This window comes from Triticum aestivum, chromosome 6D (assembly GCF_018294505.1).
Source record: "Triticum aestivum cultivar Chinese Spring chromosome 6D, IWGSC CS RefSeq v2.1, whole genome shotgun sequence".
Classification (NCBI taxonomy): Eukaryota; Viridiplantae; Streptophyta; class Magnoliopsida; order Poales; family Poaceae; genus Triticum; species Triticum aestivum.
Genome location: NC_057811.1, coordinates 401,417,698 through 401,489,786, shown reverse-complemented (window position 1 = coordinate 401,489,786; position 72,089 = coordinate 401,417,698). Strand labels below are relative to the sequence as shown.

The window sequence follows — 72,089 nt, the reverse complement described above, 5'->3', positions numbered from 1 at the left end:
AGTTGGAGAGGATGGTCCTCTCCGGTCAATCTACTGCTAGGGGAGCTCTACGGGGAGGGTCTGATGTCGCCTGAGTGCTCGGAGAGGCTCGGGGTTCCCTTTAAATAGGCGCTTGAGGCTGGCTCCCGCGGTGGCCGAGGATAAGATCGTCGGCGACCACTTTCCTGTAGTGGCAGGGCATCGTGGCGGCGACGAAAGCGTTCCGACGAGCATGAGGATAAGCACGAGCTATTCCCAGGGGCAGCTGGCGCGCTGGCGTGGTTTGGGCGGTGCCGAACATGGCAGAGGCCACTGCCGACGCCGGCGTGCCGCCAAGGGCGCGGCCAGCGGTGCAGCAGGGCGCCAGAGATGCCGTGGAGCAGGGAGCGGGCTAGTGCGCGGTTCAGCGATGCAGTAGGGGCCAGGGATGGGTCGCGTCGAGTGCGGCAGTGCGGCGTGTCGGCTCAGTGCGCGCGCGTGCAAAACGTGCGCTCTGGGCGCGCCCAGAGCACGCACGGCAGGTGTTCGACGCAATGACAGTGTGGTCTAGAGCGCGAGGGTGGAGCTGGCACTGCACAGGACGGAGGTAGGGGTAGCAAAGCACTCAGAGGACATGGTTGCTGGGTCATTGGAGCAAGTTCACAGTGCAAAGCAGAAAACATGCCTCAAGCTGACTGTGCACACCAAGTGTTCGACAGAATGCCAAGCGTACTTATAGGCAACTCTTGGAGTGGCCAAAATCTCCAGATCAGGGTCTCTTTAGATGCAGGAGATGGTGGTAAGGTCACTTGGGCCAAACCAGAAACTTGTTAGTGCGAGTTTTGCAAAACTCCAGTTTTGGACAGAAAGAAAAAGGGTTTAAAGCATGCACTTCAAAACCTCCAATGAGTCCACTCTCCTGGACTTAAGGGTTTTGAAGGGAGGGCTACAAGTAGGAAAAAGCTCAGGGTTACTAGAGCAAAGAAAAATAAGGTTGCAGTACAAATCACCAATTTGGACCAGAATGCAAAAGAGGTTGATCCACTCAAATTTTTCAAAGAACATCACTGGGTTTTTGCTTGAAGATGAATTGTATGCATCCACTGACATCTCCAAACACTTGGAAGAATTTTTAAAGAAATATTTAAATGGGTTGTAGTGCAAAAGTGTCCACTGGACCAGATTGGAAAAGTTGGTGTAGAGCTCAAAATCTCCAATGGCCAGAAGGTATTTTTGCATAAAAGTGATGTGGAACCATCACATGACATCCCCAAATTTTGGTAGAAATTTTAAATGCCTTTGTCAAAAGGTTGTAGTGCAAACAGGCTCCAAATGCAAAAGAAGACATTTTAAAGGAATTAAAGCTTTGAGGAAAAATAAATCTTGCAAAAATTAAATCCACTGATGAGGAATTGTTTTATAAAAGAGAGTATTCAAGTCCAATAATACTTTTGAAGGTTTTTTCCCACTAGAGGCAAAAATCCAAAATCACAAAAGGTAAAACTTGACAAAAATGGAAAAGTTTTATTTCTTGGCAACATTTTAATAAATAAAACAAGGCCAAAATTTTGGGGTGTCACACGAGGGTTCCATTGCAGAGGCATACATTGCTACAGAAGCGTTGACATTCTGCTCAAAATACATTGAAACAGCTGATCAGCTTAGCAAAGAGGTGGGTGAAGACAATCCCAGGCTCAATGTTTTTGATTATTTTGTTCGAGTTACGGGGAAGAGTCGACAAGAGGACAAACCTAAAGATTTGGACAAAATGGTTTGGTATGTGTTGAATAACTGTCCTGAGATAGTACCTTATATCAAGTAAGTGCAGTACTGCAGCTTATACATCGTAATCTACTAAACTTGCAGCACATTCTTATATATTTAGATGTTTGACGCGATCACTATGTTGTGCAGCATCTACAAAGAGGAGTTACTGCCGCAAAATCCAAGAAACATTGACAAACTGGTTATGGCAGGATTTGCGAAATGGTTCAAGAACCATGTAAGCTTTTGAAGTGCACTGTCAATTTTTTTAATATATTGAGTACATAAGATGATCAGCTTGTCTATTTTCTAACCATAGGTTAAGAAGATGCAGGAGGATGGGCAGGCAGTTGATGATGCCCTTTAGTCACTAGCAATGGGTCCTGATACTCGGGTAAGACATTATGAATCTTGCGTTGTTGGAGATGTGCGCTACAACACCCTTGCACGAGACGAAGGCAGGAAGACACAAAACAGTGCCATCATGAGCACGGATACGTATGACAAAGAGACAACTGAAATGTATGCTAACATAACAGACATTGTTCAGTTGCAGTATATCTCTATTTTCGAGGATCATCGATGTGTGGTTCTGTTGTGTTGTCGTTGGTATAACTTGTTTTCCAGGATCGCAAAACCCAGAGCTGATGATTATTTCAAATTCATCAATGTCAAGGCGGCGTACCAGACCAACGAGCCTTTTATTTTGGCAAATCAAGCAACACAGATATTTTACTTGGAAGACACATTTGCACGTAGCAATGATTGGAGAGTATTGCAAAGGTTTGAGCAGAGGAATTCGTTTAATGAAGTTGCACAACAAGAGGATGCTTACACTGCTCCTGATGTACAAGATAACACAGATGTTCCTAATATCTTTGAGAACCATCACGTCAATGACGCCGGCGAAAAGATTGTCTGTCGTGCTGTGGAAATACAGAGTTGATCAATAAGAAGCCAACGTTCGAGGACGTTGAGGACGAAGAAGAAGATGACACCATGGGGAATTACAATTCAGACTGATACACATGGCGAAGATGTTGACGCTGCTGCTGTGGATGATGATTACATTTCTTTTATCGTATTTGCCTGTCAGAAGACGTTTTTTTATCTACTATGTGAAATTGTGTTTGCTATGACAACTGAAACCTGATGAACATGTTGTTTAGTATTTTGCTGTGAGAACATCACTTGTTATGTATGCTGATTTGTGTTTGGTGATTGTATGACAACTAAAACATGATGACATTGTTGTTTAGTTGTACTCATATTTGGCTGTGAAACTTGAATTTGATGACATAGTTTGCTGTTGGACTGCAATTTGCTCGACGTCTTCGAATGAGAACAAAGCTGACCCGACAGGGCCTCTGCTATTTATTTATTTATATGAGCAAAAGGGGATACCCACTGATTTCCCTTAATAGAAATCATTAGATGTTCACAACACTACGCCCAGCCTGCTACACAGGTTTCATTCATTACTAGTTTCAGCAAAGTGCTCATGTCGTAGCCACTGAATACATCACGAGTGCTACATACACTGCAAATAAAGAGACAATCATCCTACAGAGCACATCGATTTTGCCCATTATCTTCACAAGCTCTTTCATCTCCTCATTGCTGTCAAGGCCGTTCAGCAGCTGTTGCTTGGCCATGATCAGAGGAACTGCATCTTTAACCTTCTGCTCTGCATCTTCCTCTTCTGACGTTCCTTCAGTTACTTGTCCAACACCCCAACCAGCTGGTATTGGGATTCCTCGGCTAACCAAATAATCAGCGTAGTTGCATTCCCCCACATCAGCAACTTCCCAGAAATACAAATCACATGAATCTTCCCTTTTCTGCACGAATCAAATTGGAAGATCATCAACCAAACTATTAAAAAAACAGCAACTGAAAGCAGCAGAACAACACTTAAACATATTATTACCCCATGATTCGGGCATTTGTAGAAGACTCGGCCAGGGTTGCGGACTGTGGTTGAGACGCGACGGATGACTCTGCGTGAAGCAGTGGCACCACACCAACGGCAGCGGGTTGCGATGAGCAATCGGCTGAGGTGCGCGTGCCGGCGGGGGTGTGATGAGACCCACAGGCGATGGTACGGGTGGCGACTTGGCGCATATCTGGTTGTTGCCTGCTGAAGAGCAGGTGGACGAGCAGCCAGCGGACATGGTTATTGCGGCCAGAGCTTCTGATGCTAGGCAGAGTAAGTAGAGAAGAGGAGAAGCGAATGTTGGATATGTCAGTTTCATTACTTGTAGAGTAGCATAGCACCATATATACTCATAGTCTAGGTTTGGATTCAAACCAGCTACAGGAGGGACCTCCTTGTTTTGCGAAAAAAATTATTTCTCCACCTGACAGCTGGGACCCACCGGCTGTATCTTCGCACGAAAGAAAGTGCCTCCTTGTTTTGCGAAAAAAATTATTCATCCCGTTGACAGCTGGGACCCGTCAGATTTGGTGACTGACTTGTGGGCCTACTAAGCGGATGTGTACGCACGGCTTTGTCAACTTAATCAACAAATGATTCTAGCAGCTGGACCGTTGGATGTTAATCCAACAGCCGTGCTCCTTCTTCAACCTCGGTTCTTGCTCCTGTCTCCCTGGGCGGCACCGCGGCTGTGCTGCCGCGCACCCGAACCAATGAAGTTTCCCACTGCTCTCCATCTGCGACTCCACTGCCCCATCTTCCCCATCTCTGGGTCGTTCCAGTCTGGGTGCGCTCGGCACGGTGTGGTCAATGTGGTCAACAACCGAGAGTCATCATAAGATGACTGTACATGAGAGGCTGACAGTGGGGACGCACCACGCCCATGGACGCAAGCTTGCAACGGAACGCGGCGAGGTCAACGTGGTCAAGGAACGACTTCCATCGGAAGTATACTATACGTGGAGAGTCTCAGCTGGGTCCACGGCCGCAGCAAGTAAGTGCCTCCTTATTACGCGGAAAATAATGATTCCTCCAATTAACAGCAGGGACCCACTGGACAGGCCACCGTATTTTGCGAAACAAATGTTTGCCCCCTGACTGCTGGTACCCACCTGACGGGCCACCGTATTTCGCGAAAAAAATTCCCCCCGCTGTCAGCTCGGACCCACCGGAAGTGCCTCGTTATTACACAAAAAAATGAATACTCCCCCGGCTAGCTGGGACCCACCTTGGTGGGAGCCTGACTTGTGGGCCTACTAAGTTGACGGGGACGAAGGGCTTTGTCAACTTAGTCAATATGAACGATTCTAGCTCCAGTGACCGTACGATGTCCATCCAATGGCCGTAGTGCTTCTTCAACCTCTGGTCTTCTTGCTCCAGCCGCCCAAAGCAGCGCCGGTCATGCCGCATGCTCCTGCCTCCCGTGGCCGGCTGTGCTGCCGCGGAGGCCTCACCGCCCCCTACTATTCCCACCGCTGGCCAGGCCCTGCGGCGACGACAGCCTCACACCGCAGCCGAACCAGTGAACCCTCGTACTCCTCTCCGCGCGGGCTTCCACTACCGCGTCTTCCCCGGCTCTGCGTCATCCCCTTCCTAGGCCTCGCCGTCGTCCACCGCCATGGTGCTCTCCGTGCGGCGTGGTCAAGGTGGTCAAGGAACGACTTCCATCGGAAGAGTACTGTACGTGGAGAGGCTGACAGCTGGGTCCACGGCCACAGCCTAGTTTTTTTGTGATTTGCCAAGTAAGTCGCTTTGTCAGGCCTGTTGGGATGCAAATCTTTCAAGACGAGGAGAGCTTTCATTCGGCTGGCCGAGAAAATGGCCCATCAGTAATGAGAAATGGGTTGTACATTTTTAAAACACATCAAGCCGGCAATTAGTTTCAAATATCTTTTTTTTCATTTCGAGATTTTAAATTACATTAATTTTTATGCGTGGAGAATTGGTTGGATTTTATATTGATATACATTTATTTTTAAAATCAGTATGAATGTGAGTCGAAATTTCGGGATTAAAAACAGTTCGGACCGCACCGAAATATGCAAAATTTTGTATAATTTTTTAACCGTGGCCACAATATGGGCTGTAATGCTAACAAAAAGAATATGGGCTCCAAAAAAAACCTTAATAATTAGCAAATGGGCTGTAAATTATTAGAAATAATGGCAGATGGGATGTATGCTGTTTTCCATAGATTTGAGGCTTTCCTAAAAAAAAGGTTGACGCACAAGCAGTGACTGTTGGATGGCCATCCAACGGCCGTCGTGCTTCTTCAATCTCTGCTCTTCCTGCTCCAGCCGCTCAAACAAGCGCCGGCGGGACTGCCTGCTCCCTCCTCCCCACGGCCGGCTCTGCTGCCGCGCAGGCCTCACCGCCCCACCGTACTCCCATCGCTGGCCTAGCCATCCCTCTACTCACCCACACCTGCTGTTATTCTCCGGCGATGGCAGACGAACCAGTAAACCCTCGTACAGTCGTACTCCCCTCCGCGTGGGAAACAACTGCCGAGTCTTCCCTGCCTCCGTGTCGTTCCCTTCCTAGGCCTCGCCGTCGTCCACCGCCCTAGTGCTCTCGGCGCGGCCTGGTCAACGTGGTCAACGACCGACATGCATCTGAAGTGGACTGTACGTGGAGAGGCCGACAGCTGGGTCCACGGCCGCATGTAAGGAAATGCTTCCTTATCACGCGCAAAATAATGATTCCTCCACCTGACATCAGGGACCCACCAAAAGGGCCTCTGTATTTCGTGAAAAAAACGTTACCGCTGCTGACAGCTCGGACCCACCAGCTATATCTTCGCACGCAAGGAAGTGCCTCCTTATTACGCACAAAAAATGAATACTCCCCCTGTTAGCTGGGACCCAGTATAGTGGCAGGCTGACTTGTGGGCCTACTAAGTTGACGGGGACGGATGGCTTTGTCAACTTAGTCAATATGCACGATTCTAGCTCCAGTGACCGTACGATGTCCATCCAACGGCCGTAGTGCTTTTTCAACCTCTGGTCTTCTTGCTCCAGCCGCCCAAACCAGCGCCGGTCGTGCCTCGTGCTCCTACCTCCCGTGGCCGGCTGCGATGCGGCGGAGGCCTCACCGCCCCCTACTACTCCCACCGCTGGCCAGGCCACCCCTCTACTCACCCACACCCCCTGTTATTCTGCGGCGACGGCAGCCTCACACCGCAGCGAACCAGTGAACCCTCGTACTCCTCTACGCGTGGGCATCCACTGCCGCGTCTTCCCCGGCTCCGTGTCGTCCCCTTCCTAGGCCTCGCCGTCGTCCACCGCCCTGGTGCTCTCGGCGCGGCGTGGTCAACATGGTCAAGGAACGGCTTCCATCGGGCGTGGACTGTACGTGGAGAGGCTGACAACTGGGTCCACGACCGCAACAAGGAAGTGTCTCCTTATTACGTGCAAAATAATTATTCCTCCACCTGACAGCGGGGACCCACCAGACGGGCCACCGTATTTTGCAAAAAAATGTTTGCCCCTGACTGCTGGGACCCACCAGCTACATCTTCGCACGCAAGGAAGTGCGTCCGGGCAAAAAAACGATTCGCCCCCTGACTGCTGGGACCCACCAGCTACATCTTCGCAGGCAAGGAAGTGCCTGACAGTCGGGACCCACCTGGTCGAAGCGTACGTAGCGTTGTCATTCTGGTCACGAACGTGTACGTGCATATATACTGGTGGATGTAGAGGCGCGCACGTGTCGTAGTAGAGGCGCGTACGTGTCGTAGTAGAGGCGCGCACGTAGCATGTACACGTATGTACAACGGCCAGGGTGCAAGAAAGAAAATACGGCCACGTATGTGTACATACGGGCGGGGTCTCGAACGCCTACTCGCGCATACGTACGGCCAGGGCTCGTGTACATGGCTGGGTCGGAACGGAGAAACAGCGTCGTCGTCGTGTTCATGGGGAGGCAACGGAATGCGTCGTGTTCATGGGGAGGCAACAGAATGTGTCGTGTTCATGGGGAGGGGTGTGGCGTACCGCAAAACGGAGGAAACGGACCTCCTACGATCGAAACGGGGGTCCTGTTGATCGGGAGGAGTGTGGCGTACCGCAAAACGGAGGAAACGGACCTCCTACGGTCGAAACGGGGGTCCTGTTGATTGGGAGGGGTGTGGCGTACCGCAAAACGGAGGAAATGGACCTCCTACGGTCGAAACGGGGGTCCTGTTGATCGGGAGGGGTGTGGCGTACCGCAAAACGGACGAAACGGACCTTCTACGGTCGAAACGGGGGTCCTGTTGATCGGGAGGGGTGCGACGTACCGCAAAACGGACGAAACGGACCTCGTACGGTCGAAACGGGGGTCCTGTTCATTGGGAGGGGTATGGCGTACCGCAAAAAGGGACTCCACGGGATACTGTTCATATCCACCGTCGACCTCCTCTAGCCTCCACGGGCTACCGTCGACCTCCTCCAACCTCCACGGGCTCCTGTTCATCCAGCCTCCACCGCGCGCTACTCCACCGGCTACTGTTCAACCACCCCTCCACGGGCACCCCTCCACCGTCTACTGTTCATCTAGCCCTCCACACGACGGGGTCCTGTTCAACCACCCCTCCACGGGCACCACTCCACCGTCTACTGTTCATCCAGCCCTCCACACCACGGGGTCCTGTTCAACCACCTCTCCACGGGCACCCCTCCACCGTCTACTATTCATCCAGCCCTCCACCACACCACCGGGTCCTGTTCATTCAGAGGCAACGCCACCGCTCACTGTTCATCCAACCCCCCCCCCCCCGCGCAACGCTCACTGTTCATCCCAGAGGCAGCATCGATCGGCTTCAGTTAGCAGCAGTAGCGAAGGAATCGCTCGATCGGGTTCAGTTAACAGCCATCGATCGATCGCTCGGGTTCAGTAACGCGTAGCCTGCAGTGCAATCGCTCGGGTTCAGTTAGAGCCCAACGCCTCACTCGGGTTCAGTTATAGCCAACGCCTCGCACACACGCACGTATGTGTACGAGAGAAACGCGCATCGCTCGGCCCCCGACCTCCCACCGTAACCGGGAACTCCCTGAAATTTTCCTCGCCCTCGCTTCTACCACGGTTTTTCCGTCATGGACGGCCCAAAGAATGTCATGCAGCTGCGTCTCCGGCCCGCCCAGGACGAAAAGCCCATTTTCTGTCATGATTTTTTGTCATAGAAGTAGGAGCCCACCACATCTATGATGATACCGGGTTTTGTCACAATTATCGTCATAGAAGTGTTATAATTCGGTCCAAAATATCATGGATGTGTCTTTTTTTGTAGTGCATGCTCTGTAGCTAGCTGCAGCTGAGTACAAAAAGTATTTTCAATTTATTTTCGAATTAATAATAAATTTAGTAATTCCAAAAACCAATAAAACTTTAGAAAATCATATAAAATAAACCGTAATTCGGATGAAAATAATTTATATATGAAAGTTGCTCAGAAAAATATGACGAATCGGAATATGCACTTCGTTCATCTGTCACATACCCCTAGCATGATGAACATGGAACCTTTCCCTCCGGACCGTCTGTCCAGTAATCTGTAACGTGTAGCACCGTGTTAGGGCATACCTAGCACCGCGTATTGCCTCGTTATGTTTTGTGATGCTTTGTTTGCTCCGTATTTATTGTTTCTTCCCCCCTCTTCTTCCCCAGTAGACCCCGAGACCGGCGCTGATGCCATCGAGTACGACTACGTCACCGACGACCCTTCTTCCTGTACAACAAAGCTTCCAGGCAAGCCCCCCCTTGATCACCAGATATCGCCTATTCTTCTCTTTACTGCTTGCATTAGAGTATTGTAGCATGTTACTGCTTTCCGTTAATCCTATTCCGATGCATAGCCTGTCCTTGCTACTACTGTTGTTACGTTTACCTGCAATCCTACATACTTAGTATAGGATGCTAGTTTTCCACCAGTGGCCCTACATTCTTGTCCGTCTGCTGTGCTATACTATCGGGCCGTGATCACTCGGGAGGTGATCTCGGGTATATACTATATACATGATACATGTGGTGACTAAAGTCGGGTCGACTCGTTGAGTACCCGCGGTTGATTCACAGATTGGGGGCTGAAAGGACATACTTTCCCGACGGCCCTCCGTGTGGATCTTGTGGCGAAGCGACAGGGCGGGTTGAGACTGCCTAGGAGAGAGGTGGGCTTGGCCCTGGTCGGCGTTCGCGGTAACTTCATAATAACACGCTTAACGAGATCTTGGTATTTGATCTGAGTTGGGTCGTTGACCTTATACGCACTAACCGCCACGTGGGACAAGATATGGGCAATGTCGGAGTAAATGGCCACGGGTAGCCTAACCGACTCCCCCTGGCTCTCCAAAAATTATCAAGCCATTCAAGCCTTCAAGCATACGAAGCATAGGGCCGCCTTCCCCCGGCCAACTATCCCCACGGCCGACTTCCAGAAGGCGACCCAGTCTCAGAAACCTTCCCCAAGAAAGCTACGAGATGTCCGACTCCAGGAAGCCGGCCCCAAGAGGACCGACTCCCAGAAGCCGGCCATGAAGAATGCCGACTCCCAGGAGCCGGCCAAGACCGCACCCACCAAGACTGCATCCACATAATGGTGATAAGACGGGGCGTGGCTGCAGTGCAGCCCACTACCCCCGAATCCTGGGGCCGGCATGGCCACAGGGCGCCGTACGGATCAGCCATCTCCCGTCCGGCGCGGCACTGTAGCCATGTTGACCTCGACGTCACCCACGATAGACGCCAGTACGGCCTGCGGGCGGCGGGCCACTTTAGCCAGAGAGACGCTCAAAGGCGGCCCGGCCTCCCCTAGTCGGCCGGGGGCGTAGCAGGCTCCCAATAGCCGGCTACCTCCCTCCCTCGAAACACGAGCCTCATTAAGGAGACAAGACGAGGTGAGGCTACAGTGAGAGCCCACAAGGCGGCGGCGCTGTAGCCACGCTTACCTCGACAAAGCCCTCATCATCAGGGGCGAGGCAACAGTAACCACCCGCCGACAAGAACGCCAGGCGGTGGGGCCGGCCTGTCGACCAAGAGGCCGGCAGCCGGCGGGACCCACCAGTCAGCGGGCCCCAATGGCCGGCGGAGAAGCCGGCGAACACAGACACTGACGGCTGGGACCCGCGCCCAGCCGGATTACTATTGTACCCCCGGGGGGTAGGCCTATATAAACCCCCCGGGGCACCCATGCAAAGGGTTGGTCTCATAGAATTACACACACCACATAGAGAGAAAAGGAGAGCTAGCCTTGCCCTTCTTCTCCCTCTAACCCGACAGCTCAAGGAGCGTTTGTAGCTACTCATTTTGATCTAGTGATCATGCGGAGACCCCGCAGAGCAGGACTAGGGGTGTTATCTCCACGGAGAGCCCCGAACCTGGGTAAGATTCGCCGGCGTGCATGTCTTCACCTCATCCCGTTTCCAGGCACCGGCGATGTCTTACTGGCTCCCACAATGATAAGCCACCCGTTGGCATATGTCGCACCTACCACACGACATTTGGCGCCCACCGTAGGGCCAGGTGCACCATTGTCCGGAGACCTGTTCTGGACGGGAACCCTTTTCCTCCCCCGCGAGCGCAGCCAGCCTGCTGCGCCCGACGGCGTTTGCCCCGACGCGCTGCAAGGCGTCGATGATGCCTACGCAGTGAGCTGCCTCGCTGATCTGCTCGGCGAAACTCGCATCTCCGACGAGCCCGCGTCCGACGCGGGCACGGGCTACCCCGAGAGCCGCCTCGTCAGCCTCCTCGACCAACTTCACGTCTCCAGCGAGCCTGCTGTAGACTTGGAGTCGGTCGGTTCCACCGACCCGATGCTTGTCGACTCCGACACGGCATCGCTCGACGCCTACCCCTCCGACGTGGTAGTCTTCGACGACCCTCTCCCTCGAGCTGACAGCGGCAGCAGCGCTGTCACAGAAGTGCTGGTCATCAGCCACGTCGCCAACTCGGGCGAGAACGCCCACGACGCCCTGCAAGCGGCGATGCATGACTTATCCATCCCCATCCCGGCTGACGCCAACGCCAAGACCCTGGAGGCACGCCGCCTCGACCTTATCGCGGAAGGCCAGAAGATAGCCTCCATGAGATGCCTCACCGAGGCTCACCAGCGCGAAGTCGACCGCGCCGCCTTTGGCACGCCGCCTCATGGCGGGCCGAGCCGAGCCGGCTTCATCCAGAAGCGCGGCGCGGCCATCGCCAGCATGCTGGGGGCGGACTGCCCCGTCTACGCCACCCCACTCGAGAATCTGCGAGCCGCTCAGGCGGCCGCTGAAGAGCTAAATGGGCCGGGAGCCGATGAGCTCCCCTACATGACAAGGCGAATCCAGCAGCTGATCGACGCGGCCGCAGAACGGCACGAAGCCGGCGCCCGCGCTGAGAGTCCTCCCCCGCGCCGAGAGCACGCTGCGACATCCCGGTCGCCGACTGCGAGCGGCGCCTGCGCAAGGAAAGACAAGGAGCCGGCTGCTAGCCGCAGCCGGACTCGGATCACCATCGAGCGCGACACGGAAGGCCGCCCCCGAGCAGTGGAGCGCCAAGGAAATCCGCCTCCTCCCCCGCCTCGAGGCGAGAGACATCCCACCCCGCCGCCTGTCACGCATCCGACTCTTGGTGGCCGACTAGGCCACCGCGAAGGAGTCGGCGAGAACGACGCCCGCCACCGGATCGACCGCCTGGCTCGATCCCTGGTGCTAGAAGAAGAAGACGATGTCAGCCCGCCATGCTTTGGCCCCCGCATCCGCGACGAGCCCTTCCCCAAAGGGTTCTCGCTCCCCAGAGACACGCCCAAGTACAACGGCTCTGTGAAGCCGGAAGATTGGCTCATCGACTACTCTACTGCTGTCAGCATAGCCAACGGCAACAGGCGCGTAGCCGTGAAGTACGTCCCCCTCATGCTGCAAGGCACGGCGCGCACCTGGCTCAACAGCCTCAAGCCCTACAGCGTCAACAGCTGGCTGGACTTCACGGAAGTCTTCGTCCGCAACTTCACCAGCACGTACAAGCGGCCTCCCAAGCCTCGCCAGCTCTCCCTATGCGTCCAAGGGCCCAACGAGTCGACCCGCGACTACCTCACGCGGTGGGCCGAGCTCCGCAACTCCTGAGAGGGGGTGCACGAGGTTCAGGCCATCGAGTACTTCACCGCCGGGTGCCGAGAGGGCACCCTCAAGCACCGACTCCTCTGCGACGAGCCGGCTACCCTCGACGAACTGCTGATCATCGCGGAAAAATACGCCACGGCCGAATCCTTGATGAAGACCGAGCTTCGAGTGGACGCTTCTGGGAAGGTGCTCGCTCCGGCTCCCAAGACGCCGGCTGGCGACTCCAATCGGCGCCCCTACCAGAACGACCACAAGCGCAAGGCCCCTATGCCGCCTTCCACCAGTCGGCAGGTGGCCACAGTCGAAGATGAGCAGCCCGAAGAACGGCCCACTCCCAAGAAGAAGGGCGGCAGGCCGGCTTGGGAGCCGGCCTTCTCCTACGAGCAGACTCTCGATGCCCCCTGCAAATTCCACAGTGGCGCGAAGCCGTCCAACCACACGACCCGAAAGTGCCACTGGCTCACACGGATCTCCAAGGGCGAGGGGCTGGTGCCGCCTCCGCCTCCCGGCCCGCCGCCTCCAGCCCCCCAGCAGCCGGTTGCTCGACCAGCAGTCGGAGCCATTCAAGATGAGTTCCCTGAAGAGCACGCCGCCTACGTCGTCTTCACGAGCCAAGTTGAAGACAAGCGCAGTCGGCGCCGACAGCACCAAGAGGTCAATGCGGTCGCCTCCAGCAACCTCGAGTTCATGCATTGGTCCGAGAAGCCTATCAACTGGAGCCGGGCCGACCACCCAGAGGTGATGCCATCCCCTGGCTCCTACGCGTTGGTATTGGACGTCACCCTCGCAATGGAGAGGCGAGCTGCCCTATTCTCCCGCGTTCTGATTGATGGCGGAAGCAGTATCAACATACTGTACCACGATACCATGGAGAAGCTGAACCTCAAGGCAAAGCAGCTCATGCCAAGCCTGACCGTGTTCCATGGCATTGTACCCGGCCTATCCTGTTCCCCGATCGGCAAGATCAAGATGGATGTTCTCTTCGGAGACAAGGATCACTTTCGCCGAGAAGCAATCTGGTTCGAGGTAGTAGATCTGGAGAGCCCTTACCACGCCTTGCTTGGCCGACCTGCTCTGGGCAAGTTCATGGCTGTGCCCCACTACGCCTACCTGAAGATGAAGATGCCGAGCTCGAAGGGGATCATCACAGTAGTCGGCGACTACAAGAAGTCCATCGAGTGCGCCGCAGCCAGCAGTCGGCTGGCCGAGTCCCTCGTAGTGGCAGAAGAGAAGAAGATGCTGGAGCGAGTTGTGGCCATGGCCGGCAAGCAGCCGGCCTTGTCCCCCAACCCCAAGGATCATGATGCGCAGGGCTCCTTCCAGCCGGCCAAGGAAACGAAGAAGATACCTCTGGACCCGGAGAACCCGGAAAGGTTTGCAGTCATTGGTGCAAACCTGGACAGTAAATAGGAAGGCGAGCTCGTCAACTTCCTCCGTGAGAATCGAGACATCTTTGCATGGTCCCCAAAGGACATGCCGGGTGTTCCGAAGGATTTCGCCGAGCACAAATTGCATGTCCGAGCCGACGCGAAGCCGGTCAAGCAGCCCCTCCGCAGACTGTCAGAAGAGAAGCGAAGAATCGTAGGAGAAGAGATAGCCCGGCTCCTCGCCGCCGGCTTTATTATGGAAGTATTTTTCCCAGAGTGGCTTGCCAACCCAGTCTTGGTGTTGAAGAAGAACAACAAATGGCGTATGTGTATAGACTACACCAGCCTCAACAAGGCCTGCCCCAAAGATCCGTTCGCTTTGCCACGGATTGACCAAGTGATAGACTCCAGGGCCGGATGCGAGATGTTGAGTTTTTTGGATGCCTACTCAGGATACCACCAGATCAAGTTGGACCCAGCAGACCGCCTGAAGACTGCCTTCGTCACACCATTCGGAGCTTTCTGTTACCTGACTATGACATTCGGCTTAAGGAACGCCGATGCCACTTTTCAGCGTTGCATGCAAAAATGCCTCCTCAAGCAACTCGGCAGAAATGCCCACGTCTATGTAGACGATATTTTGGTGAAGACAGAGAAGCGCGGCACCTTGCTGGAGGACCTCAAAGAAACATTTGCCAACTTGCGCCGATTTCAGATCAAGCTCAACCCCGAGAAGTGCGTGTTCGGAGTACCAGCCGGCCAGCTTCTAGGCTTTCTGGTCTCCGAACGCGGCATTGAGGGCAACCCTGTGAAGATCAAGGCCATCGAGAGAATGGAGATTCCCACCAAGTTGCGAGATGTGCAGAAGTTCACTGGGTGCCTGGCCTCCTTAAACCGCTTTATCAGCCGGCTAGGAGAGAAGGCTCTCCCCCTGTACCGACTCATGAAGAAATCCACTCATTTCGAGTGGAATGACCAAGCAGATCAAGCCTTCCATGAGTTGAAGAAGATGCTGACTACTCCACCTATCCTGGCGGCGCCGACTGAGAAGGAGCCCATGCTCCTCTATATTGCCGTGACTAGCCGAGTGGTCAGTACAGTTGTCGTGGTCCAGCGCCCGGAAGAAGGCCGAGCCCAGCTAGTCCAGAGGCCGGTGTATTATCTAAGCGAAGTACTATCCAGCTCAAAGCAAAACTACCCGCACTACCAGAAGATGTGCTATGGAGTGTACTTCGCCGCCAAGAAGCTGAAGCCCTACTTTCAAGAGCATCCCATCACGGTCGTGTGCACCGCCCCGCTTGCCGAGATCATAGGCAGCCGGGATGCATCCGGCCGGGTGGCTAAATGGGCCATTGCGCTGGCACCCTACACAATCTTCTACCAGCCCCGCACCGCCATCAAGTCCCAAGCATTGGCCGACTTCCTTGTCGACTGGGCCGAGACCCAGTACCTACCGCCGGCTCCCGACTCTACCCATTGGCGGATGCACTTCGACGAGTCCAAGATGCGCACCGGCTTGGGAGCCGGCATCGTCCTCACCTCTCCCAAAGGCGACAAACTCAGATACACGCTGCAAATCCACTTCGCCGCCTCCAACAACGTGGCCGAGTACGAAGCACTCATACACGGGCTCCGGCTAGCCAAAGAGCTTGGCATACGCCGGATCCTGTGCTATGGCGACTCGGACTTGGTGGTCCAGCAGTCATCTGGCGACTGGGACGCCAAGGATGCAAACATGGCGAGCTATCGATTCCTCGTCCAGCAGATCAGTGGGTACTTCGAAGGGTGCGAGTTCCTTCACGTACCACGGGCCGACAACGACCAAGCAGATGCCCTGGCGCGGATCGGCTCCACCCGACAGGCTATACTGACCGGTGTCTCTCTCCAGCGCCTCCTCAAGCCATCCATCAAGCCGTCTCCAGAGTCGGACTCTATCTTCGTACCGCCTGCCCCTGAGGCAGCCGGATCCGACTGGAGGAACCCAGCAGCCGGCGCGGGGACTTCGACAACCGGCCCGGGGACTGCCGTAGTCACACCCGGCTCGAGGACTTTAGAACCCGGCCCGGGGACTGCAGTAGTTGGCCCGGGGACTGCAGCAACACAAGAAGCGGTGGCCGACTCCAATCCCACGCCACCCAACCCACCCACCCGAGTCACGGTGGCCGTACTGACAGTAGAAGAAGTCACAGCTCCATCATGGGCCCAGCCCATCCTCAACTTTCTAGTCAACAGAGAGCTGCCGGCTGATGAGATCTCGGCAAGACTAGTGCAACGTCGAGCCGGAGCATATGCAATAATAAACAGAGAGCTTGTCAAGCGTAGCGTCACTGGAGTCTTCCAGCGCTGCGTCGAGCCAGAGAAAGGAGTGGCAATCCACAAGGATATCCATCAAGGCGAATGCGGCCACCACGCAGCCTCAAGATCACTTGTGGCCAAAGCTTTCCGCCACAGTTTCTTTTGGCCGACTGCTTTGGAAGATGCCAAAGAGATAGTCAAGAGCTGCAAAGGATGCCAAGTCTTCAGTGCCAAGCAACACCTGCCGGCTTCTGCACTCAAGACCATCCCCCTCACCTGGCCCTTTGCCGTCTGGGGGCTGGACATGGTAGGCCCACTCAAGACAGCCCGCGGTGGCTTGACACATCTGCTTATCGCCGTGGACAAATTTACCAAGTGGATCGAAGCAAAGCCGATCAAGAAGCTGAACGGGCCGACTGCCGTGACGTTCATTGCCGACATCACTACTCGGTACGGCGTGCCGCACAGCATCATCACCGACAACGGCACAAACTTTGCCAAAGGAGCACTGGCACGTTTCTGCGCGATGCAGGGTATCCGACTAGACTTAGCGTCCGTTGCCCACCCGCAGTCAAACGGCCAGGTCGAGCGAGCAAATGGACTCATCCTCTCTGGCATCAAGCCCCTACTGGTCGTACCACTGGAGCGATCGGCCGACTGCTGGCTCGATGAGCTGCTGGCTGTCCTCTGGAGTCTGCGTACTACCCCTAACAAGTCGACCGGCTTCACTCCATTCTTCCTTGTATATGGTGCCGAGGCTGTCATCCCAACCGACATCGAGTTCGACTCGCCTCGGGTCACCATGTACACGGAGGCGGAGGCCAAGGAAGCACGAGAAGACGGCGTCGACCTGCTGGAAGAAGGCCGGCTGTTAGCACTCAGCCGGTCCGCCATCTACCAGCAGGGGTTGCGTCGTTACCATAACTGCAAGGTCAAGCCAAGATCTTTCCAAGAGGGCGACCTTGTGCTTCGGCTGATCCAGCGAACAGCCGGCCAGCACAAGCTCTCGGCCCCTTGGGAAGGCCCTTTCGTCATCAGCAAGGCACTAGGCAACGACTCCTACTACCTGATCGACGCACAAAAACCAAGAGCACGCAAGAGGGATGATTCCGGCAAGGAGTCGGAGCGACCATGGAACACGAACCTCCTGAGAAGATTTCACAGTTGAAAGTAGTATGTATCATGCTACCCCTTTGTATTAAGTACGGAACAACAGGCCCCCCGAGGAGCACTCGGGGACTGCCTTCCTTTATCTATGAATGACGAGTGTCATACTCATGAATGTATCATTACATTTGATTTTCTGTCTGGCACCGAGTTCGACTAGCCGACCCGGGGACTGGCCGCCTTAAGTTATACTAAAGTTCTACATGAAGTCAGACAAGTAGTGTGCCGGCTCCCGAACCCTCTCTTGTTGAAAGTCGCAGCTCGAAGAACCGACTGTCCGACTAGCAAGAGCCAAAGGCAGAAAGGATGCCCACACGAAAAACGGCTAAGGACTAATGAACTTGTATAACTAAAAGACGGCCTCCAACCACGCTTGCCGACTGTCAAAATAGCCAGCTGGCCGGCCTCCCAAACACTTCGCTATAATCCAACAAAGCTAGAGTACTTGCCCTCCCAACTGGCCAAGCGCTTCTCCAGCCACAGATTGCGGAGCAACTGTCCGACTGGGGAGGCGGCAACCAAGGGTGGGCGGCAAAGGAAACAGCAGAAGGATGAAAAGCAAAGAACAAGGGAAAGCCAAACACATGCATATTCATATTTAACACATAAGGCCCCCAACAGGCCGGCAGTCAACATAGTTTGAATACACCCCCAGTGGGTGGAATTGTGCAAACTTAACAAAATATTGTTCCAAGAGTGATAAGACAGGAAAATAAAGACAGCAGACTAGACTAAGGGCGCGGTGTGGGAGCCGGGTTGGTCGGTGGAGACGGCGCCACCGGCTGGAGGAGTGGCCGGCTGGCGGGTCTCGGCTTGATCATCGTCGGCTGCAGGCAGTGCACCCACGCGTGCCTTGTTGCTGGAGGCACGGTCAAGCTGAGGCTGACCGGCCGCTCCACCATCTGGCCCGGCGTCTTCACCTTCCTCCTCCTCCTCCTCGCCCTCGTCGCTGGAGTCGATCTCCTCCGCCGAGTCTTCGCCGTCCGCCGGGTTCAGCCCGAACCACTCCTCCGGCTGGGCAACACCGTTGTCGTCCACCTCAGGAGCGAAGGCGCTGGTGTCGGTGTAGTCGGCGATCGCCGAAGCCCGCCGGATGATAGCCGGCCGCGCCGGCTCCAGCTCTGTGTCGGCCTGTTGCCGCCAGGTGGCCAGCTGGTCCAGACTCAGCCCGGGATACCAGGCCTTGGCGAACTCCAGCGCCCGCCTGGCGCTGGACCGAGCCGTCGAAGCCTTCCAGGCCTTGAAGCGGCCGACCGCCACCTCCAGCCAGTCGGCAGTCCGACTGGGGGTGCGGGGAATCACTTCACCAGGCCAGAGAGCGGCCAACACCTGCGCCCCGACACGCTGAAGCCGGCGGAGTAGGCGATGAGCCGGCTGGAGGCGGGCTTGGATCGCCAAGAGCTGCTGCTCCAGCGACCGGCGAGCGTTCGGTGCGATCTCGGCGCCAGCCTGCCTCTGTGCCTCGTGGTGGGCCTCGACGATCTGGTTGGTGGAAGTAGAGTAGCCAGGGAAGTACTCTACGCAAGGAAGAAAGAGAAAGAAGAGAAAAACACCATGTCAGAAAACGAGCTAAAACGGCAAGCAGCAAGAAAGGACGAAGAGGAAGGCGGCTTACCGTCAACCAGGTCTTCGATTTGGCCATAGCCGTTGATCAGCGACTGCCTCGCTTCGGCCCAGCTGGTCGCTTCTGTTTCATACTCGGCTTGGAGGGCGGCCTCGCTGTCCCGCACCGCCTTCAGGGCCGCCTTGTGACTCTCCTCCTGGTCGGCCAACCTCTTGGCCAGACGGTCACGCTCCTGTGCCAAGGCGGCAAACTCGGCCTCCTTAGCGCGGAGGGCGGCCTGAGTCCCTCCCAGCTGCTCCCTTAGACTGGCGTTGGCCGCTGCAGGGATGGCAGAGAAAAAAAGAAGCAATAAGAAGAAGTCGTCAAGGAAGATCCGACCCGACTGCTCAGCAGTCGGCCCGAATCTCGGGGACTACACCCAGTGGGTGCGCTGACGCACCCCGACGTGAGATAAAAGACGAAGCACTTACCCCGGCTCTCAGATAGGTCAGCAGTCTTCTGGGTCACCTCCCGAGCCTGGGAGTTGAAGGCAGCCGCACGGAGGTTGTGGTCGTCCTGCAAGACAGGCAGAAGAGCGAATGAGAACAAAAATAGAAAAATAAGGCCTGCTAGGAAGTTCCAAGCCGCCTGCTCAGCAGCCGACTCGGAACTCGGGGACTACACCCAGTGGGTGCGCTGACGCGCCCCCACGGAAGAAACCAAGATCAAAAAAGCAAAGACAAGAAGACTAACCCGGATGGCCGCCCGCGTCGCAAGGAACTCGTCGTTGTACTTCCTCAGCGCCGCAGCCTGGGCTTGAAGCCGATTCCGGACGTCCTCCGCGGCCACGTTCATCACCGCCGTCCCTCCACCCGGCGTCCACCCCGAGATGGCGCTGGCCACCTCCATGTCCTGGGCCGATGAGCTGGAGCCCGCGGCCTGCTGCGGCTCCGATGCAGCCTTCTGCGGCTCTGATGCGGCCTTTCCCGCGCGCTGGCGCGTCGGCGTCTGGACCACCAGATGAGTCCTCACGGCCGGCTCGCCCCCGGCCGATTGCGCAGGAGGCAAGTTAGGCCGGCCGCCTTGGGTCGCCCCAGTCGGCGGGGCCGGTGCCGCCTCCCTCTCCAGGACGACAACGTCGTCCTCCCTCTCCAGTCCCGGCTGGTCGCCGCCGGCTTCTTCTGGCGGGGGCTCTGGGGCCTCAGGCGCCGCGACGCGCAGAGGGGTGACTAGCAAAGCCCCCTCCGCCATCGCCGCGGCCGCAGCCTCCGCTTGGGCCTTGGCCGCCGCATCGGCGTGCGCCTTCGCCGCCTCCTCCTCCTGCGTCGCCTTGGCGGCAGCCGCCTTCAATGCCTCTGCCTCCCGCTCCTCCCGCGCAGTCCGCTCCGTCGCCGCCTGAAGATCGGCACGGGGGTCCATGCGGCTAGTGGTGCTCCCGGATCCTCCCGGCGATCCAACGACGGAGGCGGCAGCAACCCGCTCGAGCGACAATGGAGCCCTGATTTTTTCAGAAAGGACAAGGATTCACGAACTACCAGAGAAAAGAAGAAAGAATACATGAAGGGGTATATACTTACGCCGACACCGTCTGCGGCTGCTTCACCGCCTTGTGGAAGCGGGCCGCCTTCGCGGCTGCCTCTTCCCGCCTGGTCGCCACTGCCCCGCCCTTGGGCTTCTTCGGCCGACTGCCGAACAAGCCCGACGCGGCACGACGCTTCTGCCCGCCGCCCCGAGCAGGCGGCGCGGCGGAGGAACCTGCGCCGTGGCCAGACGCCGGCTGGCGGCGTGGGACGACTTCCGCCTCGTCGTCGTCCGGCCAGTCGTCGAAGCTGACTCCAAGCCCAGAGCCGCCTGCCTCGCCGCCGCCCGCCTCGGTGTTGTCATCCATGGCGGCCGCCCCCAAGTCGGGGTCCTCCAGATCGTGCTCCATCCGGTCGGGGACGAATCGGCGCTCCGCCTCTGACCCACCTACAGGCCGAAGGAGAGGGCTCTGTCGAGACATGCCGACTAGTCAGAGTCGGCCGAAAGGAACTCGGCGACAAAACTAAGAGAAGAAAGGGAAAAAGAGAACATACCATGGGCGGCGGGTGAGCTCGGCAATATGGCTCCTTGCCAAACTGCCACTCTGCGGAGAGCTTGCAGTTCGCAAGGTAGTTCACCATGTGGGCCACTTCGTCATGCGGCATGTCTTTGGTGCACATCCGACTCGGATCGAGCTGGCCGCTCATCTGACAGATCAGATCAGGGCGGCTCTGGAGCGGAAGCACCCGGCACGTGACGAAGGCGGCCAGCAAGTCGGGCCCAGATAGGCCCTCCGACTGGATCATCACCCGCAGTCGGGCGACAGCCGCGGCTCCAGCTGGCGTCAGCGTCACGGCCCGATAGGACCACTGGGCCGCCTACCCGCCGGCGGGCCGGCTACGTAAGCCGGAAAATTGACGTCGTCGCCTTGCGGGGCGACGTTCTTCACATAGAAGTATGACTTCTACCAGAGCTTCACCGACTGGATCAGCGTGATGACGGGGAAGGGGTTGTCGGCTGTCACCCTCCGCATCACGATGAAGGCGCCACTCTGAGCCGGCACGCCCTGCATACGCGTGCCCAGCTTGGACTGGAAGAACTCCCCCCAGAGCTCAAGGGTGGGGAGGACGCCGAGGTAGCATTCGCACAACGTGACGAAGGCGGACAACAGCACCACCGTGTTCGGGGTGAGGTGGTGCGGCTGGAGTTGGTAGAACTCAAGAAAAGAGCGGAAGAAGGCGCTCGCGGGCAAGCTGATGCCGCGCAAGAAATGCGAGCGGAAGACCACCCGCTCGCCCTCCTCCGGCTCCGGCGTGATCTCCTTCTCAGGCGCGAGGCCGACCCGCACCTTATCCGCGCCAGGCAACCGCCGCGTCTTGCGGAGGAACTCGACGTGGTCCTCATGGACGTTGGAACCGTCCCAGTCCCTGCCGTACTGCATGGCGGCGTGAGGCCGACGAGAATGAGCGCGGCGGCGGAGAAAAGGATGGTGAGACGGCACGGCGGCGAGGCGCTGCTGAGAGGGAGAGCAGGAGGAAGAAGATGGCGGAGAGGAGGGGAGCGTGCGGGTGCCTGCCGCTTCCCCTCCTCCCCCTACTTATAGCCTCGTGCGACGAAGCCGAGGAGGCGAGGCGTGGGGTGGGACGTGGGATTAACTGCACCCACTCCCCCCACGTCACGCGGTTACTGTGCCCTAAAGGCGTGCCGAAACCGCCGCAGGAAGACGTGCAGACGGTTTTGGGCCGCAGAGAATCCGCGCCCGGGCCCGAGCGTAGGAGTGGTGGCCCCCCCCGACCTGCGGCGACGTCTTGTCGCGCGCGTGGGCTGGCAGGCTTTTCAGCCAGGAGATGCCACGTGGTTCGCAGGTGGCGAGTGGCCGGCCCGCAGCCCGGCGCGCGCGCCAACAGACTCCCGCCCTCCGACTTCAATTTTTTCTCGCCAAGACGGCGCGCCCAACCGAAGCCGGCTCCCAGCTGCCGGCTCGTCAAGATAAGAAGCTGCCCGAGCTTCTCGACCTCCACTTAACCTCGAAGCCCAACCAGCTTCGGGGACTACTGTCGGAGTAAATGGCCACGAGTAGCCTAACCGACTCCCCCTGGCTCTCCAAAAATTATCAAGTCATTCAAGCCTTCAAGCATACAAAGCATAGGGCCGCCTTCCCCCGGCCGACTATCCCCAGGGCCGACTTCCAAAAGGTGACCTAGTCTCAGAAACCTTCCCCAAGAAAGCTACGAGATCTCCGACTCCAGGAAGCCGGCCCCAAGAGGACCGACTCCCAGAAGCCGGCCATGAAGAATGCCGACTCCCAGGAGCCGGCCAAGACCGCACCCACCAAGACTGCATCCACATAACGGTGATAAGACGGGGCGTGGCTGCAGTGCAGCCCACTACCCCCGAATCCCGGGGCCGGCATGGCCACAGGGCGCCGTACGGATCAGCCATCTCCCGTCCGGCGCGGCACTGTAGCCATGTTGACCTCGACGTCACCCACGACAGACGCCAGTACGGCCCATGGGCGGCGGGCCCCTTTAGCCAGAGAGACGCTCAAAGGCAGCCCGGCCTCCCCTAGTCGGCCGGGGGCGTAGCCGGCTACCTCCCTCCCTCGAAACACGAGCCTCATTAAGGAGACAAGACGAGGTGAGGCTACAGTGAGAGCCCGCAAGGCGGCGGCGCTGTAGCCACACTTACCTCGACAAAGCCCTCGTCATCAGGGGCGAGGCAACAGTAACTAGCCGCCGACAAGACCGCCAGGCGGTGGGGCCGGCCTGTCGACCAAGAGGCCAGCAGCCGGCGGGACCCACCAGTCGGCGGGCCCCAATGGCCGACGGAGAAGCCGGCGAACACAGACACTGACGGCTGGGACCCGCGCCCAGCCGGGTTACTATTGTACCCCCGGGGGTAGGCCTATATAAACCCCCCGGGGCACCCATGCAAAGGGTTGGTCTCATAGAATTACACACACCACATAGAGAGAAAAGGAGAGCTAGCCTTGCCCTTCTTCTCCCTCTAACCCGACAGCTCAAGGAGCGTTTGTAGCTACTCATTTTGATCTAGTGATCATGCGGAGACCCCGCAGAGCAGGACTAGGGGTGTTATCTCCACGGAGAGCCCCGAACCTGGGTAAGATTCGCCGGCGTGCATGTCTTCGCCTCATCCCGTTTCCAGGCACCGGCGACGTCTTACTGGCTCCCACAATGATAAGCCACCCGTTGGCATATGTCGCACCTACCACCCGACAGGCAACCAGCGTCGTGGTATCAGCCGAAGCTCTTTTTGACGTCAGCGACTGGGCGGCGCGCGCCGGATTGAACTGGAACGCCTGCTAGGCTAGGTCTGCTTCCGGCCGCGTACGCAACGTGCAGGTGTGCAATGGGTGATGGGCCCAGACCCCTGCGCGCATAGGATTTAGACCGGCGTGCTGACCTCTCTGTTGAGCCTAGGTGGGGCTGCGACGTGTTGATCTCCCGAGGCCGGACATGACCCAGGAAAGTGTGCCCGGCCAGAGGGATCGAGCGTGTCAGGTAATGTGGTGCACCCCTACAGGGAAGTTGATCTATTCGAATAGCCGTGTCCACGGTAATAGGACGACTTGGAGTTGTACCTTGACCTTATGACAACTAGAACCGGATACTTAATAAAACACACCCTTCCAAGTGCCAGATATAACCCGGTGATCGCTCTCTAACAGGGCGACGAGGAGGGGATCGCCAGGTAGGTTTATGCTATGCGATGCTACTTGGTGAACTTACCATCTACTCTCTTCTACATGCTGCAAGATGGAGGTGGCTTGAAGCGTAGTCTTCGACAGGATTAGCTATCCCCCTCTTATTCTAGCATTCTACAGTTCAGTCCACCGATATGGCCCTTTACACATATACCCATGCATTTGTAGTGTAGCTCCTTGCTTGCGAGTACTTTGGATGAGTACTCACGGTTGCTTTTCTCCCTCTTTTCCCCCTTTCCCTTCTACCTGGTTGTCGCAACCAGATGCTGGAGCCCAGGAGCCAGACGCCACCGTCGACGACGACTCCTACTGCACTGGAGGTGCCTCCTACTACGTGCAGGCCGCTGACGACGACCATGAGTAGTTTAGGAGGATCCCAGGCAGGAGGCCTGCGCCTCTTTCGATCTGTATCCCAGTTTGTGCTAGCCATCTTATGGCAACTTGTTTAACTTATGTCTGTACTCAGATATTGTTGCTTCCGCTGACTCCGCTGACTCGTCTATGATCGAGCACTTGTATTCGAGCCCTCGAGGCCCCTGGCTTGTATTATGATGCTTGTATGACTTATTTTATTTTTAGAGTTGTGTTGTGATATCTTCCCGTGAGTCCCTGATCTTGATCGTACACGTTTGCGTGTATGATTAGTGTACGGTCAAATCGGGGGCGTCACAATGGCCGGAGGTACGGTCAAATGACAAGCAATATGGCAGAATGCTTCAATAAGGTGCTCAAGGGTGTACGTGCATTACCCGTGACGACAATAGTTCAATACACATTTGACAAGATGAATGGAAACTTTTTAAAGTACTCAATGGAGACGGATAAGCAGATTGCTGGTGAGAACAAGGAAAAGCACAGGTACAATTTCCCAGCAAAGGTTGAAGAATGGTTGGAATTTCAATCAAGAAAGGCAGACTCCCAAGAAGCTGTACTATATGACGACAACGATTGGATGTATGAAGTGAAAGAGCCTGGAGGAACCACAAACGATGGCCACCAACACGGAGGCCGGGCTTTCAAGGTCTCCCTAACACGGTGTGATTGCACTTGCATGAGGCCATCCTTGCTTCATCTCCCATGCTCGCACTTGTTAAACGCATCTCGTGTTAGGAATGTGGACGTCAATCACCCTCTTACCGTGCGGGAGTCCGAGTTCTCAATCATGACTGTCAAGAATACATGGGCTCCCCGGTTTCAGCCATACTTGGACCAATCACAATGGCCGGAGTATCATGGAGTTCAACTATGGCCGGACCCGGAATTGAAGGTCGTTAGATGGGGAAGACGTCAGACAAAGCGTCTTAGAGGTGACATGGACGGATGGGGCCGTGGTGGCGGTCGAGAAACCGGCACCGGCCAATTCCAAGAGCCTCGTGAGCACTCCCGTTGTGGGGATTGCAATGGTGGGGGACACAACACAAGAACTTGTACCAAACCAAGAAAGAGATCAAAGAAAAATGATGCAAGCACAAGCCAATCAAATCAACCAAGCCAATGAGGAACTAGGTAACAAAGAGGGAGTCAACTAGGTCTTAGAAGATGCCGTGGTGGTGGTACAAGCCGTGGTGGTGGTACAAGCCGTGGTGACGGTCTTGGCCGTGGTGTTGGTAGAGGCCGTGGTGATGGTCTTGGCCGTGGTGATGGTCTTGGCCATGGTGATGGTCTTGGCCGTGGTGATGGTGGTAGAGGCCGTGGTGGTGGTGGTAGAGGCCGTGGTGGTGGTGTAGGCTGTGGTGGTGGTGGAGGCCGTGGTGATGGCCTAGGCCTTGGTGGTGGCTATGGCCTTGGCGGTGGTCGTAGTGGAGGAATGTTTTCTTGGCTCAATGGACCATTGCCGTATGTGACTTACTATTATCTTGTTATTTATGTTGTCATTGTCATTTTGCATAGCGTGACTAACTATTAAGTTGCCATTTTCGTAGGTATGGCAACAATGAAGGGGGTGGAGGACACGGAGGGGGGAGGTGAGATGCCGGGGTGGTGGGAGCCAGAAGAACAAGAGGACCTTGCTCGACGCAAAATGTGTGCTACAATGTGACCTTGTGAACCAAAATGTGTGGTACTATGTGCTATGAGTCCTAAATGTGTTTTGGACAAATCTATGTGCTATAACTCCTTTATGTGTGTATGACTATGTGATTTGGACTACTCTATGTGCTATGTCTTCTTTCTGTGTTTTCGACTACTATATGTGATATCACTTATGATTATGTGACATCTATGTGAACCACAAAACATAAACAACATTTGGTATTTGAAAACAGCAGATAGTGCGGCGCCCAAGGCCTAGGCGTCACACTATACAGTGCAGCGCCTCTCACATAGGCACTGCACATCTGGACATGCCAGTCCAGAGAGCAATAGAACACTTCCAGTAACTTTTGCAGCCCAAAACTCGCTAAGTCAGGGTGCAGCGCCTATGGTCTAGGCGCCACACTATACAGTGCAGCGCCCGACACCTGGGCGCTGCACTATATAGTGTGGCGCCTAGTCCATAGGCGCTGCACCCTGACTTAGCGATTTTTGGGCTGCAAAAGTTACTGGAAGTGTTTTGTTGCTCTCTCGACCGACATGTCCAGATGTGTGGCGCCTATGTGAGAGGCGCTGCACTATATAGTGTGACGCCTAGGCCTTGGGCGCTGCACACCTGGACATGCCAGTCCAGAGAACAACAAAGCACTTCTAGTAACTTTTCCAAATGTGTCACGCCCATGGGCTAGGCGCCACACTTTTAATGTGCAGCCTCTAGCTCTTAGGCGCTGCACATATGGACATCTCTTAGGCTGCACCCACCCCCTCCCACCCATCCCCACCCCACACACCCCCACCCCCACACAAACCCGAAGCTCAGTGCCTCCCCTCTGCCCTCCTCTCTCCCCCTCTCAAATCCTTCTCAGCAATGGAGATATTGTCCGTGGATATCGAAGCCAACCCCTCCCTTAAGGTAATCTCCTCTGATCCCTCTTTTCATCCATAGGAATTGTCACATTTGATCAAATCTTGCTAGTTTGGGGAAACCCTAGTTTTGGCTTGGATTTGGAAATTTGTGTCAAATCATGTTATGTTTCTTTGCTAATTTGGTATGGTTAGGCTTCATACTATGCTAGGGTTAGGGTTATGTGTGTTTGATGTTGGTGTTAGGGTTATGCTATGGTTAGGGTTGTGGTTATTGTTAAGTGGGGGTTAGGGTTAACCAAGAATTCTCGGTTTTGTAGGCATGGCTTCATCCGGTTCCATGACGAGGCCACCGTGTGCTACCCAAGAAGACATGCCGAACAAGTGGGAGGATGCATCTTTGGACAAGGTGAAGGAGAAAGATGTGAACATCCCGCCATGTTGGTGTGGAGATGTTTGCAAGGTGAAGGTGTCCACCGACCGAAAGAAATCATGGAGGAAGGGCGGAGATATTTTGTATGCCCGAACTATGCTTATGATTGTGCACTTCCAACTAACGCCTATGACCAACCACCGGTAAGCTCGAGAAGTAAAATGTTACTCTCAAATGTGTGTCAACACTAACAAAAAATTTGTATGCAGTCACCGCCTCCTCTCTATGCAAGTACTTCACGTGGATAGATCATGAAGTGCTAGAAGATGTCCAAAAGGACCAATACCAAGATTGTCTTATACGGCAACGGCGGTTCGAAGAATCGTTTTGAAGAGGCTTGGAGGAAGAGCGTCGTCAGAAGGAGAGGATGGAGCGGAAGAAATGAGAGGAGGAGAGGGCACGCCAAGCGAAACTTGCTCGTGAGGAGGAGAGGGCAAGAAAGCTTGCAAAGGCTCGCGAGGCGCAAGAGGAGGACTCGGCACATGACAAGAAGGGGAAATGGCCTCGCTCTACTCAATAGGGACTTCGCTTCGGTGCACTCGTCATGAAACCGGATGTATCCATGCCGTATTTGTCATGAACTTTTTAGGGCAAGATGCCATTTGTAGTCAACTATGTTGTACTAGGCAAATTTGTCATTTGTAATGAATGTGTCGTGAACTATGTCGTAGTAATGTTTGAATTATCTTAAGTGATGAACTCATCGGCATAAAATTTGTGTTTTGTTCAAATTGCTGTGATGCTCAAGTTATTGTAAGTGTTGCGATGTTCCGGTGAATTGAAATTGCTGTCATGTTTTTGCAGTAAACAACAGTGCAGCACCGAGACCGCAGGCGCTGCACTGCGCTGCACTATACAGTGCAGCGCCCAAGGGAGAGGCGTCACACAGTATAATGCAGCGCCTGACCCTTGGGCGCTTCACACTGACTTAGCAATTTTCGGGTATGGTCAATGCTGCAAAGCTTCTGTGGCTCTCTGGATAGCCATGGCTACATGTGCAGCGCCTGACCCTTGGGCGCTGCACACTGACTTAGCAATTTTTGGGTATGGTCAATGCTGCAAAGCTTCTGTGGCTCTCTGGATAGCCATGGCTAGATGTGCAGCGCCTAGGGGACTGGCGCTGCACTGTATAGTGCGGCGCCTCAGTGTTAGGTGCTGCATAGTACAGTGCAGCGCCTTGGTGTTGGGCGCTGCAGTGCTGTTAACTGCTAAACTGCAGAAACAGATGCAATTTTGGCTACAAACTGAAATCACAAGTATGAATGTAGTGATGTAAACTGTAGAAACTGAACAAAGAGAACTAGTAACTTGAACATCACATCATTTAGGACAATTCAACATTACTACAAGTTCGCAAACAGAAGTACCACACTAGTAAGAGTTCACCAACATATGACATAACCTCACAAGTTCATCAACCTAATGAAACGGCTACAAGAACACTTCCATAGTAAAAAAACACAAGCACTAATGCTTTCCGCGCGTGTTCCTGGTGCCACACCTGGAGGCAATCTTCTTCTTCCTATTAGGACGAGCCTCCTCTTCCTCCACTTCCTCCTCCGCCTCATCATCCAAGCTAGCCATCCGCGAGGTCCCTACGACCACCTTTGGGTTGACTCTGTTGTCAAAGTCGGTGGGCGTGTACCAACATATGGGCTGCCTATGGGGACCGAACTTGAGCATCCGCCAAAGTCATGTCATCATCAAGCTCATGGCCCTATCACATAATCAAACAATATGGTAAAGACCGGCGTCGTAATCAAGTGAGAATCACATCTAAAGGATTACTCATACCTCTTGGGTGACCGCACCCTCATCATCCAGATAAGCAAATGAGTTACTCACATCGTCCCCCCTGATGGTGAGATAAGGGGTCTGATGGTGTACCAGACCTAGAGGCAGATGGTTCATCAAATTCGGGATCACGGCAACCGAGAAGATTCGATAACCGCCTTAACTTCTTGGCCTGACGTTGTAACATGAACAAGTGTATAAGATATCAAACTCCGCAACATATGTAACATGGACACCTGAATGCGATATCTACCTTGAGGAATGCTCGTAGTGAACCATCATCATTGCCTTCTCCAACCGGTGTCTTCTCCAGAATAGACTGGCTTTCATCAGCTGCTTTCTTGATCTCGTTGCGCTGCGAATGAGAACGAATGAACACGTTAGCCATTCAAACATGTGTAATACAACCAATGGGAAAGTAAAGAAGGGAACACTTTAGCACACAGATAATCACCGGAACAGCAGGGACTCCTTGCCCTTCCCTGACATCTCTGTTGTACTCCCCCTTTGATAGATCCTCAAAGTTTACGGGTTCTTCAAGAATATCCTCATTGTATGCCGGCGGGCATATCTCAACTCGAGTATTTTCAAGAAGCCATCATATGTAGTTATCAAAATCAAGTGAGTAATGCTCACGAAGCTGGGCGCGTGCACTGCTACGAGCTTGCTCCACACAAAGATGGAAGCGGGTAACATACGAAGCATGATGCTTGTCCCAGTCCTTTATCTTCCGCTGCTTTCTCCTGTCCAACCTGTATGGTACAAAACCAAACATTAGCAAAATCAAGAAGGAGTGGCGATGCTTAGTCAATACGGTTCATGCTCTCTTACCTATGAAGTGCTTTGTCCGTATCCACCCATTCCGGCGGGTGAGGCTGGAACAAACCAAACTGACGATACATGCGATGTGGCAAGTGAAACTCAACCGCCCAGTTGCATATCAGTGGGCACCGCATGAGCCATAGATCCCTATGCCGCAAGCACAGCGGGTTGATGGCAAACTCTGGAGTGTACCCTAATGTGTCATTAGCGCCATATGGCTACCATAGCACCTATGAAATAGGGCAACAACGCAACATTGATGACTATTTTTCAGGCAAGCATGAGAAATGAATGTAGTAATGTCCTCGTTACCTGCTCAGGCGTAATCGTGTCCAACTCGGCAATGTACTTTTGGTACATGAGATTGACATCGTTCGTCATCTCGGATACCACAGCCCACTTGTAAGCCCAAGTGGGGAGCCGTAATTCCTCTTCTTCATCCCAAGGATTAAACTTGACGCTCTTCGGGCGTCCAACAGGCAGACGCTCCCAGCTCCATACAGAAAGTAGAAGCATATTACCACCAATGCCTGCACTATCTATGATCCTGCAACACGCATCGTCCAGCTGCATATGAAAGAAAACAATGTTAACTTGACAACAAGGTTGCATTGCTAATGAAGAAATGACTTGACAACAAAACAGACCAACTACCTGTCGGTACAAGTAGGCAAGTGTCGCTGAACCCCGGCTCCATCCGCTATCGAAGACGGTCAACGCCTTCAGCCACATCCAGGGAGCGTTCTTGCCCGTGGAGTCAGGAAACAAAGTCCTCGAGACAACGTACCACATATAGACACGAGCATGTGTCTGTATCACATCATCAGTGGCATCCGCAGGGCACGTCCCAAAGTTGTTTTGAATCCACGTGAAAGCAGCTCCAGCTACTTTCCTTTCCTTATTCTTCTTCTCTTCTCCCTCCTCTATATCAGCCTCAGCCTCGGTAGGAGCCCTACCGATAAGAGCAATCATCTGCTCGCGCCACCCATCAGAATTGGTGCTCATACATAGAGGCCTCCTGTCGATAGGAAGCCCGGTGATCAAGGCGACATCCTCGAGCGTCACGGTCATCTCCCCAGTCCGAAGATGGAAACTATGTGTCTCCGGCCTCCACCGATCAGCAAGAGAGGACACTAGTGGAGCGTTGAGGTTAGGCGTGGACTGGCTGACCAACTGAATCCACGGGAGGAGTCCTGCCTGCTGGATGTAGGGCGTGTACCGCTCATCGTAGCGCATGGCAGGACCAGAGACCCCGTGATACCGAATCTTCAGAGGTTCAAGCTTCTGCAAAAAAACAAGTAATGACAAATCTTAGGGCATGTCAGTTTCAACTAAAGGCAAATTTGTAAACTATTTAGACTACTCATTATTACCATCTCCTTCTCGCGCATCATGTAAGCCCGGTGTCGTGTGTCGTAGGCATTGTCGAGAAGCCAAACCATCCTTACAAAGTTCAAACAATAAACATATATGAGTTCATCTTCATCTCAAATATCAGTATACACTAAACATCTAATATGTGTTCAACTACAAGAATCTCAACATCTCCTTCTCACACAATGAATCTCTACTATTAAAGGAGAATCGAACGTCCTGATGGTTCGACCTCCCACAACCCTCCTACGATTCCCACTTACCCCGCACGATAAAAACGATTTCCACTTCCCCCATACGAAAAAAAGAAACCCACGTACAATAGAGCAGCCACGATCGGGCACACGTCCTTCTCCCCATCTCTCACCGGGATAATCCCCTCCCGATCCCATCTGTCTACCTAGAAAAATCCCTCGGCCGTCCAGCCCGAACTGCCGCGCCAGTCAAGGAGCCCACACCGAGGAGTCCCTCGATCCAATCCTCGCCCTCCCCATCGCCGTCGGCCCCGTTCCTTTTGCCTCCGTTGGCCAGCCCGAACCATCGCGGCCCTCGCCGCCATCGCCGGCGACCCCTCCCCTCTTCCCTCCGCCGTCCAGCCCGAACCGTCGCGGCCCTCGCCCTCTCCGCCATCGCTGGTGGCCTCGCCCGTCTTCCCTCCGCCGTCCAGCCCGTAAGCCGCGTCATCGAGGTCGAGGGGTCCCTCAAGCCAATCCTGGCCCTCGCCGGCATCAGCGGCCCCGCCCTTCTCCAGGGGGTCAGTTACTCAATCTCGGTCATCCGATTCATCTCCGTCGACTATGTCACTGGTGCGGACGCTGCGTCGGACAACAACAATGTGAGCTCATAGCTAGCTCATATGAGTCTTTGGTCGAAGCCCTCCTGCTGCCGCTCTCCGCATGTTTCTTAGACAAAGGGAAAGACGAACGCCGGCGTCAGCAAGGTTGTTATCACATCTCTCTCTCTCTCTCTAACTTTCTTATTTTTTTACATCGTTGTCACAATATTGATCTGTGTTGCTATTGTTGTCTGAGTGAAGTGACTGATGTTGTTGTAAGAATAGAAGTGAGCTGCTAATTTTGAATAAAATTGACTTGCTTGCAGATTCTTGTACGGGCAGAAGAAAGGTAGAATTGACTTGTGTACGGACTATTGTATGGATGTCAATGGCCGTCAGCCGTCAAAGGAAGGTGACGCCAGATGTTGTGGAGGTGACGCACTCTGCCGATGAGGAGCTCCGTGTCAAAGACGGTGGTGGCTGACGAGCAGAGTCTGCTTGTTGAGGAGGTCATCCACCGTCATGCACATTCCTGGCTTTGGAACAACTTGGACTTATTTGATTTGGTCCAGTTCGATTTGATTTGGTAGTTGTGCTGGTGTTAAATTATCAGCCGCCGCATTTTTTTGGCAGATCTTTACTCCAATGGAGACACTGAGGTTGAAGTAGGAGAGGAAGAAAAAACACATCATTGCATATTTGGGTTTAGTGATAATGCTTCCATATGTTCTTGATCCCCGGATACGACTTACCTCTATATGTACTTTTCTTGCTGGTGGGACATAACTAGAACTAATATTTTGTGTGGAACATAACTAGAACTAATTTTTTGTGTGGTTTTACCATGTTTTAATTGTTGAAAAAAATTATAATTTGATGCCCCTTTTTTCCTTAACAATTATAAGTTGGAGTAAATCCTTGTGTTTGGCTTCAATTTTTTGGTTTGGATATCTACCCAACATTAAAACTGCCTGTTGTACAAGGGAAGTTCCATATTTGCGAGATAATTTTCTATAATGCAGAACTGTAAGAATAACCCTAAAACCATCTTTACAACCTGATGTTACTTAATAATAAATAATGAGTTACCTATACAAGAAGATTTAAATGCTTAGCTTTTCATGCCTTAGTTAGAAATAGATGTGTGATTTCAAGGCTCGTACTGACTTTTCGTTATCCTGCTTTTCCTCTCAAAGGCTAGAGAGAAATCATTCAAGAAAGCTTCATAGTTATGTAAGTGTTCAGAATTTTGTTGCTAATGATTATTTACCTCTGTTTGCATGATGTTATGTAAGTGATTCTCTCTCTTTTTCTTTCTTTTCCATGTCTAAAAACTGCAGATATTGACTGTGAGATGAAATTGTCATTGTTCATAATTTAAATGTTTGACACAAGGCCGGAGCCTAGAATGCTAGCTTCTTAATGCTACTTCACGGGTTGCCATGTCGATGTTTCCCCTTTTAGATGGAGATGGTCGTGTCAAAGGTGTCAATGGCAAGGTTCTTCGCCATGTCAGGCCTCTCCTGTGCCTACCTCATGAAGATACACCACCAATACATTGAGTTTCCACTGGTTATACTTCTTTACCGATGTAAAGTAGTTAACTGATGGTTTTGTTGTATACTCTTTGGGAAGCCATTGATCTGGTACTATAGACTGAGGACGAGCTGAAGAAAATGTGAGCCATGGGAGGAGAGATTTACTGGAGCAAGGTGAACAACAGTGGCAGCGACCAGATAGGAGACGCCGGGAATGAATGTTTTCTCGTTCTTGGTACTTTGGCTGTTGTACACTAAAGTGGATGGGAGATCTGCAAGTTAAAGTTAATATCATGGTATTCCTCTCACGCACTTTGTTGCATATACCCTCATAACCTCTGTAGCTCTGCCTTTACCGTTCGTTGTCTTCTCTGATCCTGACAAGTATTGACTTCTCTTTCACTTCCTTGCTTGTATATACATGCTATGATGTATTGTAATATAGATTGGATTTCATATACATGTACTATTTTGATTTTAAGTGTTACACACATGGCTCTTGGTCGTGTTCTTCTGATCTAACGGCTCTGCATCTAATTGATACGACAACATTTCTTGTTCATGCTGTAACTATGATCATGCTTTAAGTAATTTTATTTACTGATGTGAATGCACTCATGATCTGTGTGGCTTTGTGTTAAAGTGTTCCAATATTATTTTTGTGTTGTTATCAAGTAGGTAGTTCTGTGTATTTTTGTATTTTTTTGATGGCAATTTCTTTGACCTGGTGGATGATTCAAATCCATATAGCTTGTGAGGTGATGGCAGTCTTCGGCGGCATTTTCATCTGTATAAGTTTAAATGTCTTTCCTATAGAGAAATAAAATGCAGTCCACTTAATTTTCAGAATAACAACTCTTGGTGACTACTATTTGTGAATTGCATATAATCCTTTGCAATTTTTGAATAGTTAACACAAGGTATTCGTTCATATCCTTAATTGTTCCATTGTGATGGTACTTGCATTACTCTCTGTTTGCAGATATATTCTTTTATGATTTGTTCATAATAATTTCTTGAGGACAACAATTTAGGTGGAAGATATGCTACAGACTAGGTGGTAATAATGCCCATCATTTACAATTGCAAAACTCTTAATAAATGTCTTGATAATCTCAAATAATAAACTACTGATTATTTTTCCCGACATTCAGAAATGCATAGTGAGCTATATGTCTTCACCCCAAGTAGTCTCAGCCATAAGGCTTGGCTACTAAAAGCAAGGGCCCCAACTCAAAAAAAAAAGCAAGGGCTCCGATCAACAGTATGGATCTCTAACCATAAAAGAACATTAAGGATTTGCACATATGTCCTCACATTGATTATGAGATTATGAAGGGAATTGAACTATAAAAGGACATTTTAACTTGTTTCTTTTCTCGTTTGATTTTTTTTCCGGGAGTTTTTAACTTACAAGAATCATGCCATCTACAATGGTATGTGTGAAACTATGTCTTCTCGTAAAGATAGCGTATGTATTCTTTTTATCCTTTGAATAAAGAAAAATAAGATTCATATTATGTACTCACTCCGTACTTGTTGCTCAAGCGGATGTATCTAGCACTACTATTTAGTGCTAGATATACCCGTTTGAGTGCCAAGTAAGTATCTAGCACTATTTAGTGATAGATATATTCGTTTGAGCGACAAATAATTCCAAACAAGAGGGAGTAGGTTTTAACAGCTATGTCATATAATTATTGTTGGTAAGATTGTTGGTTACCTTTTAATTTTGAAAAACAAGCGTGATGTGTAAATTGTTATGGAGATTAACATGATTTTCCCGTGTTAAAGGACAACTCTTCATCCCCAAGAGAATATTATTCTCTTCATTGTATTATGCCAACCCTTGTGGAAGGCCATGGGAAGGTAGCTTAGAGCAACTCAACCGCAGCGACCCAAATCGTCTGCCTTACGTCCGCGCGGATAAAATACAACGCCCAATGCACGAACCCATTTCTATTTTCTGTCCGTTTTGTGTCCACTCGGACATATTTTCGGCTCAAATTTGGGTCCGAAGCAGACACAAAGCGGACGTTTTCTACATCCTCTTCGTCCGTCTCTGTCCACTGCACGTCCTCCCTGGCCCACTTGTCATTCACCCACCCATCCTTTCTCTCTCTCACTGGCCCACTGAGTTGCTCCACCGAATGCCAATCGCGGTGGTGCCGCGCGCCACAGACGTGCACGACCGCGCCGCCTGGCCGCCTTGCTGAAGACGTGCACCACCGCGCCACCCGGCCGCCTCGCCGGAGACGTGCACCATCGCACGCTGGAGCATCTAGGCCGACGGAGCGTTGTAGCTGCCTCCACGGGACACCCGCTCCGACGCCGAGGCAGCTGCCCTTCGGCGAGACCCACGGTGGCACCAAGGGCGAGGAGGTCGATGCCACCCCTTCGGATTTTGTGACTGCGTCGTCGTGCCCAATGTGTCGCGCCGCCATCTCGCTCCCGCACCCGTCTCTCCCCGCGCGCCTACACTGTCGCCGTGATGCTGCTGGACACGAGGAGTAGCACCGCAGTGCCTGGGCGAGGCGATGGCGGACGCCGCGGGGACACGCGGGTGGCTGCGAGAGGACGTGGACGGGCGGCAGCACGAAGGCGAGCGGGTGCGGCGGGCACTGCGGGAGGTCGAGGCGGACTGCGCGGGTGGGCGCTACGGGCGACTGCGCAGGCAGCGGCGGGCGCGGGGACACGACACTGCAGGACGCGGGCGCCGCGAGCGAGGCGCGGTGAGCGAGCGCAGCTGGGCGGGGAGGGACCTGCGGGCGCGGGGCGCAGCCGAGCTGGAGGGTGTGGCGGGGAGGAAGCTATGGGGTGGGGCACGGCCGAGCAACATGGCATGGCGGGGCGAGCTGCGGGGCGGGGCGGCGCCGCGGGAGCTCGCCGTCTAGGTGTTCGACTGAATGTTGGGGCCGACATGCCATAAAATGCATCCGGGCCCGTTGGACGCACCGGCCGATCCAGACAAAAAAGCAAACACGAACAGACGGACAAGCAACCCAAACGGATGAAAAACAAACAAAACATGCGTCCGTTGGAGTCACCACGTTGGAGTTGCTTTTAAATGATTCAAGAATATCATCAATCCTGATAGTAGAGGGGATCAGAGTTAGGGAGGCGTTTTTTTATATTTACATCTGATTTTTATTTATTAGTAAATAGGGGCGGGTTAACATCATTCTTTCTTGTTAAAGCATTTTTTAACCCGTGGCAACGCACGGGCACTCAACTAGTATGTCATATGTGTTCCAATAAACTCAACATCTAATATATATCTAAAAAAACTAAACATCTCATATATGTCTACAAAACTCAACATCTCATAGTTATCTAAAAAAATAGGCATCTCATATATATCTAAAAAAACTAAACAATCTAGGGTTTCACTAACAAGAATCATATATTGTGAACTAATGAACAACATACCAGTAGTACCACTATGACTACACATCCTAAATCAAGCAAATCAAGGGTCCCACCAAATCTTGGACAAATCTCTAAAATGGCAACAAATTTACGGAGGAAAAGGAAGGGAACGGAGGAGTTTACCTAGTAGGAGGGATTGGAGATCGAATCCACGGATCAAATCTTCAGATATGAGAGGGATGGGGGGATCCGATGGGGGCGCCGCCGCTGCTCTCTGTCCAGAGAGGAAGTTCCTGGAGAGGGGGGAAGAACTGCCTGGTCGGGCTGGGCCGATGCGCTTAAGTCACTGTGCAGCGCCTAAGCGCTAGGCGCTGCACATAACAAGTGTCGTGCCTATGTGTTGGGCGCTGCACGGCTGGCTGTGGGGCCGCCCCTGGCCCCGGGCTGCCACGCTGGCCGGGCATGCGACGCCTAAGACAACGGCGCTGCATAGTGCAATGCAGCGCCCGGCTGTCGGGCGTCACACAGAACGGTCTGTTATATGAAATTTTTTCGAGACTCAAGTCAGATCGTGATTTGATTTCGCCCTCAGGTCAAATATGTGATTTCTACCCAGGCTATCAGTAGTTCAGTACTACGATGTTGAAAGCTGACAGGTTGCCTTGGATTGACGTAAAACTCTAGATCTTTCTTCTTGGCACTTTGATCCCAGTAGTCAACATTTGTTTTTACATAAATGCGATGTAACAGCTGCCTTAGGCATGAAGGAAGCTTCTTCATCTCACCTCCGGTCTAGGCTATAGTTAGCATTCAGACACACCTAGCTCAGAAGACTTTGAGATGGATCTTGCAATATCCGCCGTTACAGGTGATCTTGCCAGCCGATTCATCTCTTTCCTCATGAACAAATATGTGGATCATCTGTACTCGGAGCAGAAGGTGGAGAGGCTACAGCAACTCTTGTTGAGAGTTCACACGGTCGTGGAGGAGGCAGATGGACGACACATCACCAACTCTTGTATGCTCATGCAGTTGAAGACGCTATCAGCAGCAATGTACCAAGGGTACCATGTGTTGGACAACATCAGGTACATGCATGGTTTTCACTTTCATTGAGATTTCAATGGAATTCACTGAATTCCATTAATTTCAGTAGTCACTGAAATAGTTACCTTTGGGCCAAAATATTTCAACAATTTTCAGTAGTACACATGAATTCAGATATTGTTCAAAAACAATTTCAGAAGGGTCGAACTATTTAAGTGACTTCAAGTGAATATTTTGGCCTTTTTGGCCGAAACGCAAACCGAAATCATTGAATTCCAGTGATTTCGGTTGGTGCTGAATTTTTCTGAAATTGAAAGTAAAAACCTTGGGTACAGGCAACATAATGGGGCATCCAAGGACTCGGTGAGCGATTCATCTACCTCGTCAGATTATATAATTCCTTTCAAACGTGCTCGCACAGCCAATAGTTCTTCGACAATCAAGGCCTTCAACTGGGAGTTACAAAGTGCACTTCAGAATCTGGAAGCTGTGGTTGACCACATGGTGGAGTTTGTCGTGCTTTTGGGCGGATGCGAGCGCGTCTCCCGTAGACCCTACGACACCTATCTTCACGTCGACAACTTCTTGTTTGGTCGGCATGTCGAGAAGCAGCAGATCATCAGCTTCTTGCTGCAAGAGAACATGCCTGGTCCTCCGGCAGTGCTACCAGTCGTCGGTGGACGTGGAGTTGGGAAGAGAACTCTTGTAGCACATGTATGCAGGTATGACAGGGTGCGTTCTCACTTCGCGGTTATTTTGCACCTGAGTGGAGACGGTCTTACCAAAATAACAGATAATGAAATTCCGTCAGGGAAGATACTGGTAGTTGTTGAGTTTGCTTCTGATGTAGATGACGATGACTGGAAAACATTTTATTCAACTGTTACGAGCATGGATAGAGGAAGCAAAGTGATAATCTTAGGCCGAAATGAAAGCTTGAAGAAATTTGGGACCGTACAGACTATTTCTCTGAACCGTCTGGCATTCGAGGAGTACAAGTACCTGCTCAAGACACTCGCATTCGGAAGCGCGAACCCAGGAGACCATCCGCAGTTAGCAGAGATAGTGGAAGAGTTTGCTGTGGTGTTGGGAGGATCACTCATCCCAGGAAACTTGATTGCACATGCAGTGAGAAAGAACCTGAATGCCCATTTCTGGCTTAGCACATTGAACAGGATCAGAATCACAATGAAGATGAACATTTCCAGGTTTGGCTTCCATCCAAATGAGCTTTTGGATCAAGGCCGTCCGGTACACCTCGGCCGTCATTACCTCTTGTCTCCTGCTGCTCCCTCTCCTAGCTCTCCAAATAGCAGTCTACCCAAACTGGTATTTGGGGACTCGCTAGCAGAAGCAGGCCATACTGTTCCACCGAAGGGAGATTTTTGGCTAGTCGCATGGGAGTCAAGGTTACCCCCATACACTTCATTTTCTCATCTGGTTCGCTTTGTTCCAAGTTGTGTCGATGATAAGCCTGAAGCATCCTTGTCAGGGAAGAAGCGTCTGGGGCCATCTGCCTAGTCTCATGCCACATATCTTCAAGCAGCATATATATCTTTTGAGATATTTATAGATCTGAGTATAATGTAACAATAAACTTACCAAATTGATCATAATCAGCTCCTTTTTCTTTTATTATGGACAAGAGTCACAGGAAAAGATATGTATGTGCCATTGGTTGGTTCGTACGGATGGGTTCTGAATTAGCAGATCATGTATAGCATTGATTATCTTGATTAGTATAGGAACCTTTAACTATCTAAGAACATGTTATGAGCTTTTATTCATCATGGTTGGTGTGATTACAGAGAAGAAACATATTCTATGCATCACGTGACTTTTCGTGTAAAAAAACATCATGTCACCGAGATACATTTTCCCATCTGTATGTATTTCATAAAATCCACAAAATAAAAAAAATGATTGGTATTTTTGAAGGTGTTAAAGGCACTAATAGATCTCTCGGGATCCGAGAGGGCACCCCCTGAACCCATGGGCATATGCACCCACTTTTCAAAAAATGCATTTTCAGCATGTTTTAAAATGTCAAAAAATTCAAAAGAAAATATCATGCATACATGTTCGCAAATGTGTGTACGCAACACAAAGTTTTGTGAAAAAATGTCCTTTTGTTTTGTCTCTACAAAAAAGACAAATTTTAGTGCTTCTAAATAGTGTTCCTCGACATAATGTTTTGTCTTTTTTGCATAGGCCACAAAAAAAGTTATTTTTCCGTGAAACTTTATGCACGCACATAGAACATGGAGATGTACCCGTACAAGTTTTTCGAGTCAATTGCACAAAACTACCACATTTGCGGCTAGGTTTGCAGAAAACCACCAAGTCGTTAATCTGTTGCAAAAATCACCACGATCCATGTAATCTCGTTGCAAAAAACACTGATCCGGTGATTTCGCCCGTTTGATCTCTTTCTGACAACTGGGGCCCAATTGTAAGGTGCTGACATGGCAAAAAAATTAACATACACACCCCTGGATCTAAAATAAAAAGCAATCAACCCCCCAGCAGCACTACTGCCGAAACAGCTCGAGCTCGGCCGGCACGGCGGCGCCCTGGCCCTGCCGTCCGCCGGGATGTAGTGGCAGGGAGAGTGAGCCCCGGCAGGGCGGACGCGCAGACAAGGAGAAGATGGGCAGGAGCGAGTGGGTGAGCGCGGCGTGCGCGCTCCCGAGCTCTTCGCGGTGGCGGATGACCGTGGTGCACCATGCTGCCACTGCTCGGCCACGGGCTAGCTCCACCGCGTTCACCGCTAGCTCCGGTCGCTGCTGCGTTCAATTAGGCGGCTACCTCGTCGGCCCAACGCCTGTGCAAGCTCGTGGATTGTGCGGAGGCTGGGAGCAGGGCGCCGGCATTTATGGTGGGGCGCAGGTCGGCAGGGAGGAGGGAGCAGGAGGGGAGAAGGGCCAGCCGGGCGGCAGAGGGAAGCTCGCCGGAGTAGCGACGCCGTTTTGCCCCATCCACCCAGGCCCATCCCCATCTCCCGCTCGAGCACGAGCTTGTAATCTAGCCGGTGGCCAAAATTGATCCAACAGCTTGCGTGTAGGTGTGTGTGCGTGCACGTGTGGTCAAGAAAAATCAATCAACCTGCTGGCCGGCTAGCGTCTGAGAGCGGTGGGGGCTGTGGGCCGCCGCGGAATCCAGCGCCGTCGACATGGCCGTGGTTGGGCTGGCAGCGGTTGGGCAGGTAGGGCGAGGTGCGCGCGTGGTTGCTGCGGGGGGACGAGGCCATCATTTGGGCACGGCGGCGCAGGACATCGACGGCGACGTCGTCAGGTTGGAGCAAGGCACAGCGGGTAGGCTTCCTGCGGCGGCGACGGGGCCGGCGGGGGCGGCGCGGTTGTGTCGATCGGATCGAGAGTAGGGGATTGAGAGCAAGGGGTTGATTGCTTTTTATTTTTAGATCCAGGGGTGTGTATGACATTTGTTTGCCAAGTCAGCTCTTGACAGCCGGGCCCCATTTGTCAGAAAGTGATTAAATGGTCCAAATCATCTGATCAGTGCTTTTTGCAACAAGTTTATTGCTAATGCGGTGTTTTTTGCAACGGATTAACGAGTTGGTGGTTTTCTGCAAACCTAGCCGCAAATGTGATAGTTTTTTTGCAATTGACTCAAGTTTTTCAGATTTTTTTAGCATTTAGAAATGTGTTTTCCAAAGTGGGTTCATATGTACCCGGGTTCATCCATGCACTTCTCCTCGGGATCCATCCTATTCGAAGGAAGCTTTCAATGGGTTCAACTTATTGCTGGACGGTCCTTTGGAATAATATGTTTAAAAAGACAATAGGAAAGTCACTATCAACTAATGGATAAATTCTCCCCTTCTATTGTTTACTTGCTTAAAAATATTATACTGACACTATCTGAAAAACAAAGTAGTGTTATAAAAGAGGGCATTTAACACGGACTAAGTAGAAGCTCTGCATCAAATAGTACACTTTTTGTTTTGCTAAAATGGTAATGTAGTTAATAAAACTGCTCTGGAAATGAAATAATGTCATTTCTTACAAGTTTGTTTACAATTACAGGTCATTGTTCAGATAAGCTGTCGACTTCCCTTGAAATTGCATGGGAAAGTCAAATGAATTAAACTTCGCAAACTAAATACTTAGTTACTCACCAAAATTATCTGCAGCAGAACTCTGTTTGCAAGTGACAATGTCTCACCAATGCACAACAGCAATCAAACTCCACCAAAATCAGCCAACAAAATGCAACTGTGAGGTAAAAATAAATCACTTCAATCAGCTTGCATTAACTTTGTAGCATACTTGTCTGCTATTGCCCATTCCAACACAGCAGCTAAGCTAACCTTTGTCAGAGCATTAAAAATTGCAGGAGGAAGCGGCAGTACAAGTCACCTCCCAACCTTTCTAGGCATCTCAAAATGTACACCATTTGTTCCTCACAAAAATTAGGAGGCAACAGCAATGATATACCCAACAAGCTAACTACAATATTTTTATTGTACTTGAGAGACATGTGCCCTGCAGAATAGGAAAGAAAGAAGGAAATGAGAATGGGAGTGTAGATACAGGCTTGCATCAGAAGAAAATATATGGTAACAATGACTCAAACCATATAATGTAGCCATAAAAGCAAATAAGACTAATAATGACTGAAACTCATATATGCAATAACAATGACTCCAACCATATAATGTAGCCGTAAAAGAAAATATGACTAATGCCTGAAACTCGTATATGCTCCTCTCCGGTTTGGAGAGGAGACCTTTTACTTGATGTGATCCTTTGTTTTGGCTGTGTGCATACAAGGATCGGGGTTAGTTTTATACAGTTTGTAGTATCAATTTGATACGATTATAAATTTTACTGAATTATATTATCATCGAACGATGAGATTGACCCGAAAGATAAACCTGTCGCTACTGCACTGCCTCAAGTGGACGGCAAGCTTGGCCAATAGGATGAGGAATGACCATACATGCATACACGGTAGCTGAATCGAGACTGGATGTCGAAGAATACCTATTGCATCAAGCTGGACTGACCTCATATGTCTGTTTCCTTGCTTATGTATCAGACTATCAGTACTACGATGTTGAAAGCTTTGAGGTTACCTTGGATTGACGTAAAACTAGGATCTTTCTTCTTGGCACCTTGATCCCAGTAGTCAACATTTTTGTACATAAATGCGATGTAACAGCTGCCAACTGCCATAGGCATGAAGGAAGTTTCTTCATCTCACCTCCGGTCTAAGCTAGTCTCTAGTTAGTATTCAGGCACACCTTACCTCAGAAGACTTTGAGATGGATCTTGCGATATCTGCCGTTACAGGTGACCTTGCCAGCCGATTCATCTCTTTCCTCATGAACAAATATGCGGATCATCTGTACTCGGAGCAGAAGGTGGAGAGGCTACAGCAACTCCTGCTGAGAGTTCACACAGTCGTGGAGGAGGCGGACGGACGATGCATCACCAACTCTTGTATGCTCATGCAGTTGAAGCAGCTATCGGCAGCCATGTACCAAGGGTACCATGTCTTGGACAGCATCAGGTACCGGCAACATAAGGAGGCATCCAAGGACTTGGTGAGCGATTCATTTACCTCGTCCGATTATGTCATTCCTTTCAAACGTGCTCGCACAACCAATAGTTCTTCGGCAAACAGTGCCTCCAACTTGGGATTACAAAGTGCGCTTCAGAATCTGGAAGCTGCTGTTACTGACATGGTGGAGTTTGTTGTGCTCTTGGGCGGATGCGAGCGCATCTCCCGGAGACCGTATGATGCCTATCTTCAGGTCGACAACTTCATGTTTGGCCGGCATGTCGAGAAGCAGAAGATCATCAACTTCTTGCTGCAACAGGACATAACTGGTCCTCCGGCGGTACTACCGATCATTGGTGGACGTGGAGTTGGGAAGAAAACTCTCGTTGCACATGTATGCAGCCATGTAACTGTGCGTTCTCACTTCACAGTTATTTTGCACCTGAGTGGAGACGATCTTACCAGGATGACAAACCATGATATTCCGTCAGGGAAGACACTGGCAGTTGTTGAGTTTGCTTCCGATGTAGATGACGATGACTGGAAGACATTCTGTTCATCTGTTACGGTTATGGAAACAGGAAGCAAAGTGATAATTTTAGGTCGAAATGAAAGCTTGAAGAAACTTGGGACCGTACAGACTATTTCTCTGAACCGTCTGGCATTCGAGGAGTACAGGTACCTACTCAAGACGCTCGCATTCGGGAGCGTCAAGCCGGGAGACCATCCACGGTTAGCAACGATAGTGGAAGAGTTCGCTGTGGTGTTGGAAGGGTCACTCGTTTCAGCTAACTTGCTTGGATATGCAGTGAGGAAGAATCTGAATGCCCATTTCTGGCTTAGCACATTGAACAAGATCAGAATCACAAGGAAGGTGAACATATCCAGGTCTGGCTGCCATCCAAATGGCCTTTTCGATCAAGTCCGTCCGGTGCCCTTCGGCCCTCACCACCTCTTGTCTCCTGCTACTCCATCATGCCTTATACCCTCTGCTAGCTGTCCGGATAGAAGTCTACCCAAAGTCATATTTGGGGACTTACTAGCAGAAGCATGCCATATTGTTCAACCGAAGGGAGATTTTAGGCTGATCTCTTGGGAATCAAGGTTACCACCATACGCTGCGTTTGTTCATCTGGTTCGCTTTGTTGCAAGTTGTGTGGATGATAAGCCTGAAGCATCCTTGTCAGGGAAGAAGCGTCTGGGGCCATCTGCCTAGCCTCATGCCACATATCTTCAAATAGCATTTTTATATCTTATGAGAAATTTATAGATCTGAGTATAATGTAAGGATAAACATACCGAATGATCATACTCAGCTTCTTTTTCCTTTTAGTCTGGACAAGAGTCACATGAAAAGATATGTATGTGCCGTCGGTTGGTTCATAGGGATGGGTTCCGAATTGGCAGAGTATGTATAGCATTGATTATATTGATTAGTATAGCTGTATAGGAATCTTTAACTATCAATGTAAGAACATGTTATGAGCTTTTATTCATCATGGTAGGTGTGATTACAGAGAAGAAATATTGTATGAATCACGTGACTTTTCGTGTAAAAAACATCACGTGGCTAAGATATATTTTCACATTTGTATGAATTTAATAAAATTCACAAAATATTAAAAAAGTGATTGGTATCTTTGAAGGTGTTAAGGGCACTAGTAGATCTCTCGGGATCCATCCTATTCGAAGGAAGCTTTCAATGGGTTCAACTTATTGTTGGACGGTGCTTTGGAATGATACGTTCAATAAAACAATCAGAAAGTCACTATCAACTAATGGGTAAATTCTCCCCCTTCTATTGTTTACTTGCTTACTAATATTATACTGACACTATCCAAAAAACAAAGTACTGTTATAAAGAAAGGGCATTTAACACGCACTAAGTAGAAGCTCTGCATTAAATATTGCATATAGTAAAACGGCCAATGGTTAACTGCGGTTCCATGGAGCGGTTTTGTGAGAATGGTAAATAATGAGAATCGTTTTAGGAAATCTTAAACCTTAAGGAAATCTTTGGCCGCAATGGAGGTTGTTAAATCGTACGCTTTTTGATTCACTAAAATGGCAATATATTTAATAAAGCTGCTCCAGACATGAAATAGTGTCATTTCTTACAACTTTGTATACAACTATAGGGCATTGTGCAGATTAGCCGTCGACTTCCCTTGAAATTGCATGGGGAAGTGAAACAAATTGAACTTGGCAAACTGCTAACTTAGTTACTTACCGACAATATCTGCAGCATAACTCTGTTTGCAAGTGACAACATCGCATCCACAGCAGAAATCAAACTCCACCAAAATCTGCCAACAAAATGCAACTGTGAGGTAAAAATAAATCACTTCAATCAGCTTGTATTAACTTTGTAGCATACTTGTCTGCTATTGCCCAATCCAACACAGCAGCTAAGCTAACCTTTGTCAGAGCATTTGAAATTGCAGGAGGAAGCACCAGTACAAGTTCACCTCCAACCTTTCTAGGCATCTCGGATTTACACGCAAAATGTACACCAGGCAACAGCAGTGATATACCCAACAAGTTAACTGTTAGGAATAAGCAACTTGTATTCCCATGAGGCCATAGGCCGATATATATATACATGTACAGGTGTGGAACATATGCAGGAAACCCCTTATACAACGGAATAAATACAAAGGGGTACATAACTTATATTATGTGGTGGCTGCATGTACACCTCCTCACGCAGCTCACCATTAAGAAAAGCATTCTTAACATCAAGCTGAGAAATAGACAAGTGGTGTGCAGAGGCAACGGCAAGAAGTGTACGAATAGTGGTCATATGGGCCACAGGAGCAAAAGTCTCGACATAATCACGACCATGCTCCTGCTGAAAACCACGAGCCACGAGACGAGCTTTGTGACGCTTAAGAGAACCATCGAAGCGAGTCTTAACCTTGTAGACCCACTTACAAGTGATGGGACGGACTCCGGGAGGAAGAGAAACAAGATCCCAGGTACCAGTGCGTTCAAGAGCAGCAATCTCCTCTGCCATCGCAAACTGCCATTCAGGATGAACAACAGCCTGACGGTAAGAAGTCGGCTCAAGAACAGCAGCACCAGCGGCGGGAAATCCAAAGCGATCAACAGGCGGACGAGGACGAGAACGCAAGCCATAAGTAGGCTGAGAGGAAGAGGACGACTCATCCAAGGAAGCATCCACAGGTCGTGAACGACGAGTATAATGCTGAGGAAAAGATGGAACAATAGAAGGAGGAATCACCAAGGTAGAATCGGGGGTTGGCGATGAAGAAGTCACCGGAAATGAAGGTGTAGAATCCGGGGACATGCTAGGTGAGGAGACCGGGGAAGATGGTGGCTGCAAATCGACGAGAGGTGGAGAAGCAGAGGGAGTGGAACGAATAGGCACAGGCGCGACGGGGGTGATAGGTGAGTCAGGAAAAGTGAGGAAAGAGATATCCTCCACTGAAAAAATCGAGGAAGATGGGCGTGGGTAGAAGGGACGAGACTCATCAAAAGTCACGTCTCGAGAGATACGCATCCGACGACCGATAGGATCCCAACAACGATAGCCCTTATGTTCATCACTGTAGCCTAAGAAGACACACTCAACAGACTGAGCGGTCAGTTTGGTGCGTTCGCGAGGGGCAAGAAGAACATAGCAAACACAACCAAACAAGCGAAGCATCGAATAATCGGGAGAACGATTAAAAAGATGCTCAAAAGGAACACCACCCTGCAAAGCAGCGGACGGCTGAAGGTTGATGAGATAGGCAGAAGTGGAGATAGCCTCGGCCCAAAAATGAGGCGGAAGAGAGGCGGCGATCATCATCGCACGAGCCGTCTCAAGAAGGTGACGATGCTTGCGCTCAGACACGCCATTCTGAGCATGAGCACCAGGACAAGAGAACTGGGCAAGAGTACCCTGCTCAGCAAGGACACCACGCAACATCTTAGAGATATACTCGCCAGCGGAGTCAGCACGAAAAACACGAATGGGTGAAGAGAACTGAGTATGAACCATGGCAGCAAAACGCTTATAAATAGACAACACCTCACTACGAGAAGTCATGAAATAAAGCCATGTGTAACGAGAAAAATCATCAATGAAAATAATATAGTATTTATGACCCCCTTTTGAAGCAAAAGGAGCCGGACCCCATACATCAGAATGGACTAAATCAAAAGGACGCTCAGACACTGACTCACTATGTGAATATGGTAACTGAATCTGCTTGCCAAGACGACAACCCTGACACTCTAAAGAGACATCTCCTGAGACAGACCCCGGAAGACCTCGACAAACTAAAGACGATAACCGAGAACCACACAGATGACCAAGGCGATGATGCCACTGCTTGAAGGAACCAGTAACAGAGGCGACAGCAGCGGAGGGACTGGCGATGGTGGTGGCAGCGGAAGGAACATGAAGCCAGTCCAACTCCCAAAGACCCTGAGAATCACGGCGGCGAGGGCCAGCCCCAACCAGAGTGTGCGTGCGACGATCCTGGACAGAACAAGAGTCAACGTCAAGGATGACACGACAACCAGAATCAGTAAGTTGACCGGCAGAAAACAGATTCATGGTAAGTCGAGGAACATGAGCAACATCAGGAACAGAATAAGAAGGAGTGGAAAGATGGCCTCTACTAGCAACAGAAAGTGGAGTACCATCAGCAGTGAAGACATGAACAGGAGAATCCAGCGATCGAAGAGAGGACAAAGCAGAAGAATGAGAAGACATATGAAAAGAAGCTCCAGAGTCCAGAACCCATGGGGATGTACCTGACTGTGTAGAAGGCGGGTGCTCAGTGCGGGAAGCATCAGTCACAGAACCAGCAGTACCCGTCGAGGAAGAACCTGAAGCCGCGAGCAGACGCTTAAGTCTCAGAATATCCTGCTCAGTCAAAGCAATGGCTAAAGCTGTCGAGGGAGATGACGAAGTCCCTGAGGAGGATGATCGCGCCTTGCGCAGGTGTTTCCGCTTTGTGTAGCACTGGGACTCAATATGACCATCATTGTTGCAGTAGTCACAATGTGGATGGGGGCGACCTGAGCCTCCAGAAGGAGTGGGCAAGAGCGGCGGAGCACTTGAGCGAGAATGGGGCGGTGCAGCAGGTGGAGTGGAAGAGGCCCGAGTAGCGAGCACAGAGGGAACCTCCAGCAAACCAGCACCACGTAAGCGAGTCTCCTCAGCACGAATCTCTGAAAGCGCCTCCATGAGAGAAATACGGCCACGAGCAAACAACTGAGCACGCCGGGGCTCAAACTCCTTACGGAGCCGAGACAGGAACTCGTAGACGCGATGAAACTCCAAATTGGCCTGAACAGCCTGGCAGCAGGGGCAAGTACGACAACCAGCACTGCGGAGAGAATCAAGTTGGCGCCAGATAGCAGAACTCTGTGCATAAAAGTCATCAACAGTAGAGTCACCCTGCTGAAGAGCATGCTCCTGACGAACCACAGAAAGGTATAAGGCATCACCAGAGGGCTCATAGCGCTGACGAAGACAGGTCCACATCTGAAAGACAGTAGGAAGGCCCAGAAACTCAGAAGCAAACTGAGGCAGAACACTAGCAGTGAGAATAGCTGCAGAACGAGCATCATCATCAAGCCACTGGGTGTAAACAGACAAAGCACCATGATACGTCTGAAGAGCCTCCTCATAAGCCAAAACCCTCTCATCATAGGCACGATCAGCAGCCTCATCAGCAAGCTTAGCCGCATCCTTGGCGGCCTGATTAGCATCCATAGGAAGAACCAGTGGAGTCGGCGGAGTAGGGGCCACCGGAGGAACCGGACGTGGCGGACAGGAGACCTCGCCAGAAAGAACACCCCAGAGACGGATGCCACGCATGTGAATGCGCATGAAGCCAGCGAACTCGGTGTAGTTAGTACCATCGAAGATCACCGGACAGCGAGGGACAGCAACATAGCCCGATGCAGCAGACATTTTTTTTTACAGAATCAGACGAGAGAGCTTGATCCGGCTGGAGAACAACAGATCGAGCCCAGCGGCCAGATCGAGAGGACGGGACGCTGGCAACGCTGAGCAGCTAGGGAAACAGCAGAACGGGCGGGCGGCGGACTAGAACCGGCGAGGGCGGCGACTTAGGTCCGGGAGGACGCGAGTGCGGCCGAGATCGGCAACAGGAGAACAGCTCGATCGGGCGAGGGCGGCGACTGGGATCCTGTGAGTTCGAGGGCGGCGACTTGGACAGCCCGGTCCTGTCGATCCAGCAGGGAACGGGCGGGACGGGGAACAGCTCGGTCGGGCGGGGCGAGGGATTACGTCGTCCTGGCGTTGACCTGCAGGGGGAGATGAGCAGGCACGGAGAGCCAGCGGCGACCACGGACGAGGGTAACGGTGCGAGGTGGATCAACAGCACGAGTTGCAACGTGCAAAAAAAGTTGACCTAGCTCTAATACCATGTTAAGAATAAGCAACTTGTATTCCCATGAGGCCATAGGCCGATATATATATATATACATGTACAGGTGTGGAACATATGCAGGAAACCCCTTATACAACGGAATAAATACAAAGGGGTACATGACTTATATTATAACTCTAACATTAACTACAATATTTTTTACTGTACTTGATAGACATGTGCCCTGCAGAATAAGTAGAAAAGAAAGAAGGAAATGAGAATGGAAGTGTAGATACAGGCTTGCATCCGAAGTAAATAGGACTAATGCCTGAAACTCGTATATGCAATAACAATGACTCAAACCATATACTGTAGTCGTAAAACAAAATAAGACTAATGCCTGAAACTCGTAGATGCAAGATAAAATACAAACCAATTATACCTTTGGCCTTGCTGCATAATTGTGCAACAAACTGATCTGCGCAGTTACTCTCTCTCATAGTAGACAAAAAGACCCAATCATTGATCTGTGGCTCTCACTCATTTATAACTCCATTTAGATTTTAGTTTTGTCATACTAAAACTCGTCATTATCCAACATTAAGTTATGGCCCTAAAATGCATTCAGTACATAAAAGACAACAAAACCTCAAATCAAAGGTTTCAGTGAAGAACCAATCATTTTTAGCCTAACACTTTCGAAATCTAGCAAATCTTAAAAGGAGGATCTCAGTAAGTAAGTTTATCTATTATCTTGTATTTATTTAAGTTGAAAACTTCCTTCAAAGATAGGTAGAGAGAGAGAGAGAGAGAGAGAGAGAGAGAGAGAGAGAGATGAAGCTGAAATGTTGTTGGAATAAAACCGATTGCTGCTTGGGTAAGTGAGGTGCATTTCTTATGGCTCGTATAAACTGTAATTGCAAGGACACACACAATCTACTGCTTTTATATTTCTTTCCCTTAGCAGATTGCTACGGTCAGGATATACAATTCAGTATACATTGAATTCATTTCCTGTATTTTGACGCACTTCAATCTGTAGACCTTTCTGAGCTTGGTTTTTCTGTCTATTTGTTGGTTTCCTATCTAGTTGTACGGGTACTCTCAAACTTTAGCAAAGCTGAGGCAAGAAAATGTCGCCAGAAAAGATTATGTCGATCAGTTCAAGACCGACGTGATGGCATACTATGGAATATGGATACAGTGCAGATCGTGCAGATGTTCCCAACCGTTGAGGTTGTTGAGCTACTTAAATCATTTGAGAAAAGACCCCCTGAGTGCTTGCGTACAAACACACTGAAGATACTCAATCTCTTGATGCATATGTATGACACCACGATTATACAGTAATCTCTGACTGTAGATTCATCCATTAAGTATGTCTCTCTTATCTTGTTTGTGGAGTTTACAGACCCGTAGGAGAGATCTAGCTTGCTGCTGCTCTTATTCCAAGAGGGTTTAATCTGGATCCTACGAAAGTGGTCAAAGGTTTGCTTCCTTTCAACATCTTTTCTTTTACAAGTAAATATTACAGAATATCAAAGTAACCATCGTGGTTTGGGCTATTTCAGGTAAGATTAGCTTTGTTAAGATTCAACATTGTAGCTTTTGACAAGATGGTAACATAGACGGTCAGCTTTGTTAAATACTACACCTTGTGGAATGAGCTACAATATCAAAGTAGGTACTAAATTTCAGTGTCTTCTAATTTTGTGTACTGAAAACATGAAATTCAAAGATGCCAGGACACACAAAAAATTGCATAGAGGAAGAGCATTGGGGGGTGGAGACATGCTACTGCTGCTGTGCAAGCGCCGTCTTGTGCCGCCGTGGCCGCCGAAAATGCACAGAGGAAGCTTAGAACTTGGAAGAGGACCCAGCAGGCAGCGGTAGCGTGGAGGAGGAGGAGCGGCGGCGTCGAGCCGTGGAGCCGTCAGCCGGGGAGGAATGGAGGAGGAGGCGCGTCGGCCGTCGGGGTTGGAAATTGGGGATCGTTCTAGATTGGTTTCTCCAGGTTTTCAGGTCGCTCCGTGAACTGAATCCATCTCATGGGCTGGCCCACAACGTGTATATACTAGTACTATATGGGCTCACTTAAACCATTCAGTTTGCTTGTTCTTCCTCTTCCGAAGCAACTAGTTAACACGAGAGCAACTAATTAAGGAGTACTCCTTCGAACAAGAAGCTTGACAACCTTCTTGAAACGTTGGGGGCAAGTCAGTTCAGTGTTTTATGTGCAGGTAGCGAGGACTTTTGCAGAAGATATTCCTACCGGTTCGATAAACCTTGGTCCTCAAACCAGGGAAATAATTATTGCTAGGTTAATTCACCTTTACGCTTGGGGATTACCCAACCATACTTACGAGAGAGCAAGCAACACCACATGTATGGATTCTACATCAACACCCCAAGCGCCAAGAGGACCGATGACTACCCTTAACCATATACGTGACATGACTATACTAAAGGAAATATGTCCTAGAGGCAATAATAAATTTGTTATTTATATTTCCTTATATCATGATAAATGTTTATTATTCATGCTAGAATTGTATTAATCAGAAACTTAGTACATGTGTGAATACATAGACAAACAGAGTGTCACTAATATGCCTCTACTTGACTAGCTCGTTAATCAAAGATGGTTAAGTTTCCTAGCCATAAACATGAGTTGTCATTTGATCAACGGGATCACATCATTAGAGAATGATGTGATTGACTTGACCCATCCGTTAGCTTAGCACTATGATCGTTTAGTTTATTGCTATTGATTTCTTCATAACTTATACATGTTCCTATGACTATGAGATTATGCAACTCCCGAATACCGGAGGAACACTTAGTGTGCTATCAAACGTCACAACGTAACTGGGTGACTATAATGATGCTCTACAGGTGTCTCCGATGGTGTTTGTTGAGTTGGCATAGATCGAGATTAGGATTTGTCACTCCGATTGTAGGAGAGGTATCTCTGGGCCCTCTCGGTAATGCACATCACTATAAGCCTTGCAAGCAATGTGACTAATGAGTTAGTTGCGGGATGATGCATTGCGAAACGAGTAAAGAAACTTGCCGGTAACGAGATTGAACTAGGTATGATGATACCGACGATCGAATCTCGGGCAAGTAACATACCAATGACAAGGGAACAACGTATGTTGTTATACGGTTTGACCGATAAAGATCTTCGTAGAATATGTAGGAACCAATATGAGCATCCAGGTTCCGCTATTGGTTATTGACTGGAGATGAGTCTTGGTCATGTCTACATAGTTCTAGAACCCGTAGGGTCCGCACGCTTAACGTTCGGTGACGATCGGTATTATGAGTTTATGTGTTTTGATATACCGAAGGTAGTTCGGAGTCCCGGATATGATCACGGACATGACGAGGAGTCTCGAAATGGTCGAGACATAAAGATTGATATATTAGAAGGCTATGTTTGGACATCAGAAGGGTTCCGAATGAGTTCGGGCATTTATCGGAGTATCGGGGGGGTTACCGGAACCCCCCGGGGAGTCAATGGGCCTTATTGGGCCTTAGTGGGAGAGAGGAGGAGGCGGCCAAGCTGGAGGGCGCCCCCCCCCCCAAGCCCAATCCAAATTGGGTGGGGGGCGGCCCCCCTTTCCTTCCCTCTCTCTCCCCCTTCCTTTCTCTCCTACTCCAACTAGGGAAGGGGGAATCCTACTCCCACCAGGAGTAGGACTCCCCCCTTGGGCGCGCCATGAGAGGGCCGGCCCTCCCCCTCCTCCACTCCTCTATATACAGGGGAGGGGGCACCCCATAGACACACAAGTTGATCTCTTAGCCGTGTGCGGTGGCCCCCTACACCATAATCCACCTCAGTCATATCGTTGCAGTGCTTAGGCGAAGCCCTGCGCCAGTAGCCTCATCATCACCGTCATCATGCCGTCGTGCTGACGAAGCTATCCCTCGACACTCAGCTAGATCAAGAGTTCGTGGGACGTCATCGAGCCGAACGTGTGCAGATCGCGAAGGTGTCGTACTTTCGGTACTAGGATCGGTCGGATCGTGAAGACGTACGACTACATCAATCGCGTTGTCATAACGCTTCCGCTTACGGTCTACGAGGGTACGTGGACTACACTCTCCTCTCTCGTTGCTATGCATCACCATGATAGATCTTGCTTATGCGTAGGATTTTTTTTGAAATTACTGCGTTCCCCAACGGTGGCATCCGAGCTAGGTCTATGCGTAGATGTTATATGCACGAGTAGAACACAAAGAGTTGTGGGCGATAATAGTCATACTACTTACCAGCATGTCATACTTTGATTCGGCGGTATTGTTGGATGAAGCGGCTCAGACCGACATTACGCGTACGCTTACGGGAGACTAGTTCTACCGACGTGCTTCGCACACAGGTGGCTAGTGGGTGTCTGTTTCTCCAACTTTAGTTCACTACAACAGGAACCTCCCTTTAGCAACGCATCAATGCGTTGTTGTATGCCCATATAGTCGTTGCTAAGGTCTAGACCAACGGATTATTATGCGTTGCCGTTGGTGGCGTTGCAAGGGCCTACACCAATGGATATAGTTGCATTGGTAATCGATGTGAGGAAGCGTTGCAAGATGGCAACGTATATAGTTGCAGTCTAACAACACTTAGTATGCGTTGGTGCATACCCTACATGTTGCTGGGAACCTACACACACAGATTTTTAAATGCACATAACAAATTCATACAAACGTTCTCTATTATTATTTTATATATTACTAACAATAATTACTACACCAAAATTGATAGTACACATGAACCCAGATCCGGTAAAATAAAGATCTCATATATTAAATAGAATAGGTTGCATTACATGGACACAATCCAAAGTATATATACATGATTTCTATACATTGACCATGACAACGAAATGATATAACATTAGTGGACAACTATCTGCTACTAGCCCCATTTTCCACCTTGCAATCAACTTAGCCATGCACCATCCATTCATCTCGGCAATCTAGAACAACGGCAAAATGCTGACATGAGTATATCATTAGAGAAGAAGAAGAAAATGAAGTTAATAGAGCAATATAATCTAAAGAGAAGCAACATACAAAGGTTGAAGCCCATGAGATAGCTAATCCAACTATATGATCAATAATTTTGACATTTTTATTGTCGTATCAACTGAACATATTTTTCCAATGTGGATCATTACACATTGTTGACAATTCATTTCCAAAGCTAACAGCCTGAATTTTATATGCTAGGTCGGTACTTACCTGTGTGGCAATCAGAGTTCGTCTGGGCCAACAGTTACATGGATTTTGTTTATACATTTCCCAAATTACAATGATAAGCACATCTTTGAAAATCAAGAATGCGGTGAGAATACAATCAAATCATGGTCAATGGTTCCACCTTTAGTTATTGAAGGCACACAATTAGAATATAGAATATAAAATATCCCACTAATAAAAATATACAATAAATAGGTTGTTTTGACGCTATTCTCGAATTGCTGGTCATGCATGCCAATAGAATTATCTAGCAACACATGTACACTTCTTTTTACCATTTATTGTATACACATGTGCAGGGCAGAACAAAATCTCACGATAATGTAATAAATACAGCATGCTTGCATAGAAATTATTTTGCTCCATAAACCACTTCTAATATACGCCCCATATTACTTAGTACATCAGGATGTTATGCTTTATACCGAAGCACAAAGCGATATCTAAAGATATACATAGCTCATATCATCGTTTGCACTGTTGGACATCCATACACATAGTTTTAACATTTTTTGTTAACTGAACAAAAAAGTCCAACAGTACTAACCCCTGCAATACATATATAGAGAGAGGTAGTCAAGAGTAGCTCTACCTGTATTCTTTCTTGAGTGTGGGTCAAAATTGGAGATATCAGAAAGAGGGTCTTGTAAGTGCTTTCCAGTTACGAGCCACCTAAGAATTAGATACGAACAAATATGTAGGAATAGAAGATAAGTGGACAGTGGATGTACCAGAGTGGTGTATATAGTTGGTTCAATAGTAGGACACCAAAGTGATTATGAGGAGAAGAAATTGTCTTGGATTCCGCACAACTTCCACGAGAAGGATTCAGGCAAACTCTGCACTTCTATGGATAGAACCTCTGAATAAGCCAGAACCCATTGTTAACTTTCATGACAGCAGAATAAAAACACAATCAAACTACAGCAACACAGGAAAACTACTATCAGATTTCTTGCATGTGATAATTGAGAATATTTATTAGTCCATTTATTCACAACTCACAAGCGGATGTGCATGACATGATCCTACTCCTATTGACGCATTAAGTATGCAGAGCCCATAGGCGATGTCATTTTTCCATATGTGTGAGCCTTTCAGTTTGTGATTGGCATAACACAGCTGACTTGCACAAGCACTACTAAAGTTAAATGCATACTTTTTAATTAATTCAAAATGCATTTCATGTCAGTAGTCAAAAACAGCTCCTAATTTCGAATAAATTTCATGCAATTTGCTTTGTACCTATTTCAGAGAAATTGATCATAAATGTAGTGCCAAACTGCCATATGGTGTTGTTTGTTGTGTTCCTACTTCAGAGGATTTGATAATATAAACATTTGTTGGAAGCATTTTTTTTCTAAAGAATTTGTTGCAGGCAAACAACAGAATGCTTTTAGCTTGTGATTCACCAGATGAAAATCACAGGGCAAGCTAAATCAGGTCCTTGAAGAGCTAAAATGAACAGAGGTTCATGATTTTGGCACTCACCTTTTCCCTATAAGAAGTGAACTTTTAAAATTGTTCGCGGATAAACCTCTGAAGATGGACGACAGGCCTCAAATTTGATTGTATGAACTATTATTTCTCAAACCCGACTGCATTTCATTGTGGTACTCCCCTCTCCTCATACCTGAAGTATACAATCAAATCCTAATCACACATTACTTGTATATTAACCAGAAAGCAACACACACTACTTGCATATCAATCAGCACAGAAGATGTACCAGGATTTTAACCAGGAAAGGAACCCACAGTTGCGACCGTGCTTCCCAGAGATAATGGATGCACAATAAAAAATCCCGCCATGTTCAGTTGGTAAGGAAAAGGGCGCCGAGGCTGCGCTTGGGGATAGGTGTCAGCTGCTTGCCGCAGCGGAGAATGGGCGATCCCATCAAACAGCTGTAGGTCATGCTAAGACGCCGGGGCAAGGGGCACAGAAACGGTGTGCGTCGTGCCCATGGTCTCGCGCGTCAGGTGCGGCGGGCATGTACGTAGGCAGCAAACCAACAGGAAGGGTAAGAGCGAAGGGGAGGAGGGGGCAGCCTTACTAAACAGTGGGCGTCGAAGCCGAGGTCCCGAGGCCGAGGATCACCGTCAAGCCCAAGCCAGCAGTCACGGGTGCGGAGACACCGGGCCGTCACACCAGATGAGGCGCGGAGGCGCGCTGGCGTCCCATGGATGTGGGGGCGCTAGGGCATGGAGGATTCCTCATCGGCGGAGGATCGGAGGGAAGAGATTAGGGAAAACCAGGCGGGTGTGGGAGAGGAATCGGCGAAGGGAGATGGCAGAGAGAAAAGATCTAATTTTTTTTCTTTTCAACTCTACTTGGCTGCGTGATATTCGCACGGTGGATGTACATATAATGTTGAGGTGGGAGGTTAGCTCTCCGTGGGGCGTGGGAGGTGGGAGGTGAATCAACAACACATGTTCTCGATCGTTGGTAGATATGCGTTGCTATATGAGGGTTTTTGTTGTAGTGGTTGAATCGAGTGTGACTACGCCCGGTCCTTGTTGAAGGTTAAAACAACAAACTTGACGTAAAATCGTTGTGGTTTTGATGCGTAGGTAAGAACGGTTCTTGCTAGAAGACTGTAGCAGCCACGTAAAACTTGCAACAACAAAGTAGAGGACGTCTAACTTGTTTTTGCAGGGCATGTCGTGATGTGATATGGTCCAGACATGATGAGATATAAATTGTTGTATGAGATGATCATGTTTTGTTAAAGTTATCGGCAACTGGCAGTAGCCTTGTGGTTGTCTCTTTATTGCATAAGATGCAAGCGCCATATAATTGCTTTACTTTATCGCTATGCGATAGCAATAGTTGCAAAAGCAATAGTTGGCGAGACGACCAAATGACAACATGTTGATAAAGATCAAGATGATGGAGATCATGGTGTCATGCCGGTGATGATGGAGATCATGACGGTACTTTGGAGATGGAGATCAAAGGCACAAGATGATGATGGCCATATCATGTCACATATTTTGATTGCATGTGATGTTTATCTTTTATGAATCTTATTTTGCTTAGTACAACGGTAGCATTATAAGATGATCTCTCACTAAATTTCAAGGTACAAGTGTTCTCCCTGAGTATGCACCGTTGCGACAGTTCGTCGTGCCGAGACACCACGTGATGATCGGGTGTGATAAGCTCTACGTTCACATACAATGGGTGCAATCCAGTTTTGCACACGCAGAATACTCGGGTTAAACTTGACGAGCCTAGCATATGCAGATATGGCCTCGGAACTGTTGGGGAACGCAGTAATTTCAAAAAAATTCTTACGCACACGCAAGATCTATCATGGTGATGCATAGCAACGAGAGAGGAGAGTGTAGTCCACGTATCCTCATAGACCGTAAGCGAAAGCGTTATAACAACGCGATTGATGTAGTCGTATGTCTTCATGATCCGACCGATCCTAGTACCGAAGGTACGGCACCTCCGCGATCTGCACACGTTGTCGGTGTCAAAACCGGCGGATCTCGGGTAGGGGGTCCCGAACTGTGCGTCTAAGGTCGATGGTTACAGGAGACAGGGGACACGATGTTTACCCAGGTTCGGGCCCTCTCTATGGAGGTAATACCCTACTTCCTGCTTGATTGATCTTGATGAATATGAGTATTACAAGAGTTGATCTACCACGAGATCGTAATGGCTAAACCCTAGAAGCCTAGCATGTATGACTATGGTAATGAGTATATCCTTTCCGGACTAAACCCTTCGGTTTATATAGACACCGGGGGGGATCTAGGGTTACATAGAATTGGTTACATAGGAAGGAATCTTCATAGTCGATCGCCAAGCTTGCCTTCCACGCTAAGGAGAGTCGTATCCGGACACGGGTACAGTCTTCGGCCTTCGTGTCTTCACAGCCCATCAGTCCGGCCCATGGATAACAGGCCGGATGCCCGAGGACCCCTTAGTCCAGGACTCCCTCAGACGTCCCACGAACTCTCGATCCAGCTGAGTGTCGAGGGAGAGCTTCGTCAGCACAACAGCGTGATGACGGTGATGATGAAGCTACCGGCACAGGGCTTCGCCTAAGCACTGCAACGATATGACCGAGGTGGATTATGGTGGAGGGGGCACCGCACACGGCTAAGAGATCAACTTGTGTGTCTATGGGGTGCCCCCCTCCCCCGTATATAAAGGAGTGGAGGAGGGGGGAGGGCCGGCCCTCTATGGCGTGCCCTGGAGGAGTCCTACTCCCACCGGTAGTAAGATCCCCCCCTTCCCTAGTTGGAGTAGGAGAGAATGAAGGGGGAGAGAGGGAAAGGAAATGGGGGCCGACCACCCCCCCACCCAATTCGGAATGGGCTTGGGGCGGGGGGCGCCCTCCACCTGGCCGCCTCCTCCTCTCTCCCACTAAGGTCCAATAAGGCCCATACACTCCCCGGGGGTTCCGGTAACCCCCCGGTACTCCGGTAAATGCCCTAACTCACTCGGTACCATTCCGATGTCCAAACATAGTCATCCAATATATCGATCTTTATGTCTCGGCCATTTTGAGACTCCTCGTCATGTCCGTGATCATATCCGGACTCCGAACAACCTTCGGTACACCAAAACACATAAACTCATAATACCGATCGTCACCGAACGTTAAGCGTGCGGACCCTACGGGTTCGAGAACTATGTAGACATGACCGAGACTCATCTCCGGTCAATAACCAATAGCGGGACCTAGATGCTCATATTGGTTCCTACATATTCTACGAAGATCTTTATCGGTCAAACCGCATAACAACATACGTTGTTCCCTTTGTCATCGGTATGCTACTTGCCCGAGATTCGATCGTCGGTATCTCAATACCTAGTTCAATCTCGTTACCGGCAAGTATCTTTAATCGTTCCGTAATGCATTATCCCGTAACTAACTCATTAGTCACAATGCTTGCAAGGCTTATAGTGATGTGCATTATCGAGAGGGCCCAGAGATACCTCTCCGATACTCGGAGTGACAAATCCTAATCTCGATCTATGCCAACTCAACAAACACCATCGGAGACACCTGTAGAGCATCTTTATAATGACCCAGTTACGTTGTGATGTTTGATAGCACACTAAGTGTTCCTCCGGTATTCGGGAGTTGCATAATCCCATAGTCATAGGAACATGTATAAGTTATGAAGAAAGCAATAGCAACAAACTAAACGATCATAGTGCTAAGCTAACGGATGGGTCAAGTCAATCACATCATTCTCTAATGATGTGATCCCGTTCATCAAATGACAACTCTTTGTCCATGGCTAGGAAACTTAACCATCTTTGATTAACGAGCTAGTCAAGTAGAGGCATACTAGTGACACTCTGTTTGTCTATATATTCACACATGTACTAAGTTTCCGGTTAATACAATTCTAGCATGAATAATAAACATTTATCATGATATAAGCAAATATAAATAACAACTTTATTATTGCCTCTAGGGCATATTTCCTTAAGTCTCCCACTTGCACTAGAGTCAATAATCTAGATTACATTGTAATGATTCTAACACCCATGGAGTCTTGGTGCTGATCATGTTTTGCTCGTGAGAGAGGCTTAGTCAACGGGCCTGAAACATTCAGATCCATATGTATCTTGCAAATCTCTATGTCTCCCTCCTTGACTTGGTCGCGGATGGAATTGAAGCGTCTCTTGATGTGCTTGGTTCTCTTGTGAAATCTGGACTCCTTTGCCAAGGCAATTGCACCAGTATTGTCACAAAAGATTTTCATTGGACCCGATGCACTAGGTATGACACCTAGATCGGATATGAACTCCTTCATTTGCTGCTTCCGAAGCAGCTATGTACTCCGCTTCACACGTAGATCCCGCCACGACGCTCTGCTTGGAACTACACCAACAGACAGCTCCACCATTCAATAAAAATACATATCCGGTTTGTGACTTAGAGTCATCCGGATCAGTGTCAAAGCTTGCATCGACGTAACCATTTACGGCGAGCTCTTTGTCACCTCCATAAACGAGAAACATATCCTTAGTCCTTTTAGGTATTTCAGGATATTCTTGACCGCTGTCCAGTGATCCACTCCTGGATTACTTTGGTACCTTCCTGCTAAACTAATAGCAAGGCACACATCAGGTCTGGTACACAGCATTGCATACATGATAGAACCTATGGCTGAAGCATAGGGAATGACTTTCATTTTCTCTCTATCTTCTGCAGTGGTCGGGCATTGAGTCTGACTCAACTTCACACCTTGTAACACAGGCAAGAACCCTTTATTTGCTTGATCCATTTTGAACTTCTTCAAAACTTTGTCAAGGTATGTGCTTTGTGAAAGTCCAATTAAGCGTCTTGATCTATCTCTATAGATCCTGATGTCCAATATATAAGCAGCTTCACCGAGGTATTTCATTGAAAAATTCTTATTCAAGTATCCTTTTATGCTATTCAGAAATTCAGTATCATTTTCGATCAAAAATATGTCATCCACATATAATATTAGAAATGCTACAGAGCTCCCACTCACTTTCTTGTAAATACAGGCTTCTCCAAAAGTCTGTATAAATCCATATGCTTTGATCACACTATCAAAGCGTATATTCCAACTCCGAGAGGCTTGCACCAGTCCATAAATGGATCGCTGGAGCTTGCACACTTTGTTAGCATCTTTTGGATTGACAAAACCTTTTGGTTGCATCATATACAACTCTTCTTTAAGATATCCATTAGGGAATGCAGTTTTGACATCCATTTGCCAAATTTCATAATCATAAAATGCGGCAATTGCTAACATGATTCGGACAGACTTAAGCATGGCTACGGGTGAGAAGGTCTCATCGTAGTCAACTCCTTGAACTTGTCAAAAACCTTCCGCAACAAGTCGAGCTTTGTAGACAGTAACATTACCGTCAGCGTCAGTCTTCTTTTTGAAGATCCATTTATTCTCTATGGCTTGCTGATCATCGGGCAAGTCAACCAAAGTCCATACTTTGTTCTCATACATGGATCACATCTCAGATTTCATGGCCTCAAGCCATTTTGCGGAATCCGGGCTCATCATCGCTTCCTCATAGTTCATAGGTTCGTCATGGTCAAGTAACATGACTTCCAGAGCAGGATTACCGTACCACTCTGGTGCGGATCTTACTCTGGTTGACCTACAAGGTTCGGTAGTAACTTGATCACAAGTTTCATGATCATCATCATTAGCTTCCTCACTTACTGGTGTAGGAATCACTGGAACTGATTTCTGTGATGAACTACTTTCCAATAAGGGAGCAGGCACTGTTACCTCATCAAGTTCTACTTTCCTCCCCCTTCTTTAGAGAGAAACTCCTTCTCTAGAAAGGATCCATTCTTAGCAACGAATATCTTGCCTTCGGATCTGTGATAGAAGGTGTACCCAACAGTCTCCTTTGGGTATCCTATGAAGACACATTTCTCCGATTTGGGTTCGAGCTTATCAGGTTGAAGCTTTTTCACATAAGCATCACAGCCCCGAACTTTAAGAAACGACAACTTGGGTTTCTTGCCAAACCACAGTTCATAAGGTGTCGTCTCAACGGATTTAGATGGTGCCCTATTTAACGTGAATGCAGCCGTCTCTAAAGCATAACCCAAAATGATAGCGGTAAATCAGTGAGAGACATCATAGATCGCACCATATCTAGTAAAGTACGATTACGACGTTCGGACACACCATTATGCTGTGGTGTTCCAGGTGGCGTGAGTTGCGAAACTATTCCTCATTGTTTCGAATGAAGACCAAACTCGTAACTCAAATATTCTCGTCCACGATCAGATCGTAGGAACTTTATTTTCTTGTTACGATGATTTTCCACTTCACTCTAAAATTCTTTGAACTTTTCAAATGTTTAAGACTTATGTTTCATCAAGTAGATATACCCATATCTGCTCAAATCATCTGTGAAGGTAAGAAAATAACGATACCCGCCGCAAGCATCCACACTCATCGGACCGCATACATCAGTATGTATTATTTCCAACAAGTCCGTTGCTCGCTCCATTGTTCCGGAGAACAGAGTCTTAGTCATCTTGCCCATGAGGCATGGTTCGCAAGCATCAAGTGATTCATAACCAACTGATTCCAAAAGTCCATCAGCATGGAGTTTCTTCATGCGCTTTACACCAATATGACCTAAACGGCAGTGCCACAAATAAGTTGCACTATCATTATTAAACTTATATCTTTTGGCTTCAATATTATGAACACGTGTATCACTACTATCAAGATTTAGTAAAAATAGACCACTCATCAAGGGTGCATGACCATAAAAGATATTACTCATATAAATAGAACAATCATTATTCTCTGATTTAAATGAATAACCATCTCGCATCAAACAAGATCCAGATATAATGTTCATGCTCAACGCTGGCGCCAAATAACAATTATTTAGGTCTAAAACTAATCCCGAAGGTAGATGTAGAGGTAGCGTGCCGACGGCGATCACATCGAGTTTGGAACCATTTCCCACGCGCATCGTCACCTCGTCCTTAGCCAATCTTCGCTTAATCCGTAGCCCCTGTTTCGAGTTGCAAATATTAGCAACAGAACAGGTATCAAATACCCAGGCGCTACAACGAGCATTAGTGAGGTACACATCAATAATATGTATATCACATATACCTTTCACTTTGCCATCCTTCTTCTCCGCCAAATACTTGGGGCAGTTCCGCTTCCAGTGACCAGTCCCTTTGAAGTAGAAGCACTCAGTCTCAGGCTTAGGTCTAGACTTGGGCTTCTTCACTTGAGCAACAACTTGTTTGATGTTCTTCTTGAAGTTCCCCTTTTTCCCTTTACCCTTTTTCTTGAAACCGGTGGTCTTGTTAACCATCAACACTTGATGCTCCTTCTTGATTTCTACCTCCGTAGCCTTTAGCATTGCGAAGAGCTCGGGAATTGTCTTATCCATCCCTTGCATATTATAGTTCATCATGAAGCTCTTGTAGCTTGGTGGCAGTGATTGAAGAACTCTGTCAATGACACTATCATCAGGAAGATTAACTCCCTTTTGAGTCAAGTGGTTTTGGTACCCAGACATTCTGAGTATATGTTCACTGACAGAACTATTCTCCTCCATTTTGCAGCTGTAGAACTTATTGGAGACTTCATATCTCTCAATCCGGGCATTTGCTTGAAATATTAACTTCAACTCCTGGACGTTCAAAACATCGTTGAAGTCCCGGTTCTAAGCCGTAAAGCATGGCACACTGAACTATCGAGTAGTCATTAGCTTCGCTCTGCCAGACGTTCATAACATCTGGCGTTGCTCCTGCGGCGGGTTTGTCACCTAGCGGTGCTTCCAGGACATAATTCTTCTGTGCAGTAATGAGGATAATCCTCAAGTTACGGACCCAGTCCGTGTAGTTGCTACCATCATCTTTCAACTTAGCTTTCTCTAGGAACGCATTAAAATTCAACGGAACAACAGCACGGGCCATCTATCTATAACAACATAGACATGCAAAATACTATCAGGTACTAAGTTCATGATAAATTAAAGTTCAATTAATCATATTACTTAAGAACTCCCACTTAGATAGACATCCCTCTAATCATCTAAGTGATCACGTGATCCATATCAACTAAACCATGTCCGATCATCACGTAAGATGGAGTAGTTTTCAATGGTGAACATCACTATGTTGATCATATCTACTATATGATTCACGCTCGACCTTTTGGTCTCAGTGTTCCGAGGCCATATCTGCATATGCTAGGCTCGTCAAGTTTAACCCGAGTATTCTGCATGTGCAAAACTGTCTTGCACCCGTTGTATGTGAACGTAGAGCTTATCACACCCGATCATCACGTGGTGTCTCGGCACGACGAACTGTAGCAACGGTGCATACTCAGAGAGAACACCTATACCTTGAAATTTAGTGAGAGATCATCTTATAATGCTACCGCCGAACTAAGAAAAATAAGATGCATAAAGGATAAACATCACATGCAATCAATATAAGTGATATGATATGGCCATCATCATCTTGTGCCTTTGATCTCCATCTCCAAAGCACCGTCATGATCACCATCGTCACCGGCTTGACACCTTGATCTCCATCGAAGCATTGTTGTCGTCTCGCCAACTATTGCTTCTACGACTATAGCTACCGCTTAGTGATAAAGTAGAGCAATTACATGTCGATTGCATTTCATACAATAAAGCGACAACCATATGGCTCCTTCCAGTTGCCGATAACTCTGTTAAAAAACATGATCATCTCATACAATCAAATTTAGCATCATGTCTTGACCATATCACATCACAACATGCCCTGCAAAAACAAGTTAGACGTCCTCTGCTTTGTTGTTGCAAGTTTAACATGGCTGCTACGGGCTGAGCAAGAACCGTTCTTACCTACGCATCAAAACCACAATGATTTTTCGTCAAGTGTGCTGTTTTAACCTTCAACAAGGACCGGGCATAGTCACACTCGATTCGACTAAAGTTGGAGAAACTAACACCCGCCAGCCACCTGTGTGTGAAGCACGTCGGTAGAACCAGTCTCGCGTAAGCGTAGGCGTAATGTCGGTCTGGGCCGCTTCATCCAACAATACCGCCGAATCAAAGTATGACATGCTGGTAAGCAATATGACTATTTTCGCCCACAACTCTTTGTGTTCTACTCGTGCATATAACATCTACGCATAGACCTGGCTCGGATGCCACTGTTGGGGAACGCAGTAATTTCAAAAAAAATCCTACGCACACGCAAGATCTATCATGGTGATGCATAGCAACGAGAGAGGAGAGTGTAGTCCACGTACCCTCGTAGACCGTAAGTGGAAGCGTTATGATAACGCGGTTGATATAGTCGTACGTCTTCACAATCCAACCGATCCTAGTACCGAAAGTACGGCACCTCCACGATCTGCACATGTTCAGCTCGGTGACGTCCCACGAACTCAAATCGGAGCTATTGTTTCTTAAAGTTTGGGGATGCGATGCTTATGTGAAAAAGTTTCAACCTGATAAGCTCAAACCCAAATCGGAGAAGTGCGTCTTCATAGGATACCCAAAAGAAACTATTGGGTACACCTTCTATCATAGATCCGAAGGCAAGATCTTTGTTGCTAAGAATGGATCCTTTCTAGAGAAGGAGTTTCTCTCGAAAGAAGTGAGTGGGAGGAAAGTAGAACCTGACGAGGTAATTGTACCTACTCCCTTATTGGAAAGTAGTTCATCACAGAAATCAGTTCTAGTGATTCCTACACCAGTAAGTGAGGAAGCTAATGATGATGATCATGAAACTTCTGATCAAGTTACTACCGAACCTCATAGGTCAAGCAGAGTAAGATCCGCACCAGAGCGGTACGGTAATCCTGTTCTGGAGGTCATGCTACTTGACCATGACGAACCTACGAACTATGTTGAAGCAATGATGAGGCCAGATTCCGCAAAATGGCTTAAGGCCATGAAATCTGAGATGGGATCCATGTATGAGAACAAAGTGTGGACTTTGATTGACTTGCCAGATGATCGGAGAGCCATTGAGAATAAATGGATCTTCAAGAGGAAGACGAACGTTGATAGTAGTGTTACTATCTACAAATCTTGAATTGTCGCAAAAGGTTTTCGACAAGTTCCAGGTGTTGCCTATGATAAGATTTTCTCACTCGTAGCGATGCTTAAGTCTGTCCGAATCATGTTAGTAATTGCCACATTTTATGAAATCTGGCAAATGGATATCAAAACTGCATTCCTTAATGGATTTATTAAAGAAGAGTTGTATATGATGCAACCAGAAGGTTTTGTCAATCCGAAAGGTGCTAACAAAGTGTGCAAGCTCCAGCAATCCATCTATGGACTGGTGCAAGCATCTCGGAGTTGGAATATACGCTTTGATAAGTTGATCAAAGCATATGTTTTTATACAGACTTGCGGTGAAGCCTGTATTTACAAGAAAGTGAGTGGGAGCACTACAGCATTTCTGATAAGTATATGTGAATGACATATTGTTGATCAGAAATAATGTAGAATTTTTCTAGAAAGCATAAAGGAGTGTTTGAAAGGAGTTTTTCAAAGAAAGACCTTGGTGAAGCTGCTTACATATTGAGCATCAAGATCTATAGAGATAGAACAAGACGCTTGATAAGTTTTTTCAATGAGTACATACCTTGACAAGATTTTGAAGTAGTTAAAATGGAACAATCAAAGAAGGAGTCCTTGCCTGTGTTGCAAGGTGTAAAATTGAGTAAGACTCAAAACACGACCATGACAGAAAATAGAAAGAGAATGAAAGTCATTCCCTATGCCTCAGCCATAGGTTCTATAAAGTATGCTATGATGTGTATCAAACCTTTTTGTGTACCTTGCCATGAGTTTGGCAAGGGGGTACGATATTGATCCAGGAGTGGATCACTTGACAGCGCTCAAAATTATCCTTAGAAGACTAAGGAGATATTTCTCGATTATGGAGGTGATAAAGAGTTCGTCGTAAAGAGTTACGCCGATGCAAGCTTTGACACTGATCCGGATGACTCTAAGTCTCCATCTGGATACATATTGAAAGTGGGAGCAATTAGCTAGAGTAGCTCCGTGCAGAGCATTGTAGACATAGAAATTTGCAAAATACATACGGCTCTGAATGTGACAGACCCATTGACTAAGCTTCTCTCACAAGCAAAACATGATCACACCTTAGTACTCTTTAGGTGTTAATCACATAGCGATGTGAACTCGATTATTGACTCTAGTAAAACCCTTTAGGTATTAGTCACATGGCGATGTGAACTAATCACATAGTGATGTGAACTATTGGTGTTAAATCACATGGCGATGTGAACTAGATTATTGACTCTAATGCAAGTGGGAGACTGAAGGAAATATGCCCTAGAGGAAATAATAAAGTTGTTATTTATATTTCCTTATATCATGATAAAAGTTTATTATTCATGCTAGAACTGTATTAACCGAAAACTTAGTACATGTGTGAATACATAGACAAACAAAGTCTCACTAGTATGCCTCTACTTGACTAGCTCGTTAATCAAAGATGGTTAAGTTTCCTAGCCATAGACATGAGTTGTCATTTGATCAATGGGATCACATCATTAGAGAATGATGTGATTGACTTGACCCATCCGTTAGCTTAGCACTATGATCGTTTAGTTTATTGCTATTGCTTTCTTCATAACTTATACATGTTCCTATGACTATGAGATTATGCAACTCCCGAATACCGGAGGAACACTTAGTGTGCTATCAAACTTCACAACGTAACTGGGTGACTATAACGATGCTCTACAGGTGTCTCCGATGGTGTTTGTTGAGTTGGCATAGATCGAGATTAGGATTTGTCACTCCGATTGTAGGAGACGTATCTCTGGGCCCTCTCGGTAATGCACATCACTATAAGCCTTGCAAGCAATGTGACTAATGAGTTAGTTGCGGGATGATGCATTGCGAAACGAGTAAAGAGACTTGCCGGTAACGAGATTGAACTAGGTATGATGATACCTAGTTCGAATCTCGGGGAAGTAACATACCAATGACAAGGGAACAACGTATGTTGTTATACGGTTTGACCGATAAAGATCTTCGTAAAATATGTAGGAACCAATATGAGCATCAGGTTCTGCTATTGATTATTGATCGGAGATGAGTCTCGGTCATGTCTACATAGTTCTCGAACCCGTAGGGTCCACACGCTTAACGTTCGGTGACGATCGGCATTATGAGTTTATGTGTTTTGATGTACCGAAGGTAGTTCGGAGTCCCGGATATGATCACGTACATGACGAGGTGTCTCGAAATGGTCGAGAGATAAAGATCGATATATTGGAAGGCTATGTTTGGACATCGGAAGGGTTCCGAATGAGTTCGGGCATTTATCGGAGTACCGGGGGGTTACCGGAACCCCTCGGGGAGTCAATGGGCCTTATTGGGCCTTAGTGGGAGAGAGGAGGAGGCGGCCAAGGTGGAGGGTGCGCCCCCCCAAGCCCAATCCAAATTGGGTGGGGGTCGGCCCCCCCTTTCCTTCCCTCTCTCTCCCCCTTCCTTTCTCTCCTACTCCAACTAGGGAAGGGGGATGATACGTCTCCTACGTATCTATAATTTTTGATTGTTCCATGCTATTATATTATCCATCTAGGATGTTTTATGTGCATTTATATTCTATTTTACATGATTTTTGGGACTAACCTTTTAACCTACAGCCCAGTGCCAGTTTTTGTTTTTTCCTTGTTTTTGAGTATCGCAGAAAAGGAATACCAAACGGAGTCCAATTGACCTGCCAATTTTTGTGGGTTTTTTATGGACCAAAAGAAGCCCACGGAGTATCGGAGATGGGCCAGAAGAGTCCCGAGGCACCCACGAGGGTGGGGGCGTGCCCTACCCCCCAAGGCGCACCCCCCTACCTCGTGGCCGCCTCGGAGACCCCCCTGACTTGTTCCCGACGCCAAAACCTCTTATATATACCCAAACTTCCAGAACATAACCTAGATCGGGAGTTCCGCTGCCGCAAGCCTCTGTAGCCACCAAAAACCAATCGGGACCCCATTCCGGCACCCTGCCGGAGAGGGGATCCCTCACCGGTGGCCATCTTCATCATCCCGGCGCTCTCCATGACGAGGAGGGAGTAGTTCACCCTCGGGGCTGAGGGTATGTACCAGTAGCTATGTGTTTGATCTCTCTCTCTCTCTCTCTCGTGTTCTTGATTTGGCACGATCTTGATGTATCGCGAGTTTTGCTATTATAGTTGGATCTTATGATGTTTCTCCCCCTCTACTCTCTTGTGATGGATTGATTTTCCCTTTGAAGTTATCTTATCGGATTGAGTCTTTAAGGATTTGAGAACACTTGATGTATGTCTTGCATGTGCTTATCTGTGGTGACAATGGGATATTCACGTGATCTACTTGATGTATGTTTTTGTGATCAACTTGCGGGTTCTGTAACATTGTGAACTTATGCATAGAGGTTGGCACACGTTTTCGTCTTGACTCTCTGGTAGAAACTTTGGGGCACTCTTTGAAGTTCTTTGTGTTGGTTGAATAGATAAATCTGAGATTGTGTGATGCATGCTACCTCTTGAGCACTGCGTTGGTTTTCCCTTGGAGAGGAAAGGGTGATGCAGTAAAGTAGCGTAAGTATTTCCCTTAGTTTTTGAGAACCAAGGTATCAATCCAGTAGGAGACCACGCTCAAGTCCCGCGCACCTGCACAAACAAATAAGAATCTCGCAACCAACGCGATAAAGGGGTTGTCAGTCCCTTCACAGTCACTTACAAGAGTGAGATCTGATAGATATGATAAGATAATATTTTTGGTATATTTATGATAAAGAGAAATAAAGATGCAAAGTAAAATAAAAGGCAATAGAAATAACTAAGTGTTGGAAGATTAATATTATGGAGAATAGACCCGGGGGCCATAGGTTTCACTAGTGGCTTCTCTCAAGAGCATAAGTATTACGGTGGGTGAACAAATTACTGTCGAGCAATTGATAGAATTGAGCATAGTTATGAGAATATCTAGGTATGATCATGCATATAGGCATCACGTCCGTGACAAGTAGACCGACTCCTGCCTGCATCTACTACTATTACTCCACACATCGACCGCTATCCAGCATGCATCTAGAGTATAAAGTTCATAAGAACAGAGTAATGCTTTAAGCAAGATGACATGATGTAGAGGGATAAACTCATGCAATATGATATAAACCCCATCTTGTTATCCTCGATGGCAACAATACAATACGTGCCTTACTACCCCTGCTGTCACTGGGAAAGGACACCGCAAGATTGAACCCAAAGCTAAGCACTTCTCCCATTGCAAGAAAGATCAATCTAGTAGGCCAAACCAAACTGATAATTCGAAGAGACTTGCAAAGATAACCAATCATACATAAAAGAATCCAGAGAAGATTCAAATATTGTTCATAGATAATCTTGATCATAAACCCACAATTCATCGATCCCGACAAATACACCGCAAAAGAAGATTACATCGAATAGATCTCCAAGAGAATCGAGGAGAACTTTGTACTAAGATCCAAAGAGAGAGAAGAAGCCATCTAGCTAATAACTATGGACCCGAAGGTCTGAGGTAAACTACTCACACATCATCGGACTGGCTATGGTGTTGATGTAGAAGCCCTCTGTGATCAATGCCCCCTCCGGCAGGACGCCGGAAAAGGCCCCAAGATGGGATCTCATGGGTACAGAAGGTTGCGGCGGTGGAATTAGGTTTTCGTGGATGCCCCTGATGGTTTGGGGGTACGTAGGTATATATAGGAGGAAGAAGTAGGTCGGTGGAGCCACAAGGGGCCCACGAGGGTGGAGGGCGCGCCTGGGGGGGGGGGGGGTAGGCGCGCCCCCTACCTCGTGCTCTCCTCCTCTGTTACTTGACGTCCACTCCAAGTCCTCTGGATCACGTTTGTTCCAAAAATCACGTTCCCGAAGGTTTCATTCTGTTTGATATTCTTTTTCTGCGAAACTCTGAAATAGGCCAATAACAGCAATTTGGGCTGGGCCTCCGGTTAATAGGTTAGTCCCCAAAATAATATAAAAGTGTATAAATAAGCCCATTAAACATCCAAAACAGAATAT

The 72,089-nt window shown here is 49.2% G+C and overlaps 2 protein-coding genes across 2 annotated transcripts; both read left to right on the top strand.

Moving 5' to 3' along the window:
• Positions 1-38,091: 38,091 nt before the first annotated feature.
• LOC123141737 (disease resistance protein RGA2) lies at positions 38,092-40,083 on the top strand. Its single transcript, XM_044560813.1, has 2 exons — positions 38,092-38,434; positions 38,729-40,083. The coding sequence occupies exons 1-2, from the start codon at positions 38,187-38,189 to the stop codon at positions 39,912-39,914; spliced, it is 1,434 nt and encodes a 477-aa protein (XP_044416748.1). The 5' UTR covers positions 38,092-38,186; the 3' UTR covers positions 39,915-40,083.
• A 3,511-nt stretch (positions 40,084-43,594) lies between these two features.
• Positions 43,595-45,411, top strand: LOC123141736 (uncharacterized). The gene has a single exon (XM_044560812.1). It carries the CDS (start codon positions 43,681-43,683, stop codon positions 45,133-45,135), a length of 1,455 nt encoding a protein of 484 aa, XP_044416747.1. The 5' UTR covers positions 43,595-43,680; the 3' UTR covers positions 45,136-45,411.
• The last annotated feature ends 26,678 nt before the right edge of the window (positions 45,412-72,089 follow it).

Coding starts and splice junctions, on each gene's coding strand:
- LOC123141737 (XM_044560813.1), top strand. CDS start 38,187: ATGGATCTTGCAATATCCGCCGTTACAGGTGATCTTGCCAGCCGATTC. Junction 38,435..38,728: donor CATGTGTTGGACAACATCAG/GTACATGCATGG, acceptor CCTTGGGTACAG/GCAACATAATGGGGCATCCA.
- LOC123141736 (XM_044560812.1), top strand. CDS start 43,681: ATGGATCTTGCGATATCTGCCGTTACAGGTGACCTTGCCAGCCGATTC.